The following is a 72,089-nucleotide window of genomic DNA, read 5'->3' as shown; positions in this document are numbered from 1 at the left end:
GTGAGAACAGTTGATTCATCCTGAAATGGGGGAGTATACTCCATGGAAGGACTTGCAATTGTGTCGTTTCATAAACAAATGCCAGATGCTGGTGATAGCAAATGCATTGCTTCTCCCAGGTAACATCTTACATATTAAAAGAATTCACTTCGGGAAAATACCTTTACACAAAGTCGAGAGTAAAAATGTGAAAATGCCAGGCACTCCAGCAAAACTTTTACGCAGAAACCTTACTTGATGTTACTCAAATTATGCCTTGACAGTAAAACCAATCCTTAGCTATCAGTGCTGATGCAGAGATGCCAATATGTCTTCATTTGGGGCCAATAGATGTTGACCTAGTCACTCTAGAAAAAGGGCAGCTTCATTTATTTTTCCAGCTATCTCAGAAATTAGTGACCATAGTTAACAGGAGGTCATAAAAAGAGCCTACCACAATATTGGTACATAAAAGAAAATTTAAATAAATTGAACTAAAGAATTACCATTGTAATCATTTTATTATTCTCCCTTTATAGACCTTGAGTAAATGAAACTGCTTTCTTTGCTCTGTAAAGATAAGCAATTTCACTCCCTGGTCTGAGTAGCATGGCACTGATGAACAGCTGTGAATGAATCAAGTACAGGGTAAATATACACGACAGCAAATGATTTTTAAGCTCAACAGCCCATGAACAATAACTGTAATTAAACTCACGAAAGAACAAGAAAAAAGATACAGAGTGGAAAAAAACAACGACAAAACACCACCACAATAGCAAAACAGCCTGTAAAGACCGAAGGAAACCAGCAGAACACCAGAGAATTGCTGAAGCCACTTTGCTTTGCATTCACCATAATTGATCATTTCATATATCAAATATTCCTTTTCCTCCCAAGGGATCTGAATAAAGGCTAACTTCATGGTCAATATGTCCTTGAATATATTTACTGGATTTTGGAGTATATAACAAATGAGCTAGAAATAAAGCATACCTTATGTTTCTCTCGTATTTTTTTTTCTTTACGTAGTCACTTTAGCAGGCAATTTTCTGCGTTTAATAGAAATACAGCATCTGAAAGTGTCTATAGTTTGTCATTTCCCTTGTTTGCTCCTAGCTTCTGACATTATTTATCTAGTGTTTTTCTCCCTTGTCTCATTTTCTTGTCTTCCTGTCACTCTTTGTGGGATGGGCCTGACAGTTCATTGATGTTCTTATAGAACCTGAGGATGGTATTTTCCAGATGGAACATTTAGAGAATGTTGAAAAGTCACAAAATATATATGCACACGGCAGTGCGATTGGTTCCATAAGAGTGCATTTAAATCGAGGGTTAACGTGTCAATTTAAGTAGCCATTTCTCTTTTTGTTTGGAAAAGCAAAGTTTTTGTTTTGTTTTTTTAATTTTTAATTTACATGTAAGTTGGCATATAGTGCAACAATGATTTCAGGAGTAGATTGCTTAATGCCCTTACCCATTTAGCCCATCCTCCCTCCCACAACCCCTCCAGCAACCCTCAGCTTGTTCTCCATATTTATGAGTCTCTTATGTTGTCTCCCTCCCTGTTTTTATATTATTTTTGCTTCCCTGCCCTTATGTTAATTTGTTTTGTATCTTAAAGTCCCCATATGAGTGAAGTCATATGATTTTTGTCTTCTTCTAATTTCACTCGGCTTAATACTATTTCCATCCACGTAGTTGGAAATGCCACTTCTGTCTTATTAATGTGAAGGAAAAAGATTTTTATTTTTCTGGTTTTTCCTACAAAAATCATCTTTCCCAGTGTAAACTTGATCAGTTTCAGGAAGCCATAATAATCCAGCTGCAACTAATGGAGTATGTGAGAAAGATGTGAACAAAAATCAAATCAATGCAATGCAAAGGGTGAGGATACTGTCTTGTTCATAAGCAGTGGGAAATGTGAATCTACTTCTCTCTTTTGTAAAATAAATCAAATAAATTGAATAAAGTCATTTTAAATTAGCCAATGATAATCTCTTTCTGATGTGGCCATGACATTAACAGAAATAATAGGAAAAGGGATTCAATCTAAATTGAAAACAGTCTGAACCAACCAGTGCTTTATTGTCATTAAATTTTCTATTTTGCAAGAGGCTGGCCCTCAACTCTGTGGTATATTGAGCAACCTCTGCAGATTTTTGTCAGTATTTTATTGTCATTTTGGAGACATGGTACAACCAGAAGATGCTTGAGTTCTCAAGACCTGTGATCTTAGATTTAAATTCTCATGGGACCTGGATGACTTTAGTCAAATTACAAAGATTCCCTGAGATTTCTGTTGCAAAAAATGAGGACAGTGGTAACTGTTGAGGAAAATTGTGCTGAGGATTTCATATACATACAACATAGTAAATTTCTCGGCACTTGTCTGGAGCTCACTCTGTTTTAACTGCAGTGCTTTCTCTGCTTGCATCCTAACAATAATAGCTAATGTCAGTCAAACATTTACGTGTCAAATAATTCTCATTATTTCCTTTATTTCTTAGCACATTTATTATATCCATTTTAGATATTAGGCTACTTTGCTTTTCATTCTCTGCTTTAGATTCATTTTTACCGTAGAGTGATTTGCCTAAGAATGTACTGCTGGGGAGTGTTAGAGGAATCAGAACTCAGGTTTATCCTGTGGATAACATACTGAGGAAGGACATTAGGTTTGCTTCAGTCAAAACTACTCTCTTTCTTCCTGAACAATGTGTTTGCCTGATTCCTGGCCTCTCTAGATGACCTACTGGCTCTCACAACACCTACTGCCCTGTATTTGCTACCTATTGGTGTCTAACAAATTCCTAAAAAACTGAGTGATTTAAAACAATGTATATTTATCATCTTGCAGTTTATGTTGGTCAAGAACCGTGGCATGGCTTAGCTGTGTCCTCTGTTTCATAGTATCTCACAAGCCTGCAATCAAAGTTGGCAGTCTCAACTGGGGAAGGATCTGCTTCTAAATTCACTCATTAATTGTTGCCAGCTTTCAGTTTTTCATTAGCTGTTGGACTGAGGGCCACAGCTCCTCACTGGCTTGTGCTCACAAGCCACTGTTACAGGCTGAATTGTCCTCCCTCACTCTCCAATTGATGTGAAGCCCTAACCCGCATGTGAATTTGGAGGTGAGGTCTTTAAGGGGATAATTAAGGTTAAATAGGTCACCCCTAATCCAATAAGACTGAGGTCCTTATAAGAAGAGGAAGACACACCAGAGTTCTCTTTCCCCATGTGTGCACAAAGGAAAAGCCATGTGAGGACAGTGAGATAGTAGCCATTTGCAACTCAAGGAGAGAGGTCTAACCAGAGACCAACCCTGATGGTACCTTGATCTTAGACTTCTAGTCTCCAGAACTGTAAGAAAATAATGATCTGTTATTTAAGGCATTCAACCTGTAGTATTGTTATGGCAGCCTGGGCAGACTCATACAGCCACCCTTCAGTTCTTGCCATGTGAGCCTCATCAACATGGCAGTTTGTTTCTTTAAAACGTATAAGCTGAGAAGGCAATAGAGTCTTTCAGCAAGACAGAAGTCACAATATTGGAAAGCTGATCACAGAATTGATACCCCTCAGGTTACTCCATTCAATTAATTCAAAGCAAGTTACTCAAAAGGAGATTCCAAAGGCTATGAATACCAGGAGGCATCGTGTTCATTGGGCCCATTTTAGGAGCTATCTACCACACTCACTGAACCTTAGGAGGCATGCATAAATTTCCGGTTTGGAACTTTGGAACTAATGGCCAATAGCCACTCTTGAGTGCTACCCAATTCCCTCTGAATCTGAGCATGCCGTGACTCCCTATTTGTTTACTCTTTTGGAATTATCTTATGAAGTTCTAGGGTTACCCTTCCCAGACGACTCTTCCTGGCATTCAAATGAGCAGTGAAATAGAGTCCTGTCCACTCTGAGAATTCCTTTTGACTCCTCTCATGTATTTTGCTTTTTTCTTTATGACCCTAGCCTGAACAGGCCAGGCTTGAGCTTGTTTCTTATTTCCTCTTTTCAAGTTGGCAGAACTGGATATACCTTCCCTTCTTTTTTTTTTTTTTTATTCCTGTTTGGGAAATTTTGTAAAATTCTACAACCAAATTGACAAGAATTACTGCTTAATATTTTAAATGGGAGAAAGATGTCAAGAAAATTAGTACAAACCTTTTTTTTTTTTTTAAAGATAAATCCTAGTTTTCACTATTGTATTTCTGTAGACTTTAAAATTCAGTTGAGATGGCAGCAGTCAAACCTTAGCTGTAATTACTCCTGCTGTAACTGCTGTCACTCCCTCTTGGTGCTTTCCTAACCCTTGGCCTTGAAGTACATACATACTTTGGGATGACGAGGGAAAAACACGTTGCAAGGTAATATGATTAAAAAAGGCACGTTAGTATTTTGAAAAAATGATATGTTGTAAGGGTTGCCTTACACAGAGAAGGTAGAGAAGATCTTTAACCTAAGGAGTTTGCCTAATTGCTTCCTTGTATGCCAAGCTTTTCTCTACAGAATTAGTATGTGTGCATAGCACAGCTTGGACCAAAGCCAGACCACTCTGATTCTGGCAATATGTAGCAGTACATCTGTTCTCAGGCTAATAGAGGGACTCGTGAAATCATACTATCATATTTGAATCAACTGCAGTTTCTTAGTGACGAGGAAAAGGAGCATCAGGATTTTAGCAACACTATTTTTTAAAGATGTTGAAGCACATGGCCCTCCAGGCCATTTGGACATGAGCCAGAATCACCAAACTCCCATTACCTGGAACATTCACGATCACCTTGGAAGCACAGATGCTGGGGCACCTGACCAGTTCAAATGACATTGCCTTTGTGTCTGCTTTCTTACAGACGCAGTGGCAGGCTGTGCACGCACTGGCCTGTAGTCTCAAGGGAGCTGGGCTGACTTCTTTCCAGAGACAGGATTAAAATGGAAATTATATCTTAGGATTTATAATAGAAATCTGTTTTTTTTTAACCTACTGAGCTTGTAACCTCCTTACACAAAGCATCCAAAGTTTTAACTTCTGGAGCACAATGGGGAAATGGTTCCTAGGATTTGGATTTTGGGTTTGGCATACAGCTCTATGCAATGAAGATCAGAAATTATGAATCTAGTTGCACTATGCTATGGAAATATCACTCAAATTATTCTATTTTTATATCCACACAGGGAGAATATATTTATCTTTTCCCGAGATTTGGGCACTGTATGTGCTATTTCAGACACTGTTAACAATACCATGAACACATGCATTCTCTCAGCCATTCAAGATTCAGTCAACATTTACTGAGTAGTAACTATTTCAGGCACTGGTAAAGGCAGCAGAAACTCAGACAGTTACCAGATAGGAATTCTGATCGAACAATAGAATTCCCTGCTTCTTTCAAAACGTGATTCCTATAAGGCAGGTTCAAGTAAAAGATGAGCTACTTACTTGCCAAGAAAGGAGATGGCCTCTCTGATCATCAAGTTTTTTCTTTTGGGAAAATTTATGTAGTTATGTAGTAATTGCCTATGTGGAGGCAGATATTCCTACAGAAAGTCATCTTACAGAATGTTGGAATTGGAAAATACTTCAAAGGCCATTTGCTTGAGCTTTTTAGAGGGCAGAGTTCTGCAGGTTCTATGAAATTTAGTGAGAAGGATTGGGCTCATTTTATTTAATCTCATTATTGATTAGACACATAATTGACATTACTGGAAGAAAATCACTCTTGATGTATTATTCCTACCCCAAAACACATCCCTTATTAAGATCTCAAGAAAATGTAAAAGAAAGAAACTCAAGACAATAAAACAGCCAGGTAAAATTTTACCGAATCTAACTACATACAAAGAAAAGACATTTTGATAGATCTTTTCCAAAGATGGCCACCATCCATCCCTTTCCTCCTTGTGTACACATATTGCCCTTTACATTGAAAGGTGGAGTCTCATTTTCCATTTCTTGGATGTAGGGTGGATTCAGAGACTTGTTTGAATGACTGACTGGTGGGAGTGAAATGATGTTCTGGGACTTACCAGTTCAAGTCATATGATGCCTTGAACCTTTTGCCCTCTATCTCTTGGAGGGCTTACTCATGGGTGCTCCCTCTGGAACTCACGAACCATACTCTCAGAAGCCTATGTCACATATACAAGCCAGGTGCACCTTCTCCAATGGAGAACTCAGCTGAACTCCTTCCAGCCAATGGCCAGCATCAGCTGTGGGTCAGTTGAGCTTTCAGATGACTCCAGGATAAACTGACATTTGACAGAAAGCACGTTTAAAATCCCAAATAACAACTGCCAAATGGGCCTCATCAGTCCAGAGAACCACGGAAGTTAGTGGTACATTGTTGTTTTAAGCCGCTGTGCTCTGAGGTTGTTATGCAGTTCCAGCTGTGTCCATTCTGGGTCTAATCAATAGCTTCAGATTAAACCTAATCCTTCTTACTAAATCTTACAGAATCTATTATTGAACACTGCTCTCCACAGAGCTAAATTAGATGATCTTTTGAGTTACTTCCATTTCTAAGATTCTCTAAGAAAAGCTGATATTCTGTAGAAATATCAGAATAGATGGCCATTGGCCTTGAGGTCTAGATTTGCCACCAGAGTATCAATTAGTTAAAAATGTAATGAATTGTAACTGATATTGTTCTCTCAGGTTTTAGAAAAATTTTCTCACCACAATCCTGATTCTGTATGGACCCAGAATATCACAACCCATAGATCATTCATCTATAAGCAAAAAATATGAAATCACAGTTTTTATTATATTTGAAGGCAAATTTGTGAATTGAGGAAAATTGTTGTTATGTGGCCAACATTTCTTTCTCCTATACTGTCAAACTCCATACTCTGAAGGCTAGGATAGTCTTTCACATCTTTGTAGCTTTTGAGTTACCTTCTTTATTCCAGGCATGTTTGCTTCTTACTCTTCTTCCATTTTTTATTCAGGTTAATTAACATACAATTTATATTAGTTTCAGATGTACAACATAATTCAAAAATTCTATGTTATATTGAGTTCTCACCTCAATAAATGTAGACACCGTCTGTCACCATACACTATTATTTCAGTGTTATTGACTGCATTCTCTTTGCTGCACTTTTCGTCTCCATGACTTACGTATTTTATAATTTCAACTCTGCACCTCTTAATCCCCTTTATCTAATTTTACCTATTCATCCACTTCCTCTCTGGCAACCACAGTTCTCTATATTTGAGTATCTTTTTATTTTTTGTTTCTTTGTTCATTTGCTTTTTAGATTCCATATATACAAGTGAAATCATATGGAGTTTGTTATTCTCTTACTTCACTTAGCATAATACCCTCTAGATCCATCCATATTGTTGCAAATAACAAGATCTCATTCTTTTTTATGGCTGTATAATGTTCTTGTGGGGGAGTGTGTGTGCGCATATGTGCACTTATCTGTCAGTTCACCTGTTGGTAGACATTTGGGTTGTGTCCATAGCTTTGCTACTGTAAATGCTGCAATAAACATAGGGATGCATATTTCTTTTTGAATTGGTGTTTTTATTTCCTTTGGGTATTTGTAAATACCCACTAGTGGAATTACTGGATCATATGGTGTTTCTATTTTGATTTTTTGAGGAAGCTCCATGCTGTTTCCACAGTGGCTGCACCAGTTTACATTCCCACCAACAGTGTATGAAGGATCTTTTTCATCCACATCCTTACCAACACCTGTTATTTCTCATCTTTTTGATTCCAGCCATTCTGACAGGTATAATGAGGTGATTCTAATTGTAGTCCTCATTTGCATTTCCCTAATGATTTGTGATGTTGAACATCTTTTCCTGTATCTCTTGATCATCTACATGCCGCCTTTGGTAAAGTGTTTATTCAGGTCCTCAGCTCATTTTTTACTTGAATTGTTTGGATTTTTTTTTTTTTTTTTTTGGTGTTGAGGAAGTTTTTATATTTTGAATATTAACCCCTTATTGGATATGTCACTTGCAAATATCTTCTCCCTTTTTGTAGGTTGCTTTTTCATTTTGTTGGTAGTTTCCTTTGTAGTGCAGAAGCTTTTTATTTTGATAAAGTCCCAATAGTTTATTTTTACTTTTGTCCCTTGCCTGAGGAGACATATCTAGAAAAATGTTGCTGTGGCCAATGTTAAAGATATCACTGTCTGTGTTTTCATCTAGGATTTTTATGGTTTAAAAAGGTCTCACATTTAAGTCTTTAATCCATTTTGAGTTTATTTTTGTGTTTGGTGTAGGAAAGTAGTCCAATTTCATTCTTTTGCATGTAGCTGTCCAGTTTTTCCTATTATATACTCTAACCTCCTTTGTTGTAGATTACTTGACCATATAGGCATGGGTTTATATCTGGGCTCTCTATTCTGTTTCATTGATCTGTGTGTCTGTGTTTTGTTTTTTTATTTGTTTGTTTGTTTTATTACAGCATCGTAGTATATCTTGAAATCTGGGATTGTGATACTCTAGTATTCTTCCCAAGATTGCTTTAACTATTTGGGGTCTTTTGTGGTTCCATACGAATTTTAGGATTATTCGTTCTAGTTCTGTGAAAAATGCTGTTGGTATATTGATAGGAATTTCATTGAATATGTAGATTGCTTTGGGTACCATGAACATTTTAACAATATTCTTGCAATCCATGAGCATGACATAGCTTTCCATTTGTGTTGACTTCAGTTTCTTTCATCAGTGTTTTATAGTTTTCAGAATACAGTTCTTTCACATTCTTAGTTAAGTTTATTCCTAGTATTTTATTCTCTTTTTATGTAATTATAAATGGGTTTGTTTACTTAATTTCTCCTCCAGTTGCTTTGATTTCAGTGTTATTAGTGTGTAAAAATGTAACAGACTTCTGTGTATTAATTTTTCATCCTGTGACTTTACTAAATTCTGGTCTTTTTTTTTTTTTCTTTTGTTTTGGCTAAAGTCTTTAGGGTTTTATTATAGTGTCATGTCATCTGCAAATAGTGATAAATTAACTTTTTCCTTACTAATCTGGATGCCTTTATTTCTTTTTCTTGTCTGATTGCTGCAGCTAAGACTTCTACCATGTTGAATAAAAGTGGCAAGAGTGGGCATCCTTATCTTGTTCCTGATCTTAGAGGAAAAGCTCTCAGTTTTTCACCATTGGGTATGATGTTAGTTGTGGGTTTTTCATATTTGGCCTTTATCATGTTGAATTATATTCCCTCTAAATCTGTTTTGTTGAGAGTTTTTATCATGAGTGGATATTGTACTTTGTCAAAATACAAGATGCTTTTTCTGCATCTGTTGAGATGTTCATATGATTTTTCCTTTCTCTTGTTAATGGGATATATCGTATTCATTGATTTTGAATATTGAGCTACCCATGCATCCCTGGAATAAATCCTACTTTATCAGATGTTCATCATTTTTGTATCATATGTTCGTATGTTCATTTTGTATCATATGTTCATCTCTGTGTTCATCAGAGATATTAGCCTGTAGTTTCCATTTTTGTAATGTCTGTCTGGTTTTGGTTCCAGGCCTTTTAGAATAACTTTGGAAGCTTTCCTTCCTCTTCCAGGTTTTAGAATAGTTTGAATAGAGTAAGTATTGACTCTTTAAATGTTTGGTGGAATTCAACTGTGAATCTACCTGGTCCTGGACTTACATTTGTTGGGAAGTTTTTGATTACTGATTCAATTTTACTGTTGGTAATCTATTAAAATTTTTTTTTCCTGATTCCATTTTGGCTGATTGTATGTTTCTAGGAATCAATCCATTTTTTTCTGGGTTGTCCAATTTGTTGCCATATAATTTTTGATAATATTCTTTACATCTCTGTGCTGTTATTTCTCCTCTTTTGTTTCTGATTTTATTCATTTGAGTCCTCTCTTTTTCTAGATGAATCTTGCTTAAAGTTTATCAATTGTATCTTTTCAACAAACTAGCTTCTAATTTCATTGATCTTTTCTATTGTTTTTTTGAGTTTCTATTTCACTTATTTCTGTTCTAATCTTATTATTTCATTCCTTCTGTAGCTTTGAGCTATTTTTTTTCTTTTTTTCTTTTTTTAGCTCCTTAGATGTAAGTTTAGGTTGTTAATTTGAGATTTGTTTCTTGAGGCAAGCCTATATTGCTGTAAACTTCCCTCTTGGAATTGCTTTTGCTGCAGCCCAAAGCTTTTGGAAATTTTTTTCCATTTTCATTTGTCCCCATGTATTTTTTTTTCCCCTTTGATTTCAGGGTAAACCCATTCATTATTTAGTATCCTGTTGTTTAGCTTCCATGTATTTGTGTTGTTTCTAGAGTTTTCTTATAATTTATTTCTAGTTTCATACTGCTGTGGTCAGAAAAGATGTTTGATATGATTTCAATCTTCTTGACTTTATTTAAGACTTGTTTTGTTAGCCTAACATGTGATTTATCCTAGATAATATTCCATGTGCCCTTAAAAAGAATGTGATGCTTCTTACTATCTTTAAAGAGGCAAGGTATATAGGGTACTTTGTACTCAGAGATGGGTTAAAATTCCAGTTTTGTAATATCCCTGGTTGTATGGTCTTTGCAAATCTCTTTTCTTCCTTTAACACCTTTAACATTTTTCATCTGAAGTAGGAATGGCAAATTCTGTCTCCAGTGAATTTTGTTAATTCCGATTTAGTTTGCTGTTAATAGAGATATTTATCAGGTCATCTTATAGAAAGGGGGCATTACTATAAGACTATTATGTGGATGGGACTGACATTCAACTGGAAATAACATTATCTCTTGTATCCTTCAAAGACTTAATTTCATGATATCATTGTTTATCATAGTTTCTTCTGAATAGTGTTCTGGCCGAATTATAGAGGAAGCTAAGACAATTGACCATATTGCCTTCTGGAATCTCTGATCATCACATTTTTTTCCCAGTTCTGTTTTTAGGATGTCACATGGTCCCTAGCCCAGAGTAGGTATTCAATAAACATTTGTTGAATGAATAAATGAATAAAGCAGTGAGATGGTGGGAGTGGCAGAACCCATGACCAAATTGTCTGATATTTGTTACTCTTAATGATTAACTGAGATAATTTAGAAGGAGTTACAATTCAAATTCTAGCACACAGTAAGAGCTCAAAAAATGTTTGCTTTCCTATTTACTCTTTATTTTTAAATGAATGCTCGTTTTTCTTTTCCAACTTATTAAATCATATTAATAAAGAAAATGATGTTGGGGAAAAGGAGACTTTCTGATGCTTCTGAAATCTACCATTTGGGAAGTTACCTGCTTTCTTATAGAATAAAAAAAACGTGGAAAACTGGTTATAAGACAATGCTATTAGCTTTGTGGGTAAAGAGGCTTCTGGGAATACAGAATTCTATGATTCCATATCCCTTTTGGCAGTTTCTTGGCATTTACTGATACTCTTCAGAGTAGTGAGTATTGTTCACATTCTATAATATTTTTCCGGGGGGGGGAATAGTGTGGCATTACCAAATGTTTAGAATAAAAAAATTGAAAAGTAATTTAAAATTACATATTCTTAGGGTTTTGAATTCTCTTGAGAACTTCATAGTAAAGCCACACTGGTGTAGTGGGTGGTAGTAAAAGCTTTGGCTCTTAGGGACAATGCTAGAAGATTTTACATCTCTATGTCTGTCTTTCTTTCTCTCTCTCTTTTTGCAGCCATAACTCTGACAGAATCTTGGCCTTAAAAGAAATTGTGTTCTCCCATACCAGAGTTGTCTCTCAGGAAAACTGTATTCTATTTTGCTTCTGGAATCTTTGCTGAAATAAAGATTTCTTGTTACGCTAATGCTGTTTTCATTTGTATTTTCTCCTGCTGTTTACTATTGTCCTTGCAGAGCTTTGGAACTGACCTTATGTAGCTTGCAAGAAGTATCAATTATAATTGGATGATTCTATGTAAGTTTGCAGTTTTGTCTCCATTAACATCATTAGAAACGCAGATAGAGAAAATTCGGTGGGACTTGGAGAGAAAAATATGCTTGTGTCTCTTTTTCAGTGTTTGGTTTCTTTCTTTTTTTTTAATTTTTTTTTCAACGTTTATTTATTTATTTTGGGGACAGAGAGAGACAGAGCATGAACGGGGGAGGGGCAGAGAGAGAGGGAGACACAGAATCGGAAACAGGCTCCAGGCTCCGAGCCATCAGCCCAGAGCCTGACGCGGGGCTCGAACTCCCGGACGGCGAGATCGTGACCTGGCTGAAGTCGGACGCTTAACCGACTGCGCCACCCAGGCGCCCCCAGTGTTTGGTTTCTAATACTGGAAATTTTTATTAATATTAGCCTAGCTGATAGCAGCTTATATGCAGAATTCAGATGGCTACATATGTTCTTGCTGTTTCATGAAAACTAACCTGAAAGCCTGCTCATGATACAGCAAGGAGAACACTCTCTTAGGATAATTTCCTCTTCCTATTAGGATATTTTTGCTGAATTGGGGGCAAGGAGTGAATTTCAGGGACTCATTTCACCAACTTACATTAGGTCATCTAGGAAGAGATCCTGTGGAGAAATAGACCCTTAAGTATTTATTTTGCATCACAGAAAAAGTCTAAATATTAGTATTATATTCCATATTTCGTTAAAACCCATAGTCTCTTGAGCCAGCTTATTCTCATAAACAGCTAAGGAGAAGTATAGAAGAGACCAGGGACAAAATGAATTTTAGATAAAGAATTATAGAGTCCCACAAATAAAGCAAATATTATTCATGTAGAATAGCACTGCTGTTCAATAAAGATGATTGAAGTAGAAAATAAGCAAGAACTGAAGGTTTTTTCAAACCAGTTGATATGTATACTATATACCCTCATAACCACAAAGAAAGAGAGAAAGTTTATTTCCACTTTTACAGAGTGCTGGCCTCTTGACATCTGGCACAGACCAGATCTGGAAAGTAGAAAGAACCATTTATAAAGATAAATATGACTGTTTTTTTTTTTTTTTTCTTATTGGGCCAAGCCAGCAAGATGAGATGAGGAACATAATAAAGTAAGAACATTCTCTCCTATGAAGGTTGGGTTGGGGGGATAGAAATTTGTGGTGGTAGTTCTTGGATCAGTTTATTATATATATACACAGAAGATAACTCCAGTAAATGCTGTAAAAATCATCCTGTCATAACTTGGACTCCTGAGAAATGGACTCTGCGATGGAGTTGTGTATGCCTGACGTTTAACAGGGCTACTCTCAGAAACAGTACCTGTGAGAGAGTCCGGGATGCGGAGAGAGAAATTGAACTGTAGCACATTAACAACAGGGGCCACAGCCTACCGCATGGAATGCTCTGGAGCTGAAATGGCCTTTTAGAAAGGTCCAAGACTGAGGCAAGAGTGAAAGCCCTTGTGCCCCACCTTTGCCAGTCTTGGCTGCCCTCATCCATGGGGAGGGGTATGGCCTTGGTGAGGCAACTCTCTCCTGCAGAGAGGAACATATATGTGAGTGGCCATAGTTGAAATTCCTGACAAGTAATGAGAGTCTTGATCCTAAAGAGAACAATCTGGGTGACACATCCCAGCATCAACCACACACCATCATTAAATCTTAGCTCCATGGCCGACTAAGGGACAGGCTGCATGTTTTATCATTTAGAATACGTTTATGATTAGGTGTGAATGTGTGTTAGTGTCATTGTTTTGAATCTGTGTGCTTTCACATAGGATAGGAGATGGCTGGTTATAAGGGTCTGTCCTTAATATAATCTTCATCTTAAACATTTCAATTCTTTACAGTCAGTTGATGAGTGAGTGAAATCAGTCCTGTTGTCTTTAAATTACTCAGAAAAAGGAACTTATGATAGAGATGCAGTCTATTTCTACATATGTGGACAATGATTGAACTTTTTTTTTTACCCCCTCAACGATTTTTACCCTGCCCTTAATAATACATGGCTGTTTATCCCTCACCAATTTGACAAATCTGCCTTCTACTAGGTTCTAAATATGGACATAATTGCATTATTATGGAATTAGTTACACACATATATACATTGTCAACACTTAAATTATTCAGTTGAGTTTTCTACCTGATTCAAAATACATGTATGTCAGAAATGTATATGTGAACCTGATACATAATTATGTCTATAAAATCCATATTCGGTAATACGTATAAAGTATCAAGAATGTTGTCAGGAAACATAACCATTTTCTCTTACTAACCTACTCCATTTCTGCCTCTAGAGCTCCACTAAAATGACAACATGCTCCAAAAAGTCAATACATAATATACATGGGAAAGTACTACATTCTTTGCAGATCAAATAAGAAAAAAACAAACAATAAAACCAATGAAAAGATGCTTGGAAGATAACTGGATTTTGAGCTCCCTGCATTTTCTCCTCCACAAAAGAGTATTTGAAGATGCTTTGAATTGAGGCATAGTTTGTTTTTTTTTTTTTTTTTTTGTCTGTGTTTTTGTTCTTTTCTGGTTAGATGCCGATTGGTATTTTTCCCTAAACGAAATTTTTCTCAGGCTCATTGAAAATTTGTTCTGGCAAGAATTGTCTCTTCCTTCAGTAATAGGAGCCAACATTTTTATAGTGCCTTCTACTGACTCTGCATCACTAAAACTCTTCATAAAAGTATTGTTCTATATGTATAGAAAACATACACAGGTAAGAAATAGACCTTTTGACAAGATAGAAGAGTAAAAAAGAACCACAGACTATTTCTGTACACTGTGTGAAGTAGGTCCTGCTTATGTACAAACAGCTAAATAATGAGATAGTTGTTCCTGCCATACTCCCATTAATCAGTGGGTTACTTACAGAAGGAAGGCCACAAGTAGTTAATATACTACATTATTCAGGAAACACTGAAATACCTATGTATGTGTGAGTGGATATATTAATCTATACAACTCTATCTCCTAAGGCTACAGAGTAACACTGGCTTTTAAGCCGCACCAGAAAAGAAAAATTAGGAAACACGTGAATTATAGTTCTACCTGTATGCCTTAGCCATACTAATAAGCAAATACCTGTTGAACATTCATGTGCCACACGGTGCGCTAAGTGTTGGCAATTTCAATAGTGAGCAGAAGAAATTTGGTCAGGAAGCTTATAAGCAATGGGTAATGTCTCACCCATTGGTTGTAATTCAACCATAAGGATTACAACTTTATTAGAGCTCTAACAGACCAAAAGAAAACGGAAACGTCGTAATTTCAACATCCATTGTAGGGGAGGAAAAGTAATGTGCCTTCTATCCTTCCAGGTTCTTGACTGCAAACCCTGGTCGTAAGACAGATAAACAAGAGAAAACAAAACAGTTTAATGACATACATACTTATGTATATATGAGAGATACCCATGAAAAATAAGTAAACTCAGTGAGATGGTCCAATCTACCACCTTAAATACGACTTCAGCTAAAGACCAAAAAAGAAAAGTTGGAGTAGAAGGAGGGCCGGTTATGGGAGATGACCAGGAAAAGCACAGTAAAGTTTATGCAGATTTAAGTCAGTGCCTTCTCCATTGATAAGTTTCCTGTGAGAGGTATCCTCCTTTTCAGGATACAGAAAGGATACACAAAAGTGGAGATTTCCTTTATAAATGTCAATTTCCTTTATGAAAGAGGAGAACTTCAGCTTGGTTTCCAGATTTTCTTCTTGTTGTGTCTGCTCTTTCTCTAAATAATCAACTCAAACTAACCTTTATGCCAAAGAGGCATTTTTTGGGGTGATATATTCTGCTATCTATATTCCTATCATCTTATAACTTCACGTGTGACATAGGCAACCTCTCCCATTACTCAGCTGAATAGACTTGGCACCTCTCCAAACCTCCATTTTCTCATATATATAGGATGGCTAACAATGTCTACTGGGAGTGTTATTCTGAGGAAAACATATGATAATGTATTTAGAAACCTAGGATTATTCCTTGTACACACATATATACATTGTGTGTAGTTTCTTCCCTTTCTGCTCTGCCAGTGGTAGCTTGTGAGCCATTTTTCTTTTTAAGCTTATCCAAAGGTAGGGACAGACACTCAATGAAACCTTTGCCCCAAGGGCTAAAAAAGAAAGATTTGAAATGCATGTAAGGTTGCAGAGTAAGTTTTTCCACTCTCAAAGCTAGGTAACAGTAAGGCTGTGAAAAGAGTGGGGAAGGCAGATGGGTTTTAAGAATGAAGCTCAGGCATCTAAGTCCTTGATGAGGGAGAGGTGAGAATGATCTCTTCTCAGGATGAGGGAAACAGTAGAAGAAAATCAGAGCCCCAAGCTATCTTCAATGTGGGATCCCCTCCCCACCATTTCCTGTGAACCACTCTCATCCACCAGTCCTGGATACCTGAAAACCCCTCTAAACCTCCTTGAGAGTGGCAGACTAGAAATTTTCTTGAAAAATTGGAACATGAAAGGAAAATCCTTGTCTTATCCAGGTGGAACTTAGAATTTCTCTTTAAACTGAGGCAGTGAGGGACACATTACAAATGTTTGAACTAAACTACTAAATACGTATTAAAACATAATGAGTATGTTAATATTGTTGCAGAATAGCATGCTTCCCTGCCCCTTCCCGTCTCAGGAACCTTTCTGTGTACTTGTTTACTCCAACCCCTCACAAGGCAAGTATGACCAGAAGCATAGTTTGCAAATATGCTGCTTGTTCTTCCCTGTTGAGGACATCTGCCATGTTTGCTCTTCACCATGGCATCAGTGTTCTCACATGGCTGAGCCACAGCATGGGTGAGCCATTTGACGCTTCCCCTTTCAATGATCATGGAGGCTGTGTGGAACATTCAATTTAGCAGTAGCCATTCCTGCCTCTCATGCAGACTGCCAATGTGAACAGATGGGCCATTCGACAACCCAGGTGGCCTGCCCTACACAGATATAACTTAAAAGGTTTCCTTCTGGAAATGCTTGTGCACTGCTTTGCACAGAAGTCAGATTCAGATGGAGAACTGCTACAGCCTAGAAGGCAGAACTTCTGATAGTGCCCTCAGCTGATCACATTGATTTCTCTTCTCTCAGAGGAATGACCCATTACCTGTTCTATGTAACAAATAGAGGACGGTAAACAGTACACAAAAAGAAGAAAATTGTAAGTATGTATGTGTGTATACACACACACACACACAATCATGCATATCTTTAGGTACCCAGAGGCTTCAATCTCCCCCAAAGTGCTATTCTCCAATCTCTTTAACTTTTGTTTTATGGTGCGCCTTTTGAAATTGGTACTCGTTTAAAATATTTTGTTCTTATGAGGTCTAAGTTTAAATATCTTGTGTCTTTTCCTTAAAAAAAAGGGGGGGGGGAGGGAGAGAGTGTACAAGTGCAAAGCTATAGAGCTCAGTGGGGAAATGTTTTTTAGATGAAAATATTTCAGCACTGAGAATCAGACTTTGGACTTCTCGGCATGGGCTGGTCTGGATAAAACACAAAGCTTTTGTTGACATCTATTTTCCAGCTCACATAAGGACTTTGCAATGACATTCTTTCAAACCCATCTGGTGATTTAGCCAAGACTGCTGAAAAGCTTCAGTCAAAATTCTGAAGAAGAGTTATAAAGCTGAGCTGTGTCAGAGGATTCTTGGAGCTAGTTCATATTTTGCTGGACTCTTTTGGGCAGAATCATGTGATAGGACTTGCTAGATATTGGACTGATTTAAGAAGTGACTTTATAATTGCTTAAACTAGATAAGTGTACTTTTTGCTTTTGTTTCTAGCTCTTATCATAGCCCTAAGACTGACTTTTAGATTTTTGATTAGCTCTTTCAAGAATGAAATTGAAAGAAAGGTGGGCTGGATTTATACGTATATTAATATTATGGGGTTCATATATGCAGTATGTGAAGTTCATGGTATGAAGAAAGAATCTAACTCATAGAATAATTAGAAGAAAAAGTTTAGCCTGAAATCAAGATTTAAAGAAGAGTCTTGGAGCCTTGAAAATCATGGGTCCACTGTGTGGGTCCACTTATACATGGATTTTTTACAGTACTGTAAATGTACTTTAGTTAAAATTTTCTCAGTAATGTTTTCTTTCCTCTGGCTTACTTTATTGTAAGAATATGGTATGTAACACATAAAATGCACAAGATAGGTATTAATCAAGTTCGATTAAGTTTCTGGTCAACAGGTAGGCTATTGGTAGTTAAGTTTATGGGGAGTCAAAAGTTATACGTGGGTTTTTGACTGGATGTTGTGGGGGTTGGGATCCTTAACCCCTGTGTTATTCAAGGGTCAGCTGTGTTTGACACTAATACGGAGAAGGATGTTTCATTTTAACAAATTAAAATGGGCATTAAGATTTCTATTTTCACTTAAAAATTTACCTTTCTCCCCAATCAGAACTTGCAGTCTTTCTTCAACACTTCTCCTTGTTTACAGATGATTTTTGCTTCTATTTCTAAACTAAATATTGGATGTCTATAATATATTTCTCTTTAAGCTGATAACTCTTTGAGGTCAGAAACTAAGGCACATTTATTTTTACATCCTCATCAACTAGCACAGTGTCTTGTAGGAAGTAAGGACATCAATATTTATTGAATTCAATCCACAAATACTACTGGAACACAATTAGCTTACAAGGTACTGTGGGGATAAAGACAGTACAAGACAGGGACCATTACCTAAAATAACCTACAGAATAAAACACCAAGATTTTATTAACATACTATGGAACAATTATTTGAACCCCTTTCTGGTTTTAGTATTTTTGTTATTCTCCTGACTCTGATGATTTATATCATCTCTTCATGTTTGGTAATAGTTTAAGTGCTGTTCCTGAAGTAGCATCTTGTTTTTGTTTTTGTTTTTGTTTTCCTGTCATTTACTTTATTTCTTCTACTCTTAAGTCATTTTCTCTAGCACTTTTCTTTCCATCTTGAATTTTCCCTGACTTGTCCTTACCTTATTAGCTCTCTTTTTAATTCTTTTTTGTTTATTTTATTTACTTTTATTTACTTTTCTTAATCTCCTTGTTTCCATGCCTCTCCTCACACCAAATACTATAATTTACAATTTATAATTTATTTAAAAATTATTCCTGGGGCGCCTGGGTGGCGCAGTCGGTTAAGCGTCCGACTTCAGCCAGGTCACGATCTCGCGGTCCGGGAGTTCGAGCCCCGCGTCAGGCTCTGGGCTGATGGCTCAGAGCCTGGAGCCTGTTTCCGATTCTGTGTCTCCCTCTGTCTCTGCCCTTCCCCCATTCATGCTCTGTCTCTCTCTGTCCCAAAAATAAATAAACGTTGAAAAAAAAAATTAAAAAAAAAAATAAAAATTATTCCTAAAATTCTCAGGGTACCTGGATGTCTTGGTTAAGTGTCTGACTTCGGCTCAGGTCATGATCTCACAGTTCGTGAGTTCAAGCTCTGCATTGGACTCTGCTGTCAGTGCAGAACCCTCTCAGATTCTCTGGTCCTCTCTCTCTCTTTCTCTCTCTCTCTCTCTCTCTCTCTCTCTCTGCCTCTCCCCCACTCACACTCTTCCTTTCAAAAATAAATAAACATTAAAAAAATTAAAGGTATTTCTAAAATTCTCTCCATGAAAATCTGCAAAGTAACCAACCACTATATATTAAGGAAAATGTGTTAATCATAGTCACTCCTCTGTTAGAGTGAAGGCTTTAGGAATAGCTGTTGTAAGTGATTTAATAAGGGAATTAGAAGTCTCTGAGTTAAAAATTTTAATTTTGCCACTGCATTTTACATTTCATGTTACTCTCTGCTCATCTTTGTTAGTCTGTTGTTTCTTGCAACCCACTGCATAAATCCTTCGTTTTTTTTCTATTCCCTTGAGGATCATATATATATCTGGCTTCTAAAATACCTTTTTCTTATTTTTCTAATCAAAATGTTTTTGGAGCTATGTCCTTGCTGTGGACTGAATTTTGAATCCCTCAAAATTTACTGAAGTTAACTCTCAATATGACTTAGTATTTGGGTATAGGGCTTTTAGGAGGTAAAGTTAAATGAGGTCATAATAGTGAGACACTAATTGCATAGGATTGGGGCCTTATAAATAGAGGAAGGTGGGGTGCCTGGGTGGCTCAGTAGGTTTAAGTGTCTGACTTTTGCTTTCTGCTTAGGTCATGATCTGATTGTTCCTGATTTCAAGCCCTGCATCAGGCTATGGGTTGACAGTACAGAGACTGCTTGGGATTCTCTCTCCCTCTCTCTCTCTGCCCCTTCCACACTGGCGCTATTTCTGTCTCTCTCAAAATAAATAAACTTTAAAAAAAAATAGAAGAAGAGATACCCGAGTTTTGGCCAGGAAAAGAGAACTCCAAGGATCAGCCATCACCTTGATATTGGATTTCCCAACCTTTTAGAACTAACTAGTATGGTATTTTTTTCTGAATTTTCTGAAAAATGCTCCTTTTTAACCTTATAAATTTTGGTTTTATACTGTAGAAATAATGTTACAGCATTTCCCCTCTCATTTTTTTAAATATATAGGAAACTAAGCCTTATATCAAGATTAATTGACCTTGAGTAAGTTCATTGCTCCTTTCTGATGCAGAAGTTGGAGGCTGTATTAATATGCAGAATTCTTAGCCCACTTACAGTGTGTGTCATCACTTGTGCTACTCCGTTTAATTTCACCCGAAATGAAATTGGTGAATATCCTTCCATACTCTTGGGATCCAATTTCAGTGGGAATGAATTACATTGAGAAACACACACATACCAGACTATTCAGGTAGGACATAGGAAGGACAAGAGTCTGGTCTTCCCACAGAGACACTAATTGATTTCCAAAGTAGGTTCATGTATCTCTCTTTTCCTAAGCTCTTCTGAGTGTTTTAATGGATAACTGGGTAAAAAATAGTAAGTTATTGTTCATTGATGAATATCATTTGACAAGCACTGTATTAAATATTTTATAAGCCATATATTATAAGATTAAATAATACTATGTGTGAATCACATTGATAGTATTATTTCTAGTCCCACTTCAAAGATGAGGAAGCTGAGACATAAAAAGTTAATTTGTTCTAATTCACAATTAGCATATGAGAGAACTGGGACTTGAGCCTAACTGCAGAGCATGACATTTTAATCACTATATAAGACACCAACAGATGGCACTTTTCTAATGCCAGTATGATAGGGAAAGGTATGACACAATAGGCAGAGAGGGGAAGGTTAGGACCTGAGGTCCCTGGATGGGGAAAAACACATGTTTTAAAACAAGGCTGGGCCCATCTGACCCAACTCCCTCAGGCTTAAGGTTCCTCTTAACGTAACAGACACCACCTACCCCCCATCAAGTTCCCCTCAGGAATTTGACAATCAAAATACCTGACTAAAATAAGTAAACCATAAAACTTACATTCTACAAGGAGCAGTGTAGCCATAGTGTGAATCCTCACACAGTGGAATTGAGCCAATCAGAAATGAACAACCCAGAACCTAGAGTGATGAAGCCAGTAAGGGCAAAACCTGAGAAGGAACAAGGGGGAAGGGAAGGAGGCTGACCAAAACCCAATAAAACAAAGTTCCTTGCCTATAGTCAGGGGTATTCACTTTCTAAAGCCCCCTCTCTGTAAAGAGAGCTTTCATACTATTCCTCTTTTCTAATCTTATTCTCTAATAAACTTTTGCCTGCTGCTCATTTTATTCTTTGTCTGCCTCTTCATTTTTCGAAGCACTGAGACAACAAATCCTTAGTATTGAGGTAAAGAATCCTGCGACACCAGCTCCAACAAAATACTTAGGCTATGTACAGTACTATAGACCTTTATCCCTGGAATTCAAATACTATTCAGAACAAAAACAAGAACAAAAACATTTAACGGGGAAACATAACACAACCAGAGGCTATTTTAGACAGAAACAAAGAAATACATCTTTCAATAACATCATTAAGGTTAGAAATACGTGTAAGAAGCCAAAGCTGTGAAGTTACAATTGGCTGAGCTGCCACAGGTTTCATTGAAAGGAACAGGCCAATTTGTCCATAGTGCTAGTTTTGTGGGCATAAAGATTGACTGCTAAGATACTAGCATTTGAAAGAGACAGGGGCGAACGTCTTAGGTTTTTATTGATGCTGTCATTCTCCAATCAGTGGAGGAAACCTCTTTTCTTTTGATAGATCATGGAAAGCTTCCACTCACTTTCATGTCTTACTTCTGTAGGGGAGGAAATATAATTTTCCTCCTACCCTTCCAGGTTCTTGGCTGAGGTGGACCCCCTGTAATAGAAGTTAGCAGGAGAAGCACCAACAGAAGTTTAATAACGTATATACCTTCAGTATACATAGGAAAAACCTCAGAAAACTGAGTAACTCTCCCAAATGGCTTAAACCATCACCTTAATATCTTCAGCTAATGACAAAAGAAGATGTTGTAGGTGTGGCCTTTAGAGGAGCTTACCAGGAAAAGCACATTACACAAGGGTATGATTGTTATGCAGGTTTAAGTCATTGCTTTCTCCATTGGTAAGTTTCTGGAGATTTAGAGTCATCCTTCTCTTCCTGAAACAGAAAGGAAGAAAACCCTCATAATGGAGACTTCCCTTGTAAATGTTTTACATTTATAATGTAAATACGCTTATAAGAGGGTAGCTTCTAGGTTTTCAGAGCTTCTCCTGTGTGTGCTGTTTCTTAAAACAACCTGCTCAAAATAATCTTAATACCAAAGATACGTGTTTTAGAGTGCCAAATTCTGCCCCCCTTCACTTCCAACTTTTGTGTCTCTGTTGATTGAAGAAATAAACACGTAATTTTTGAGGTTGAATCACTTTAATACGTGTTTTTCATTGCCAAGTGTGTTCTAATAAAAGCACGAAGAATATAATTTTTGCACATTTCAAGAGATTAACCTTTTTTACAACTTTTCTACAAAGATACATACTTTCTAGTCAGACAAGAGTGATATATTTTCAAAACAAATGAGTTTTCTATGGAAATGTAATTGGTGAATATTCATTCTCTTCCACTGACAAAAAGTATCAATTCACATTTACGTAGAATGTAAAAATATACACGTTAGCACACAAATAGCGAAACTTCCTTTAAAAAGCTAAGCTAGAGCAATTTATTTATTTACTGACTTACTTACCATATGGAGATACCATTCAGTCAGAAGAGTTACATAAAGTAAGAACCAATTTTTGGTTGTATCTCCATAGCAATTTCTTTTCTTTTTCTCCTCTGCCTTAAAAAAAAAAAAAATCTAGTTTGTCCTGCTGCTGTGGTCTCACTGCAATGTTTTTATAGTCCATTTAGCTTTTACAGGATTTCATCATACTCTGGTTGACACCAACTGTTCTGAGGAGTCCCAGGGGTTCACTTTGAGTCCCAATACATAACCTGAGTTTGACGCGTTCAGTTTAACATCATCCAGATCAATCTTAAGAATTAAAAGGAGACTGAGAGTGTTAAATCAACAATAGTTTTCACCCAGGCAGGGAGAAGGAGATGGAGTGAAAGCTAAAGGGCCGTGTGCTTTTTAAGGAGGTACAGTCAGTCCCACAACAGAGCATTTGTGTCACATAGAATCCTAATTGACCAAGTTATTTACCCTCAGGGGAGACAAGTTTCCATCAGAAGGATGCATTTGCCATTTGTTAAGTTGCTGGAATTCTAACCTCCTTAGTGTAATTCTAAACTCAAGTTTCAGTTGTTTAAATACGTGGCACAACGGAAAAAGATGGAAAAAAAAAAGATTTCACAATGTCTAGTTCCTTTTTACCATTTCATTCACTCATAACCTTATTTTGACTTCTTTTCCTTATTTGTAAATTGGTCAAACTAAAACTGGTCCTTCCAACCATAGTTCTATGAGGATCAGAAACAATAATGAATGATACAATTAATGTGAATGTGTTGTAAGAATTTTAAGGGGTTCTATAAATATGGGTGACACTTCTCTTCTTAAAGTAAAGTTTTACATTCAGGTAAGTGTGGAGAGTAGAAGAGAAATTCCCATGTCTGAGAAACAAATGTGCAACAAAAATAATAACATAAGGCATATGTTCAAAGTGTGATGAATAGAAGAGTATGTGTCAGTGTATACATGGAAGAGATGAAGTTAACCAGTAATGTCAAGATTGGACTGTGAGATATCTGAATGCTAGGTAAAGAGACTGAATTCTGTGGGATGATGGGGTTGTCATGTGATGGTTTCAAGTTTGGGGAGGAAAAACATTTTCTTTTCGGCTCTTGATTCTTCAGCTGTGCTAATGACCAAATTAACATAGGACAGATTAACAGGAGGAAAACAAATTTAATCACCTACGTACAGGAGTCCCATAGAAATATGAGACCCAAGGACAAGTTGGTCAGTTGAGGCTCATATGCCATCTTGCGCTAAGGAATAGGTTTGGGGTTCTGGGACTTAAAGGGGAGAAAGATATTTTTTAGGACAATAAGAAGAGTAAATGTTTGGTAATTAAATGTTTGCCCTATACAGATAGGTCTTTTAGATAGAGTTATCTCAAGTAATAGCTCTTTCAGGCCTTTATCTAAATTTTTTATAGGTAGTTAAGGAAGAGGTAAAAAGTTTTCTTGAGTCTACTGGGTTTTGATTTCCTTTAGCTCAAAATAATCTACATATCAAAGCGAAATATTTTAGGGCCATGTATTTTGCTCCCCCTACAAGCAAAGGATAAGAAAATAAAAACTTAAAGAGTATGGAAGTTTAGAAGGTAAATGGAAGGTCAGATAGTAGATAATAGTAATTGCCCACACATAAATAAATGATTGTCAGAATTATGATTGTGATAGTAACGATGGAAAGGGATAGATGTAAAAGATTCCGGAAGAAATCATCCCATATTTTTGGTTAACTTTGACCTAGGTGTCTTTTTCACCACTGCATCCCCAGTGGGTAGATCAATACCCAACACATCTATACTCAATAATTATGTGTTTAATAATAAATGGAAAGGAGTTCATGAGGAGAGCAAAAGGAAGTCCTGTGTTATTTATCTTGAGAGATGTATAAAATGCTCATATAAATGATCTTTTGTACAAAGTCAATAATTCTGAGAGACTAGCTTTCAGGAAAGGGAAGTTTAAGCATGTTGCATTTTCGTATCAATAGGATGTTGCGATAGAGCTGTCAAGGAAGTAGCTGAAAGTTCAAAATAGAAGTTTGGGAGAGAAATCTGTGGTTTGAGATATAAAGGACATTTGGTAAGATGATAGATGTAGGCTAGTGTTTTTCTAATGCGTGGTAGGCATACACATGAACACATGCATGCCCACATACACTTAAAAGGTTGACAGAAGCCTTTAACAAATAAAACTAGATTTTCTGCCTCCTGCCTTAGGCCTATCTCAACCCTGTGAAAATACCTTCAAAAGAAAAGCACTGTTGATTTGAAATTTTCTTAAGGGGATGGTCAAGTAGGATTACATTTGTCTATACTTAATAGAACTTGCTCAAAAGCTTCTTTTCATCCACCTCCTCCAAAGTCTCAGACAGCCCAACAATAGTTCTGGTTTCTTTCCTCTATTTTTTTAAAATGCTTTTCTTAGGCCAACCCTTCCAGTTCCGGAAGATTTTCTTTTTTTTCTTTTTTTTTTTTTTCCTCTCTCCTCACCACCTACTCCACAACTCTGGGGCCCTTGCAAGCCGTTCTTCAGAATTGTAAAGAGTAGCACAAAAATCTCAGTGCCCCAAACAAAGAATCCTTTCCCTTTGTGGAAATGGAAAAGTGAGAGGGTTGTAATGATTTACAATTCAATGTATTTTTTCCTGCCATGTCTAAAAATCCTACCATGGATATTTTACCTTGCTCAATGCAGTGGCAAGACACAAAGAAGAAACAAGATCATTCAGAGTTCAAAGTTTTGTCAAATAAATGTGTTTGTTTTGACGCTAAAGAGTCATGTATAATACACTTTAGCAAAAGATAAGTGGTATGACTGCCGTATCTCCTAGAACTTCTTGACAATTGTAGGGGTCAAGGGCATGCTGCACCAAGATGGGCCCCTTTGACAGGAACTTTGAGTTAAAAGCAATTAAAACCAGCAGATGCAGGAAGCTTCTAAACAGCTTCTAAACAGCTCCTCCTTTGCCACCAACGGCTTGTTTATCCCAGGAGTAGAGCTATTAACAGAGATTTCCCTTTACTTAAGAAACATCCACAAAATGGAGCAAGTTTGTTTCCCCAGCCTCTCCTTTCACCTTCCTGCTGATGGTTCCTTTCCCCATTGTATCTTCAGACCTACCCTCTCCTTAGCCCATATAAGTATCATGTTGCTTCACTGTCTTTGGAATTTCCATGTCTGTGTGGATTCCCCATAAGTATGCCATTAAATTGGTTTTTCTCCTGTCAATTTTTCTCATGTCAATTTCACTCTTAGGTCATCTTAGATCTAAGGAAATCCTTCCTCCCCAACACAGTCTCAACTCTGGTATCTGAAATTCAGAAATGGCTCTTATGTTGGAAATGCTGAAGGGAATATTAGACTTTATTTGTGGCCTTAACTCAAGCCCATGGCTGGCAGCTCCACCTTTCATGATTGTTAGTGATTACAAGAACAGTTCTACTGCACACTTGGTAAATGAATAAATATTAAGTCAATAAAATATAATCGGTCAAATTATTAGTGACTTTTTTTGGAAGGCTAACTTTTCACTGGAGTTACCAGGGTCAGGTGGTAAAGGTTGTTGTCACCTCATAGTGCTCTGGTCTTTGATTTAGTTATTCTTGGTGTGTGTGTGTGGGGGGGGGGTTCTAATTTTCCAGTGGTCTCATTATCTTTGGTAGCCCTTTTTTTTTTTAATATTTATTTTTGAGAGGGAGACAAAGTGTGAGCAGGGAAGGAGCAGAGAGAGAGGAAGACACAGAATCTGAAGTAGGCTCTAGGCTCTGAGTTGTCAGCACAGAGCCCGGCGTGGGGCTCGAATTCACGAACCACAAGACCATGACCTGAGCCGAAATCTGACGCTTAACTGACGGAGTCACCCAGGTGCCCCACTTTGGCAGTCTTTTTAAGAATAATAAAGTTTCTTTTAGAAAATAATACTTTTAACTATTTTTTAAGAATAATGCTTTCAAGTGCATACAATAAAATGCACAGCATTTAAAAAGAAGCCAATCATTGGGGCGCCTGGGTGGCGCAGTCGGTTGAACGTCCGACTTCAGCCAGGTCACGATCTCGCGGTCCGTGAGTTCGAGTCCCGCGTCAGGCTCTGGGCTGATGGCTCAGAGCCTGGAGCCTGTTTCTGATTCTGTGTCTCCCTCTCTCTCTGCCCCTCCCCCGTTCATGCTCTCTCTCTCTCTGTCCCAAAAATAAATAAATGTTGAAAAAAAAATTAAAAAAAAACCAATCACATTCAAATATAATTGTATAAATGTTTTTAAGTTTGTCATGTTCTAATTAATATATACACTTCTTTATTAGCACATTAAATAACAAGATTTAGCAGTGGATCTAATAACTAATAGAATTTTGAAGTAGTCATAGTAGTATGTTGAGGTATTGACAATGCTTGTAAAGTGATATTTGTGACTTTAACCAGTGATAAAGACACAGATCTACATAATTATAATTGAAGGGCATTCTCTATATTAAATACAGGTTAACAAAAATTAAGTTGTATTTTTCCCCCCTTTCAAGTCTGTGAATTCTATGCAAGATCTCAGTAGACTTCAGGGTAAGAGCCCTACTAAGTTTTATTTCTTGGCTACTTTCTAGAGGCTGCAGGCTAGAGCATTGATGATTATAGCATTGGCAAGAACGGTGGGGTTCTTGTTGAGACCTTGACAAGAGATAGCACAAATTGGGACCTGTGTTTGCTCGCCATATAAATTCTTGCTAAGGCAACAAATGACAGGTGGTAAGATCAATGCTTTTACTTTGATTGGATTCATAAAAAGGAAAAATTGACCTGTGTAACCCGGAAGAGAGGTAACAGGGTGTTTGAGTCAAGTCTGGACCTTTTTTTTTTTTTTTTCTTTTTTGGTCAGCTTTAGATTGGCATATGTTTACTCCAGCTTACCCAGAACCAGAATCCTTCAGTTTTGAAAGAAATTGAGACATAGGAATTATCTCATGACTTTGGGAGAAACAAGGTAAAATGAGACCAGCATATATTTGTGCATTGCACATATATGGGATTGAACCATGGCTTTGTGTATCCTTCAGAAAATTCCTTTACATCACTCTGTGGCCACAGTCTGTCTGTCTTTACTGAAGATAACATCTACTTCATAGAACTGAAGAACACCTAAGATGAGATAGCCATGTAGAGTATCTAGCATAGCGCTTGACACTTAAAAGGCAACAATGTGTTGTCCAAGTTTAGACAACTAATTAGCCCACTAACACTCACTGAGTCCTAACAGCGTGTCAGTTGCTGTGCCAAGGATCAAACAACTTCATTGCTTTAATAATCTCATGAAGTAAAATACACAATTATCACTAAATCACACGTGAGGAACTTGAGACTTTTAGATACAAAGTAATTTGCTTAAATTTAACTTGCACCACTTGAAGTAATAGAGTTAGGATTTGAATCCTTGTTTTTTGATCCCACACTCCCAACGCTCCAACTATATCCTGCCACAAAATTTGTGTCAGGTCTAGTGACAGAACTGGAGAGTCTTCTAACTCTTATACCGCTATTGTTTGCTAATGTCTTGTGGACAGTTTCACTCTTGAAAAGTTGTAGCAAACTCCTCTAATAGCACTTACTTCAACCTAAGAATACTTTAGATCTGAACTTATTTCATACTTACGCTAATGACAGGCTTTTTTTTTTTTTTTAATTTAGTTTTGAAGATCATCCCACATGAATTCCATTTCCTCAACTGTAAGAACAGGCTGTTCTTTTGGCTATTGACATTCCATTTTGGATTCCACAAAGGGCTTTAAACACAATCACTTTCACAAGCCTTTGATGCAAAGCAAGTGACTGCCTAATGTTATTAAGCAGCTGAAGGGCAGGTAAATTGGCTGTGTTTTCTAAAAACGACTTTCATTTCCATCTACAACATGATTGCACATTGTAATATAGCACAACAAAGAGTTGAACACCGAAAAGATAAGCTTTAAAACAGAATATAAATTCCTAAAGCACAAAAGCCATAGTTAAAAAAAAAAATGGAAATAAAAAATACATGTCAGAAAGACCTTTCTACCACAGCACTGAAAAGAACTTTGCATATCTTTCAAGGAGCTTTCAACATTTTAAAGCTAGTTTAATCGCAACACTATTTTTATTTAACAATTTCCATTGAGTAGATTTTTGAGCTTAAAAAATGTGACTGCTCTGGGAAATGAAAAACTATAACAAAGAAAGCTTGGCTAGAGCTAGAGGTCACAAATGTTGTTCAGTATGTTTCATATGTTGCACAACCTATAATTGATGAGTGATAAAATCAAGAAAGGTTCTTACAAGGGTAGAAAGTTCCCTATTTAAAAAAAAAAATAACTGAAACCTATTGCTGTTAAAAAAAAAAAAAAGAAAAATCCTGGTTATTTATATTCTGTGAGAAAACTATAATTCCAGTTTCAAACAGAAATCCTATCTACTAATCACAAAGCCAAATATTTTAAAGGAATGTAGGGAAAATTCAGTTTTTAACAAAGACATTCTTTTTATTATGATTATTCTGTTATCTATTGAACCAAATTGGCAGTGCAATTTTATGGGTTCCCAAACTTAGTTTAAAACTAAAATGGAAATATCAGTGAATCAAATGGTACTTGTGGCTCACCAAAAATAAAAATTTTTTACTGATCATTTTATCAGTAAAATTAATATAATCAGTACATTTATTAATTACTATTCTGAGCAGGGGTCTGGAAAAAGCTAATGTTATCTTCTTGTTTTTATTTTTTAATTTTTTTAAGTTTATTTATTTTGAGAGAGCAAGCAAGCAGGGGAAGGGCAGAGGAGGAGACAGAAAATCCCAAGCAGGCTCTGCACTGTCAGCACAGAGGCCAATGCAGGACTTGAACTCATGAACTGTGATATCATGACTTGAGCCAAAATCCAGAGTGAAGGCTTAACCAAACTGAGCCACCCAGGCACCCTGTTTCTTTTTAAATAGAAGTATGTGCTTTGCTTCTTGATAGGGTATGAGAGAAACTTAGATTACCTCCAGTCTGCAAACTTAGATTACCTCCAAATCTGTGAGATGCCCTTTGCTCACCCAACCTTGGTCTGCCATTGCTTTTAATGCTAGTCAAAGATAGTTTGGGGCAGCTGTGTCTCCGTTTTGGCAGAGCTAGGATGTTTTCTTTCCCTTAGCAGGTAAAATAATTAATACATTTATTTACTCATTTGTTCACAAGAAGTAATTATGGAACAAATTCTGTGTGAGAAGCAGCGAGTATTGGCCTCCATGGGACTTATAATCTAATGGGGTGGGGGAGGCAAACAGATTTCAAGAAAAATCACAAAAATTTCAACAAGTGCTCTAAAGGAAAGATGCATGATCCTATGAGTTTATGGAGGATTGACTTGGAGGATGATATTGATTCTCTACCTCTGTCCTATATCCATACACTTTGCAGTGTGTCCTGATAGTTCTCATTCAGAAGTGAAATCTATTTCCCTACTCTTTGGACCTGTGCTGGCCTTGTGACTTCATTTGGCCAAGAGAAAGTGACAGAATTGACATTGTCATTGCTGCTCACCTAGGTCTCAAGAGGCTTTGTGAGACGACGACTCTTGTTCCTCTGCCTTCATCATGAGAACGTGCTTGACCCAGTCTGCTGGATGAACTACATAGACCAAAGTAGAGTCAACCCCGTAGTCCTATCCAAGGCCCTGGACACATTTGAAAGCCCAGAGAAATCAGCAAAACTGCCTAGTTAACTCACAGCTGACCACAGACACATGAATCCACGGAGCCGAGCTTATGTCTGATCAGCAGAATTGCCCTGCTGACCCAGAGGCTCACAAAGAAAGAAAGAACCATTCTTGCTTGTATGCCCCTGTAGTTTCATGATGGCTTGTTAGGCCACATTGCCGTTCAGATAGATAATTGAGGCTCTGCCAGGTGAGTTCAGGCCAGGCTTGCCTAAGGAAGTTATTCTTCCTTCTTCTGTGAAGAACATAAAAAAGGAATAAGGATTAACAATGCAAATGGAAGGAGAAAAGAACATAGAAAGTAGATAAAATGGGCTAAAGCCTATAAGCAACGGTTGTAAGGGGTCTAAGGTGACCAGAACACAAATGTCAATGGGAGTGTGATGGAAGAATTGGAGGTAAAGGAGACACCTGTAGGGCCTTGTAGACCATTTCAAGTTGTTTTGTGTTTAATACGAGAATAATGAAAAGAACTTGAAGGGGTTTTAAGCAGAGAGAGAATATGAGAAAGATGTATTTGGCTACAGTGTATAGAACATTGAGAAAAGCATGACTTCCCAGGAAGATTTGAGAGGAGAGTGGTGATTTTTTGTTGTTTAGGGCAAGGCATTAAGTCATGAGCCCCAACCCTGGATCATCATTGCAACTTTCTGATGGGTGTTCACATCCTTCTAAATTACCTTTACCCCGCTTTGAAAGGCAGCATGGCAGAGTTTATAAAGCATGTGTTCTACCTCTGCCTCTCCCACCTATAAGCTTCATTTCTTTAAACTCTGTCAAAAACCCCAGTATTCATTCAATTCCTCTCATCCAGAATATGTCTACATAGATACTCCAATGTGCTCACTTATTTATTTGAAATGACGCGTCTTTCTCTCGTTTGTGCTCATTTTGCCTTGGGGATAATGTAATGCTTTGTTCTTTTGTAAATTACAAGGGACTGCAGGGGCATTGGTTCTGATTACCCTGGTGAAAGCAACACCAACTCTGTAAAGCCATTCTTGATCATTCCCAATGGCTTTTCTCTCGTATTCTATAGTTTGTCCCTCCTAAATAGTTACTTAATGGAATACATATGAGAAAATGCTTGTAGCTGCAAATAACAGAAAACCTTTTTAAAGTGAAACAATATGGTGTTTAGTCATATCATTTAAGTGGAATATGGAAGTAGCTGGATTCATGTTGGATCAATGTCATCAAGGCTCTGGGTCATATCTGTCATGCTCTTGGCCTTCTCTGGGTTGCAAAATGCCTGAAACCCTCTCTCATGATCTGTTGGCTAAAAGTGGGTCATATGCGAAACCACAGATCAATATCTGGCAACAAGGAATGGAATTTCCCAGACTGGATTAGTCCCTCTAGTACTTATTCCCTCAGTCAGACACATTGGGAATCTGTCAGAGGTAAATGTTTGGTGGGTAGATAGCCAACAGTGACTGCCACTCAAAGCTTAATGATTATTTCTGTTCTGATCTTCATCTAGCTGTGTATTTCTCTAGATTTTTAAACTTCAGCCATGGCAATTTCCTATAACTCTCTGATGAAACACTGTTTTATTTCTCTGTACCCTAGCACACACTGTTTTCTCTATTTGGGATGTCAACCCTTTGCCCATTTCTAACTACCTAGAGAAAGATTCAACTTTTGAAGTTCCATAGGATCATCACATTTTCTATAAAACTTGCATTGCTTCCCACACCCAGGTACACATTTAGTCACTCTCTTATTGGTATTACTTCAGTTTCTTATACATGTCTGCATTATTATAATCATATCATGCTGCATTATGATTTACTTACATGTTGATCCATGCCTCCCCTCACCCCCTGCCCACCACCATGACTCATTGTTCTTGCTTAGAACATAGTATGGTTTAGGGGTGCCTGGGTGACTCGGTTAGTTGGGTGACTGACTTTGGCTCAGGTTATGATCTCACAGTTCGTGGGTTTGAGCCCCGCGTTGGGCCCTGTGCTGACAGCTCGGAGCCTGGAGCCTGCTTCGGATTCTGTGTCTCCCTCTCTCTCTGCCCCTCCCCCACTTGTGCGTGTGCGCGCGCGCTCTCTCTCTCTCTCTCAAAAATAAATGTAAAAAAGAAAACATAGTATGGTTTAAAGTCTGCTAAATGGTATTGAATCTAAGGTACCACATAGTACTTCATATAGGTCTCCTTTCTACTTGATGTCAAAGACCAACTGCTATACTTGTCCATAATTCAAAGCACTTGCTATAGTGCTAGACAATGCATATCTTACCAGGCCATATTTTTCCATTGATGGGTGTTTAAATACCAAACAGTGAAAGAAAGACAATTATGGAGAAAACCAAAGGGCTGGTGCTGTTCTCATCATGAGGGGAGAGGTAGTTAGGGTCTTGGTAAGTCTTGATGACCTATAATAGACATTTCGGTTTGGAAGATGTGAGGCCCTCTCGGCATAACTGGATGATTGAGAAAGAGCTTAACAAAGCTAATCAACAAAATAGGAATTTGGCGATTTGAAGTAGCATCAGGAATGTTGAGGAAAATGACCTGCAGGGAATACAAAAGTCCTTAAGAATAGCAGTAAGATGGAGTCAAAGTAAAGGAACAACCATGAGCATTCCCTTTGGGAGGAATGACCAATGATACTTTAGGTCATGATGTTTAATGTCGGTTGTTTCTGTATCATGTAACAATAAAATCATTCAGCCTTAGCCTAAACTTCGGTAAAAAACTGCCTCACACAACAGCTAATATCAGTGGTCCCAGGGGGGAATAAAGAAGATGATAATGTGAGGTATCCAATGTGTAATGAAGTGGAAAGGAAAGAATCCAGAAACAATAGGAACCATGATATAGTTCATAGATGGCAGTACGCACAGGGCAGTAGTATTTTTCGCATAACTCCTGAATTCATCTAATAGCCTAATTAATGAAGTATATAGAAATTGATACGCTTCTGCTTTTTTTCTGAATTGTAACAGAGGGAGATTATTGGACAGGGGGAAGAGTGGAGAAACGTGCCAAGAGTAAGGCAACAATAATGGCACTTAGTACTTCTGTAATGCAACAAATAGTGACTGTGTGACAGCTATGTACCAGGCACTGTGCTGGTTGCTGCCTTTATACATACGAATAACACACAGTTGGAGGTTTTATTTCCCTCATTCTTTTTCACTGAATCATTACTATTCTTTCGTCTTTCAGCTTGTTTTTCTTTATAGTCATCCTTCCTCTTAGAGTAGTTCCTACCATTTGTCTTCCATTCGTTCAGTTGAACTAGCCAAAGGGGCCCTATGGGACTTAAGTTGTGCTTTATGTTTCATGGGGTTTTTTTTAGTGAGTTTAGAATAGAAGAAATAGATAGATTGGGACTGAGGAGCGAACTGGCTTTATTTTGCCCAAGGAAAATGGCGATGCATGTCTTCTAAAGCAGTGCTTCTCAACCTGTCTGTGATGAAGAGCTACTCCCTGCCTCCCTCCCTCCCTCTTTCCCTCCTTCCCTCCTTCCCTCTCCTTTTTGCAATTGATACCATTTGTGCAACCTCATCCTTTTATAAAATAATAAAAGTGATTTTCTAAAGAAAATAAGGCATAAAACTATAAACCTTATTATTTCATTCCACAGACTTTAGCGAATTGCTCTAAAGTTTCTAAATGCTTACTGTCAAACTGTGCAGGTATCATATTGCAGTCCACATACTGCCCCTGCTCCCCAGATCAGTTTGAGTGGCACTGCCCTATAATGTTCCCGCACATTGTGCCTTGGGGACAGCGAAAGACTTGACCAGGGCCCTTTCACGAGGTAGCGTAATACACATTTTAAAAATCATTAATTGCCCCATTCACAACCAGACTCAGAGTCCACTCATATCTTTTGCTTTGCTTTCCAAATCTGGAAACTGGACTCCAAAGACTGTAAAATGCCCACTACCCTGATACTCCTTGTTTTCTTATATTGCAACATTCTCAGCCACAGAAAGATTCCAAAGGCTTAAAAATTGCTAATGTAGCCATCCTGTGGATTTTACATACCACATCCCTCTGGCTTCCACGTGAAATTCTCTCTGAATAAATCATCACTCACGGTGCTCTAAATCACTGGTAACAGAAGAGGAGTTCTTTAACAATGGATACTTCAATACTGTATAATCGTATTTCATAATTTGTGCATGTATATTTGTGTCAACCTGTAAAGTGTTGAGAATTTTTCAGGAAAAGACCAGCATCTTCAGCATAAGAAGAGAAATGAAGTTTTGTTGTTGGTGGTGGTGGTCGTGGTTTAGAGTAATCCTGAGGATAAATAACAGGAATTGAGTCTGAAAATCTAAATTCCACTTTTGCCTTTCCAGCTGTATAACACAAGCCACGTATGAAATTTATTTTTTTCTATCAGCCATATTACAGAATAAAAAGAAACAAATGAAATTAATTTTAATGCATTTTATTTAAACCAAGATGTCAAACATATAATTTCTCTATAAAATGATTGATAAGATATTTTACACTATTTTATTTGTGCTGAAATATTTAAAATGTGCTGTGCGTTGGCTCCCAGCTTAATTTCAAGTGTGTGATAGCAGCAGGTGGCTGGGAGCTGCTCAGATCCTAGCACAAGAGCCAGGGAAGATTCGATGCCTTGAATGGGGCCAAGGAAAAAAGCAGAGATGGAGGCTTACAGTCAGGAGGTAGATATCAGGATGAGTAACGGAGAATTTCAGAGGAGAATCATGTTTTCTGTGTGGGTGTATACCTGCCCTGCAGCTCACACATTTGAGTGAATTTTTAGTAAAATGTCCATGTGTCAATAAATCCCTGGTGAATTAAGACTTCTGATTGGCAAGGTACAGAAATGCCAAGTCCTCTTCCAAGGCTGCTTGGCCAAAACATGTTTGCAAGATGTAAACCCATCGTATATATGGCTCCTAAACTGATGTTGTTTTGGTTTTTCTTCTTTACAGATTCTTGTGGTTATTTTTTATAAAACTGTTTATGTGAGCTATCACTTAGGGAAATTCTTCATGGTGAGCATGAGGCATGTTTGTAAATTTTTATTACAATAACATTAAACAAACATGCTTATGTATAAGTATAACCCACCTTTGGTTACTTTTTTTTTTATTACGTTTCTTTATTTTTAAGAGGCAGAGAGAGCATGGCGTTTCTTTATTTTTGAGCGGCAGAGAGAGAGGGAGACACAGAATCTGAAGCAGGCTCCAGGCTCTGAGCTGTCAGTCCAGAGCCCGACGCGGGGCTCGAACCCACGCACCATGAGATCATGACCTGAGCCGAAGTAGGACACTCAACTGACTGAGCCACCCAGGCGCCCCACCTTTGGTTACTTTTTTAGGCTAGATTCTGGGAAGTAGCCCTATGGAACCGCAGATTACATGAACATCTAAGTCTCTTGTCCTCTTTGAATTTATTCTTACAGTATATGTAGTAAAAGTTGGGGATCAGTTTATAGGCTTTATTCTTTAAATAATTACATTTTCTATGGGGAAAATGGCATATCATCATTATTTTAAGTTCTGAATATTTATAAGAGAGAATATTTCTCTTCGGTTTGTTGGTCATATTCAGTCCAATTTTTTTTTCTCTGAATTGCTTGTTTATATATTGTGCCTGCAACCCTGCCATTACTTTTTCATCAGACTCCTGCAAGTCCCTGTTCAGCCTGGCTGAGTGGGTGTGCAGAGAGGTAAAGTGATGAGGAGGCCCTGCTGCCGGGCTGCAGAGACCTCACTATTGGACTGTGGTCACAATAAAATATACTGCAGTTCCAATCAGTTAAATCTTGGTAAGCAACTAAGCTAACCTTTAGAATAAATCCATATACCCCTGAGGTCTGTCTGCTATAATAGCGCTACTAAAAGGCAGACAAATACTTTGAGTTTTATAATTTAAGCTTTGCCATCCCCTCAGAAGAGGATTGCTTTTCTAAAAATATATCTGCCTGCAAAGAGCCTTGGGGCGTGTGTGCTTCTTTTGCATTTAACCAGCTATTAAAAAACCCCTTGGAAGCTGTGACCTGCACAGGCCCAATCTGCTTTGGCCAGTAAATCAGTTAAGACTGGAAGTTCCTATGACTTTTTACACTTGATCTTAGCCAAAAGGCCGAGAAGCGATCCTATGACTTTTTAAAGATATGTTAGAGATCCTAAAAATAATTCTTCCCTCTTGGTAGAGGAGGGGAAAACAATTCAAGAGTGGTTCAAACGTAGCCAGAGTCTGTCCATCATGACTCTGATCGTTCTTCCCTGGCAGAATATACTTACTTCTATAGTAAACATTTGTGCTCCTGCTCCAGTCCGTGTACTGTACTAAGAAAGGGAGCCAACTGCCAATAAGACCTTTTTTGCTCTTGAAGGTTTCAACTTTTAGTGAAATAAAAATACGTATAAGTAAATGCAGTGTGAGGTGTTAAGTACTACGTTCCAGGCACGTTGAGGGAGCTATAAGAGCCTCAAGGAAAAGAATGACCACACAGACTGGGAATGGGAAGGGACTTTGCCAGGAAGTTGGTACTTGAGCTGAGCTTTAGAGGAGTAGAAGTTCCTTGAGCAGAGAAGAAAGGGGAAAGAAAAAGAGGTGACAGAAAGGAAATTAGGACTGCCCCATAGTTAAGAACACATTGGAGAATTTTAAATAGGAGAATGATGGTGATCAGAACGCACCAGATACGTATGTCTCTTCCGGGTTGCTATCACTCGCTGGCATGTTAGGCTTCAAACAGACTCATGAAACACTTGTATGTCAGCTTAAACAGAAAGCACATTGTCCAATTTAAATACTAATGCAAATTAAGAAGAAGAGATAAAAGAAATCCCTGAGCTCCCAAAGACATCAAGGACTGCTGTTCTATCATAGCACATATGCCTCCCATGAGGAATGTAAATGAGAAGGGCGAATTTGTGTAATTGGCATGCTGGACATTTCTCCAGCCTCAATTGCTTTCTATTATATTTGAAATTTTCAAGCCAAACCACCACAGTAACCACACCAGAAAAAAAAAAAAAAAAAAAGGCAATTGAGAAAGAACACCCTGCAATGTTTATAATCCCACCCTTTCTCTGTATGTGCATTTTCAAATTGGGGTATTTTGATCAGGAATCTAATAGGATTTGGATGATAATCCTCATGAAAATGACGCCGGGATGTTCTTTAGCTTTTGATAAAGTCCCAAGTACGCAAGCAGTATAATCTTGAATAAGAAAAGAGAACAGTTTTCTAAACCAGGAGAAATAAAGCATAATGTAGCACTTTGACAACCTTGAAGGTGACTTTTCCAAGCCATTGATTAGCAGGTCCATGCCCTGAAATTCAAGTCAGGGAGATTCATTACAGTTCTTTCAGTCACTAGAGTATTAAAAACCAAAATGCATCATTAACTCAGAAGTGGGCTATGCCATTTGGCAGTAAGGGATCGACTTGACTTCTGTGACAAAGCCATCTATGCAGATTCTTTGGACTTCAACCCAAAAGGGAATAATTGCTTTTTGCATTATACATAAAAGCAATTATTTTCCTACTGTTTTTCACTTTCGTCTATTTAGTCAAAAAGTGTGGATTGCTGGGAAGAAGCTTGACGTAGATGGACTCTAATGAAGAGCAGCACTGGACTTTGTTCGTGAAGGAGTTTTTGTAGATTTCCATGGTGGTAGTCTACCAGGAAGAAGTTGAAAGGAATTTAGGGAGTTGAGGAAGCAAGAGAGCGTAATGACCAGTAGGAGGTGCAGAGAATAACTGCTATTTTCTTCTTTCCCTGTTGTTTGCAAAAACAAAAACAAAAGCCTTAGTTAAATGCCCTTTTCTCTCTGGTTTTGGTCGTTGTGATCCTGTACTTCTTCCTGCCACACCACGTGAAAAAAATCATTTAGATCAGTTGGGCACTCATGCAACGTTTTGAGTTGGATTCCTGTATCATCTGCCTAGTACTTAAGCCATGTTATCTCAGGGAAGCCTAGCTCCTGCTCCAACTTTTCTCAGCCTCAGTTTCTTCAGTTGCAAAAATGAGACTTAATAGCATCTCTTTTTTTATGTATCCGATAGGTGTTTTCAAGGACCAATTAGATACAGAAGCATGTGTGTGCTATAACTTCCTATGCAGATTCAGGATATTTAAACCACCTTGTGTATCCGTCATAGGTATTTTAAGTACAGTACCTTATTTAATCTTAATAATATTGTGAGGTCACTAGTAAAGCTCGGAGAAGTTGTAACTTGATAAAGAGGCGTCGTATACTCCACCTTGTTATTTATAGTAGAGGGATGATTTCCACACAACCTGTGATGTCAAGAAATAGTCTAGTGTGAGGATATAGGTGTAAGTAATGCACTGCAGTGGTATAAAGAATATAATGGGATAAAAAGAATAGATATAAACCCGACTTTGCACAATAGAGGAATGCTAACTCTTGTGCCAGGGGTAGAGAGTGATGGAAGAGAAAGGAGTGTGTGAACACGTGTGTGTGTGTGTGTGTGTGTGTGTGTGTGTGTGTGTGTGTAGAATAGTTAGTATATCAGAGAATGCTTCCTATTGGGAGAGTTTAAAATACATCTTAATATCTTTCGAGATACTAAGTTCACATGGCAGACTGGAAGTGGAGAGCAGTTCAGATTGAAAAAAAAATTAGGATGCCTAGTAGGAAGATAAATGAGTGTTATACAAATGCTAATTCATTTCACCTTTTATTAACATAAGTGCTTAAGAATAAAAGAATGAAATGAATTATGTAGACAAGCAGAACAACTTAGAATCTATCCTCCATTTTCTACCAATGATTAGATAGTGCTTGAAGACAAAATAGCGACGATGTTCAAACATAGGCAGTCTTTTCTTTCCTTCCTCCTGCTTGAGGGGCATTTATTTCAGCATTATTTGGAGACCAAGACAACCTATATATTTTCTTTTTTTTTATGACCTATCCAGCCTCTGATCAGAATTCAGTCACCCTTTTACTTCCTCTAATTCTATGTAAGAAGTCAGGCAACTTAGACTCTTCAACACCAAGATAGCCAAGTTGGGGCCATAAAGTCTGAGATGACAAAACAGCAGAGTGGGGCAGGACTGTGTCCACTGGGCATGAAAATATGGAAGCAGTGACAAGTGGACATTATAACAGTGGTAGATTGGATCATCATTCCCAGTTATTCACCCCTTTGGCATGTGTCTTTGCATTGCCTCCCACTCTATGTTGGGTATATTCCTCACCCTGTCAATGCTGGCCTTGTCCAGGTGACTTGGTTTGGTGAAGACATGATCTGAACAGAGTATTTAAAAGTGCTTTCATGGTTTAGTTTGCCCTGTGTGCTCCTTGATCTATGAGAAGAAAATGCCCCAGATAGTGGTTACCTGCTCAGCCTGAGCCACAAGAATGAGACATCGTGGAACAGAGACAAATGTGATCGGAATCCTAGAGACATGTATCCTGCCAAACATATGGAAATCAGCCAAACCCCTGCCAACATTTATGTATTTCAACAAAATCTATATTTATTTACATGCAAGTCACTGAGGTTTGATGTTGGTTTTTATGCAGCAAAAATTAACCATTTTGGAAAACAGTTAACAGTTGCTTATAAAGTTGAACAGGTAGGGGTAAATAGGACTTTTGAGGAAGATGGTAGGATAAGAAGGTCCTAAATTCACCTTGTCCCATAGCTACAACTAGATAACACCCACATCATTGTAAACAACACAGAAAACAACTTGAAGACTGGCAGAACAGACTATGCAGAGATAAATGTATAGAAGATGACACATTGATGAGGATAGAAAGGGCAGAGACACCGTTGGGAGCTAAAGGAACCCACAGGTGTGTCCATAGGAAGGAGAGAGACTACAAGTACAGAAAGAAAAAAATAATAGACCCTTATACCGGGCACACATGGGTAAGATGAATCCCCATTACATTTGTTTTTGAAAACTGGAGGGGACTAATTTCACAAGTTCTTACAATCAGCGGAGCTTAACACTTGGAACATGAAAAATTAGCCAGCTTGGCTCTGGGAGACCCAGGAGGGTGATAGGAAACTGGGTTCCTGCCCTTAAAGAGATACCACAACAAACAACCCTGCTGAGATACAGCATAGAAGCAGCAGTTTGAAAAATGCCTGAGATCTATGGGAAGGGGATTTGTTTACCAATCTCACAACATGTGCTCGAGGGGCAGGGAACTTTAGGAGACTTAACTAGGAACAAAGGAGCTGGCTGATGACATTTCCTTCTCCTGCCGCTCAGTCTAGACACATGTGTTGCACTGTACTCAGTGCTAAAATTCTCCACCTGACTTGCTAACGGTGCCCCCTGCCCCCCATTCCCACATTCTCTTGTTAACACACCCTCCAGTCAGACCTCAGCTCCAGGTCTCCTCCCAGAGTAGACCCACGCAAACCTTGCTTATGCTGTGTGCCCTGCTCCTGCACTCTTCTGCAGATCTGGCCCCTTCAACCAAGTGGGTGTTGGCAGGAGTTTTGGGTGGCTGCAGGTCTACTCCAGCAAGTGGGCCTTGCTGGCACTGTGTGTCCTTCCCTGGCACTGTCCTGCAGATTTTCCCCCTCCAATACACCTTTGGCCAGAGCCCATCCAAAGCAGTGCCCACAAATCTGGCAGTCTTCAAACAGCCCTGACAAGGGCCAGCACCACTTCAAAGTGACTCCTGCCCTGGGGAGAAGGGAGGATAACCACACATAACAGCTGCTACAGCCCCAGCAGTGGGCCATAGGCAGACATCTGGTCTGAGTGCAGACCCTGCTCACCAACAAAACCTTTTCAGGGGACAGTACAGGGAAAGTACCATGCAGTTTGGTGTTACTGCATCACTGAATGCCTAGTCTGACTCAACTCAAACCTAAGGCAGCCCCAGACTGGACCACTAGGAACATAGAGACCAAACAGGCAAAGAGAGCCCTTGCAGATGACTAGACTGAAAGCAAAAGCAACCCAGCTACAATAGTAGGAAGCACACAACATGTATAAGATACACCCCTGAAGCACCAGGTTATGTTGAAGACAGGATATTCTACTGCAGGGCACTATAGGACCTCTTCTTCATAAGGCCACTATTTTCAAGAGCAGGAGGCATGGCTGACTTTCCTAACACATAGAAACAGACAAAGTAAGAGAAATGGAAGGGACAGAGGTGTATGTTCCAAATGAAAGAACAGGTCAAAATTAGAACAAGAGAGCTAAATGAAATGGAGATAAGCAATATCCTAGATAGAGAATTTAAAGTAATGGTCAGAAAGATACTCAGTGGATTTGAGAAAAGAGTGGAGGACCTCAGTGAGCCCCTCAACAAAGAGAGAGAAAACATAAAAGAATCAATCAGAGATGAGAACTCAATAACTGAAATTAAAAATATACTGGATGAAATAGTAGACTAGAGAAAGCAGAAGAACAGATGAACCTGGAGGACAGAGTAATGGGAAGCAATCAAGCTGAACAGGAGAGAGAAAAAATAAAGAATACTTAGGTAATTCAGCAATACAGGCAAGTGTAATAATATTCACATTATAGGGATGCCAGAAGAAGAAAGAAAAAAGGGGGCAGAAAATTTATTGAAAGACATAATAGCTGAAAACTTCTGTAATGTGAGGAAGGAAAAAATATAGATCTAGGAGACACAGACATCCTCCCCTCCCCCAGCAAAATCAACCCAAGGAAGTCCACATCAAGACACACAGCAATTAAAATGGTAAGAAGTTGAAATAAAAAGATAATGTTAAAGCAAGAGAAAACAAAACACTTCAGAGAGGAGTGACATGATGTGTTCATAGCACTGAAAGGAAAAACCAGGGGCGCCTGGGTGGCTCAGTCGGTTAAGCAGCCGACTTCGGCCTAGGTCATGATCTCGCGGTCCGTGAGTTCGAGCCCCGCGTCGGGCTCTGTGCTGACAGCTCAGAGCCTGGAGCCTGTTTCGGATTCTGTGTCTCCCTCTCTCTGACCCTCCCCCGTTCATGCTTTGTCTCTCTCTGTCTCAAAAATAAATAAACGTTAAAAAAAAGAAAGGAAAAACCAAAAACCTGCCTCCAAGAATATTCTATAAAGGAAGGCTACCATTTAGAATAGCAGGAGAAATAAAGAGTTTCCCAGATGAGCAAAAGTTAAAGGAATTCATGACAACTAAATGAGCCATAAAAGGAACATTGGAGGGGACTTTTTGAGTAGAAAAGAAAGACTGTAAGTAGGAGTAAGAAAAGTAGGAAAAACAAGTAAAATTAAGTACATGTATAAAATTTAATCAGGGGATTTTCAAAAGCGTGTAACATATGGTACCCTGTACCTAAAACATGGTGGGCAGGGGTAAGTAGTAAAGAATGGGTTCAAACTTAAGTGACCATCAATTTAATATAGAGACTGCTAGATGTATAAAATGTTATGTACAAACCTAATGGTAACCACAAATCAAAAAACCAGTGATAGACATACAACAAGTAAAGAGAAAGGAATCCAAGTATATCACTAAAGAAAGCCAATAATCGTTGAGAAAAGAACTAAACAACCATAAAATAAGTAAAAAATGGCAATAAGTACATACTTACCAATAATTACTTTGAATGGCAGTGGACAAAACGCTCCAATAAAAGATATAGGGTGACAAAATGAATGAGAAAGTGAGACCCATCTATATGCTGCCTAAAAAAGTCTCATTTCAGACTTAAAGACACATGCAGATTGAAAGTGATGGGATGCAAATGGAAATGAAATGTGGGAGAGCCATAATCGCATAACACAGACTTTAAAACTAAGACGGTAACAAGAAACAAAGGCACTATAGAATTATAAAGTGAACACTTGAACAGGAAGATATAATTGTAAATATTCATGCACCCAACATGAGAATACCCAAATACAGAAAGCAGCTAATAACCATAAAGGAAGTAACCAGTAGTAATACAATAATAGTAAGGGACTTTAACACCCCACTTACATGAGTAGGTAGATCATCCAAACAGAAAATCACCAGGGAAATAGTGACTTTGAATGGCACATTGGACCAAATGGACTTAATGGATACATTTAGAACATTCCATCCTAAAACAGAATATACATTCTTTCCAAGTGCACGTGGAACATTCTCTAAATAGATTACTTATTCGGCTACAAAACAAGTCTCAAAGTATTTAGGAAGACTGAAGTCATACCATGCATCTTTTCTTTTTAAATTTTTTTTACATTTATTCATTTTCGAGAGAGAGTATGAGCAAGCATGAGTGGGGGAGGGGCAGAGAGATAGGGAGACAAAGAATCTGAAGAAGGTTCCAGGCTCTGAGCTGTCAGCACAGAGCCTGACGTGGGGCTCAAACTCATGAACTGTGAGATCATGATGTAAGCTGAAGTTGGATGCTTAACCAACTGAGCCACCCAGGCGCCCCATACCATGCATCTTTTCTGACCAACATAGTATGAAACTATAAATCAACTGCAATAAAAAATCTGGAAAGAACACAAATACATAGAAGTTAAGGAAGTTAACATGCTACTATGGGTCAACAAATCAAAGAGGAAATCAAAAAATACAGAGACAATTGAAAGTAAAAACAAAAATGGTGAAAATTTTTGGGGTACAGCAAAAGCTGTTCTAAGGGGGAAGTTTGTAGCACTTCAGGCCTACTCAAGAAGCAAGAAAAATCTCAAACAACCTAGCCTTACTGCTAAAAGCTAGAAAAAGAGGAACAAACAAAAACCAAAACCACTAGAAGGAACAAAATAATAGAGATTAGAGCAGAAATAAAGAAAATGGAAATTAAAAAGGTAATAGACTAGATAAATGAAACCAGGAGCTAGTTCTTTGAAAATATCAACAAAATTGGTAAACCTTTACCCAGCTAATAAAAAAAAAGAAGACTCTACTAAACAAAATTGGAAATGAAAGAGATAATAACACCACAGAAATAAAAAGGTTTATAAGAGATTATTATGAAAACTTACATGCTAATAAACTAGACAACCTAGAAGAAATAAATTCCCAGAAATGAATAACCTCCCAAAACTGAATCAAGAAAAAAGAGAAAATTTGAACCAACTGATTGAATGAAATTGAATCACACACACACACACAAAATTCCAACAAAGAGAAATCCAGGACCACATGGCTTCACATATGAAATATATTGCATATTTAAAAAAGAATGCATATCTATTCTTCTCAAAGTATTCCAAAAAAATAGAAGAGGAAAGGAAGCTTCCAATTTCATTCTACAAAGCCATCATTACCATGATAGAAAGAACAAAGACACTAGAAGAAAAAGAGAACTATGCACCATTATCTCTGATAAACATAGTGCGAAAATCCTCAACAAAGTATTAGCACACCAAATCCAGCAATGTATTAAAAAAAATCATTCAACACACCACAGTCAGTTGGGATTTATTCCTGGGATGCAAGGATGTTTTAATACTCAGGAATCAATCAACATGATACATCACATTAATAAGAGAAAGGATAAAAACCATATGATCATTTCAATGTAGAAGAAGCATTTGACCTGTACAATATCCATTCATGATAAAAACCTTCAACAATGTAACTTGAGAGAAACATACTTTTATGTAATAAAAGCCATCTATGGAAAATCCTGCAGCTAACATCATTCTCAATGGTGAAAAACGGAGAGCTTTTCCCTTAAGATCAGGAGCAAAACAAGGTTGTCTGCTCTCACCACTTTTATTCAACATACTACAGAAGTCCTAGCCACAGTAATCAGACAAGAAAAACAAATCAAAGGCATTCAAATTGGTAAGAAAGAAGTACAACTTGTTACTATTTGCATATGATGTGATACTGTATATAGAAGCCCTAAAGACTACACCAAAAACTACTAGAACTGATAAATGAATTCAGTAAGGTCACAGGGTACAAAGTCAATATGTAGAAAAATTGCATTTCTATACACTAATAATGAAATAACAGAGAAATTAAGGAAACAATCACATTTACAACTACACCAAAACCAAAATATCTAGGAGTAAACTTTAAGAGGTAGAAAGAACTGTATTCTGAAAACTATAAAATATGGATGAAATAAATTGCAGATGACACAAAAAAATGGAAAGATATTTCATGCTCAAGGATTGAAAGAATACCGTTAAAATGTCTATACTACCCAAAGCAATACACAGATTTTAAGCAATCCCTATCAAAATACCAACAGCCTTTTCCACAGAACTATAAGAAATAATCCTAAAATACATATGGGGCTACCAAAGACCTTGATTAGCTAAAGCAATCTTGAAAGAGAAGCACGAAGCTGGAGGTATCACAATCCCAGTTTCCAAGATATACTCTAAATCTGTAGTAATCAAAACACTATGGTACTGGCACAAACATTGATGCTTAGATCAATAGAACAGAATAGAGATCCCAGAAATAAACTCATGATTATATGGCCAATCTTCAACAAAGGAAACAAGAATATGCAATAGGAGAAAGTCTTTTCAACAAATGATGTTTGGAAAACTGGACAGCTACATGCAAAATCATGAAACTGGACTGCTTTCTTAGGCCATACACAAAAATAAGCTCAAAATGAATTAAGCACCTAAGTGTGAGATATGAAACCATAAACATCCTAAAGGAGAACTCGGGCAGTAATGTTTCTGGCATCGGCCATAGTAACATTTTTTTCTATATGTATCTCCTGAGGTAGGGGACACAAAAGCAAAAATAAACTATTGTGACTCAAAGAGCTCCTGCACAGCAAAGGAAACAGTCAACAAAACTAAAAGAAAATAAAACAAAAAACTAAACGAAAATCTGAATGGGAGAAGGTATTTGTAATGACACATCCAACAAAGGGTTCCTATACAATATATGTAAAGAACTTAGTCACAGCATATATAAAGAACTTAAAATTCAACACAACTACAAATAATCCAATTAAAAAATAAGATAGGAACAGACATTTCTACAAAGAAGACCTCAAGATGGCCAAGACATACATGAAAAGATGTTCAACATCAGTAATCATCAGGGAAATGCAATTCAAAATCACAATGAGATATCACCTTATACCTCTCAGAATAGCTAAAATGAAAAACACAAGAAAGAACAAAATTTGGTGAGGATGTGCAGAAAAAGGTATGCTTGTGTACCGTTGGTGGGAATGCAAACTGGTCTAGCCTCTTAGAAGACAGTATGCAGGTTCCTCAAAAAATTAAAAATAGAATTACCATATGACCCAGTAATTCCACCGATATCTACCCAAAGAATACAAAAACAGTAATTCAAAAAGATATGTGTGCACTCATGTTTATTGTAGCATTATTTGCAATAGTGAAGACATGGAAACAACCCAAGTGTCCATCAGTTAATGAGTGGATAAAGAAAATGATGTAGCATATGTTTAAACACACACACACAGTGGACTATTAATCATAAAAAGAATGAAATCTTGCCCTTTGGAACAACATGGATGAATCTAGAGTATAATGTTAAGTGAAATATGTCAGAGAAGACAAATACCATATGATTTCACTTATATGTAGAATTTAAGAATTTAAACAAATGAAAAAAGTAAAAAGATAAATCAAGAAATACTCATAACTAAAAATAACAAATTGAGGGTTATCAGAGGGGAGATGGGTGAGGAATGAATGAAATAGTTGAAAAGAATTAAGAATAAACTTACCATAATGAGCACTGAGTAATGTATAAAATTGTTGAATGACTGCACTGTAATTCAGAAACTAATGTAACAGTGTATGTTACCTCTATTGGAATTTAATCAATCAATGGAGATAAAAAAAAATAAGTTAAACTGATAACATTTTACTCAATCTAACTTCTAGAGATTTAAGAGAAATAAGGAATATATTCACACAAATATGTTCATCATAGCCAGAAACTGGAAATAGTCCAGTTGTCCACCAAGATGTGATTGAATAAATGGTGGTATATCTATATAATGGCATACAGCAATAAAGAGGGAGAAAAAACCCTGCTGATACATAGAACAACCTAAATCAATTGCAAAAGCACTATGCTAAATGTTAGAAATTAGAAATGAAAGACTGTATAGTATATTATTTATTGAAGTTTTAGAAATATCAAAAGTATACTGGTAGAAAGCCAAGCAGTGGTTGTTTGCCAGAGTCCAGGGAAGGGGTTAACTGCAAAGAGACACAAAATAACCTATGAGATGATGAAAATGTTACATATCTTTATTGTGATGGTGGTTCCACAATTATATACATTTGCCAAAGCTCATAGAATTTTACATTTGTAATTGGTGTATTTTTTGTAAAGCTAATTTTTAAAAAAATAGGGACAACAGATAGGCAAATTTCATAAATTGTGAAAATTATTGTAAGACGACAGATGTGACCAATTATTAAATGCAGTTAATACAAAAGTCACTTTTTGGCACATGGTATGCTATTGACTCAGTAACTTTTCTTTTTCTCATGACACTGATAGGTCTAAAGAAATACCGTTACTTCATTCCATTTACTCAGTAGGTTAAAACAACTTTAATAAATATAATCTGATCATTTAGTAGCATGTAAAAGTCCTTAAAAATATTTTTATTCTTAACCACAATTACTAATGCACCTGTTAAGTGCCATGTGATTTCTTGAACTTTGGGATCAGATTGGTTCCTGTCACCCTCATTTTCTCTTGCACACTGAGTTTCATGCAGCATTGGCTTTTCATCACAGCAGCTGTGGAAAATTCAGCTTCACAAAGTTATGGCATCATCAGAAGTAATGTAGCATGATCTAATGTTGAAACTGTGAACTACTTGAAGCTAGTAATTCAGTGTCTAACACATGTCATTGTGTTTCCTGAAAAGTTTAAAATATTCTTCAGTGCCACTATAACTTTGGTGTACTACCATGCAGAGCTTAGTTTAAAAACCATGAAACTAATACAGGAAACCATTTTATGACACATTTTGGAAAAGGGGATCTTTGAGATCTCTATTAATGTGTATTTAAAAATACGTTTTTGATGGCCATCTCTGTATCTTCTTCACAAAGAATGTCTCTTCAGGTCCTCTGTCCATTTTTTATCAGATTTTTTGGTGTTGAGTAGTATAAGTTCTTTGTATATTGGATATTTCATTTGCAAATATCTCGTCCCATTTTCTGGGTTGTCTTTTTGGTTTTTGTTGTTGTTATTGGTGGTGTTTCCTTTGTTATGATAAAGCTTTTTATTTTGGTGTAGCAGCAGTCATTTATTTTGCTTTTGTTTCCCTTGCCTGAGAAGACCTATCTATAGATATGTTGCTAAGGCTGATGTCCAGGAAATTATTGTCTGTGTTTTCTTCTAGGAGTTTTGTGGTTCAGTTCTTACAATTAGATCTTTAACTAGTTTATGTCAGTGTATCAGAAAGTGGTACAGTTTCATTCTTTTGCTGGTAGCTGTCCAGTTTTCCTAGCACCATGTATTGAAAAGACTGTCTTTTCCCCATTTTATACTCTAGCTGCCTCTGTTATAGATTAATTGACCATATAGTTGTGGGTTTATTTCTGGGCCCTCTCTTCCATTCTCGTGATGTATGTGTCTGTTTTTGGCCGGTAACATACTATTTTGATTATTATAGCTTTGTAGTATATCTCAAAATTTGGTATTGTGATACTTCCAGCTTTATTCTTCTTTCTCCAGGGTGCTTTGGCTATTTGAGGTGTTTTGTGGGGTTTTTTTTGTTATGTTTATTTATTTTTTTTGAGCAGGGGGAGAGGGAGAGTGTGTGTGCGTGCATGCATGTGCGGTACATGAGTAGGGGAGGGGCAGAGAGAGAGAGAGAGAGAACCCTAAGCAGGCTTTGCACCATCAACACAAAGCCTGACATGGGGTTCATACTCACGAACCATAAGATCATAACCTGAGCCAAAACCAAGAGTCAGACGCTCAACCGACTGAGCCACCCAAGCACCTCTGAGGTAATTTGTGATTTATACAAATTTTAAAATTATTTGTTCTAGCTCTGTTAAAAATGCCATTAGTATTTTGATAGGGGTTTGACTGAATCTGTAGATTGCTTTGGGTTATATGGGCATTTTAATAATATTAATTTCCAAAGAAGACATACATATGGAGAGCAGACACATGGAAAGATGCTCAACATCACTAATAATCAGGGAAATGCAAATTGAAACTGCAGTGAGGTGTCACTTCATACCAATGAGAATGGCTCGTTTCAAAAGATAAATTAGTGTTTGAGGATATGGAGAAAATGGAACTTTTGTGCCCTTTTGGTAGAAATGTAAATTGGTGAAACCACTGTGGAAAAGACTATGGAAGTTCCTTCAAAAAATTAAAAAGGGAAATTTCATAGGACCCAGTAATTGCACTACTGACTATTTAATCATAGAAATTGAAAATGCTTATTTGAAAAGATGTCTATTGCACTATTATTTATAATAGCCAAATTACAGAAGCAAGTTTAGTGTCCATCAATAAATGAATGAAGTTGTTATACACACACACAATGAAATATGACTCATTCATAAAAAATGAGATCTTGACTTCTGCAACAATATGGATGAACCTAGAGAGTACTATGCAAAGTGAAATAAGTCAGAGGAAGATGAATACCATATTATTTCACTTATATGTGGATCTAAAAAAACAGAAGAAATTAACAAACTCTTAAATACAGAGAACAAATTGGTGGTTGCCAGAGGGGAGGTTGCTGGGGGATGGGTAAAATGAATAAAGGGATTAATTGGTGCAAACTTTCAGTTACAAAATAAATAAGTCACAGATATGAAAAGTATAGTGTAGGGAATATAGTCAAAATATTGTAGTAATGTCGCTTATTAACTATACTTACTGTGGTGAGCTTTGAGTATAGAGGTGTCAAATCAATATGTTATACACCTGAGACTAACATAGAGTATGTTAATTATATTTCAACAAAAAATAATCTTCTGAAATAAACTTGAGGCATCACATTGATTTTTTTCCTTGGTGTCCTGTAATTTTAAAAGGGTAGTGCAGTCTCTCAAATGACTCCTATTCTAGGACCTTAATAAAGGTTCAAGGATTTTTCTTAGGGTACCAACATGGACATACAGAAAAGAGTAATCTTCACAGCCCAACGACATTGCATGAACTTGATTTATTTTGTGCATGTGCAGTTCCAAATGACTGGGATAAGAGAAACAGGTGATAATATGGTGTGAAAATGATGTCAAATCCAGATGCAGAGTTAGCAAGATCCAGCATCCAGCTTTCAAATAGAGCATGAATTCAATCCTTTTCTTATGGATATGTCAGAATTTGAAAGAAAGAATAAAAGGCATTCAAGTAAGAATAGACCTGCTTGTACTCTGGCCAATATTTATATCTTAAAAAACAAAATGCCAGAGAAAAACACAAAGCAAGAGAGAATGCTTATATTCAGATATCACATAAAGAATGTGCTTCAGGGGCAGTGTAATCAAAACCAGATGAGTGATCGGAAATAGATTCACTCAGTTCATTTGTGGATATAAAATTCCAGCGATCTCACACCAGCTCCTTTTTTTGGTATCTTCTAATGGGTTATTGAACCTCTTTGGACATCAGTTCTACATCTGTACTACAATGATGGCTCTAATTATGAGTATCTTCATGGCTCCTTCCAGCTTTAACTTTCCATAATTTTCTAAAGTGCTATGTATGAGACCCATTATAATTTCCACAAATACTCATGAGGACAATTCCATAATCCCAATTTAGGTGAGAAAAAGGAGTTATTTTCTAAGAATGTATGATATATTTTTATATTGGACAGTTCAGCATTTACAAAAGGACAAAATGTAGGCTTACGAAATTTTCTTGGAAGAAATGTTTGTCTACCTAGTGATGATGTTTTGGTTTGGGAAGTAGAGGATTTAATTGTTCAATTAGCCAATCTGCAAGGATGGAAGAAGCATCTTTGTGAAAAAGTTGATGTGTTGAAGCTACTTTTATTATTACTATTATTCTCTGAAAGAAAGAAATCATTTTTTCATGAAACATATCAAAGGCAGAAAGATAACAAATTCCCAGATTCAGTTATTTGTGTAAGCCATGGATGTCTTTCTGTAATAAAAATGAATAATATACTCTGCCAGCATCAACTAAATGGAGGCAAAAGATAGTTTGCTGGTTTTGAGACTAAGGCACTCATTTCTCCCTCACTCGTTTACCACAGTTGTCTATCATGCTTGTCTCTTCTGTTCTGTAATAAAGCTTCTTCATCAAGTTTAAGAAATAAAATATAGTCAAAACAGATGATTTTATAATGTAGGGGGAGGACTTTTCTGAGAACTGTTGACTTCTATTTAACTTTCTGCAAGTTTTGAATGTGTCTATCCCCAAAGCAGTATCTGTACCTGTATTTGAATGTGTGTCTTTGTAATTGTCCTAGAATCTTTTAAGCATTCTTTTTTTATTAGTAAGATGTTGGCAGAATCCTGCACGAATTTTTCTCTTCATTATTTCATTTTATTTTGGGATTTGCCTAAATATTTATTGAGATCCTATTATGCTATGGGTATGAAGATCCCACGGTATAAAATACACAGCCCAGTTGGTGACACTGGCATGTGAAATGTTCCAACAAAACTGAGATGACTCTTCTAGGACTAGAGGGATGCATGTAAAGGATAAGAGTAGATGAATGTCTATGGCATGTGAGAGGTTGTAGGAGAGGGAATCAACAACCCCTCTACTCAGAGTGTAGTCAATGAAACAGTGTATATCATCTGGGAGCTTAGAAATGCAGAATCTCTGACTCTATCCTTGAACTACTGAATCTGAATTGTCATTTTAACAAGATCCCAGTTCATTATTATTATTATGCATTAACTTTTATAAAGCACTGTTCTACATAAAGGTTGTGATTTTATCTGTTAAGAGAAAATCTGTAGAGAAAATTAGAAATTCGAGTAGACCTTTAGGACAAGTGTGGAGAGGAAGATCCCATGTCTAGCAGGAACCTGAAGAGAATGTAAGACTCGTAGTAGACACCTTGGGAATGGGAGTGTGCTAAATGATGATTTCAAACCTGGGTGTTAACCAGGAACCATGCAACTAGATACCCTAATGCATGTCATCTCTACACCGCATTTCTAGCTAGTTACAGAGTAGGGAAATCTGGTCTAGAGATGATCCTGAACTAGGAACTCACAAATATTAAAGTTGCTGTTTCAACTGATTGGTTGATTAATCAATTAGTTGAAAGTCAACAAGCTCCCATGTCAGTACATCTAGAGAAGATGAATTGGGGCACATGCCATGGATGGAAAGTTACTCTTTGGAATAACCATCTTTTTTTTTTTTTTTTTTTTTTTACCCCATGTGCTAGAATTTGTTGAAATTGTTTAGTTTTCACTACATTGGAACCATATTCTGAGCATAGGTTCAGAATCAGTGTATATAATATGAAAATTTTGCATGGCCACTATAACCCTTGGAGGTCCCTTGAATGTGTATTCCAAAAGCAACGGTACAGATTTAATTTAGTCCAATAAATCTAATTCCTCCTCCAGCATTAAAACAGCTTATTTTCTTTTTGATGAGTACCATATGCGCCAGTTCCCCTGCGTTTAGGGACACTTTTGTTTAAAAAAATAAAATAAAAATAGAAGTCTTTTAACTTTTGAATCACACTCAATCTTGAACACTTAACCAAATCTCAAACTCTTTCTGGTACAATTTTTATAAGCAGATGGCTATATAATTTGACTCTGTCAGCCTCATTCATCCACCTGAATTGTCTCCCCTCTTTCCTCAGTGGTTCCCATGGAAGAACCAGAAGATACAATGTCTCTTTATTTAAGAATCTTGAAAGAAAGTAATGTATGTTTTAATCAAAATTAAATTACCAGTATGCAATTACCATACTACCAGAGGCACAGAACAAAATGCACAGACATGCAATTGTTTGAGATTGCACAATTCAACATATTCATGTTACCACCACCTACTCAAAATATAAATAAAACGTTGCTGTCTCACTAAATTAAATGGGCCTCTTACCAGTCATCCTCTTCAACCTCTTTTTGCTCTCTGTCCCCACAGATTAGTTTTGTCTACTCGTGATTTCATACAGTGGAACCAATAGCATGTAATTTGTGTGTCATTTCTTTTGCTTAGTGTGATATTCCTGAGTTTTATGCAAGCCATTTTTTATTCATGCAGAGTAGTACTCCCTTGTATGAATACACTACAATTTCTTTATTCTATTGATGGATATTAGGGTTGTTTTTCATTGGAGCTATTACCCAAAAAATCCTTCTATGAATATAGTCGTGTACTTCTGTGTAAAGAAAGAGATTTGTGTTCCTTGGATAAATATTTTACATGACACTTCCAAACAGATCATAAAAGGTGCAACCCCAGAAAGGTGTGAGAATTTAATTTGCTCACCAACATTAGGTATTGTTTTTTTATTTTAATTTTAGCCCCATCAGTATATATGTAATGTCTATTCAATTGTGGTTTTAATTTTTATTTCTATAATGATTACAGATTTTGATGATCTCTTTGTATATTTATTATATATCTTTTTTCATGAAGTGTCCAAGTCCTTTACCAATTATCTGCTGGGTTGTTTTATTACTGATGAGGGAATTTGTTATATATCCTGATTCCATTCTTTTTTCTTCTTTTTTAAAATTCTCATGTGCTTTTTTACTTTATTAAAAATTTTTTTTCTGATGTTTGTTTATTTTTGAGAGAGAGAGAGAGAGAGCAAGCAGGAGAGGGGCAGGGAGAGAGGGAGACACAAAGTCTGAAGCAAGCTCCAGGTTCTGAGTGAGGCAGGGCTCAAATTCACAAACCACAAGATCATGACCTGAGCTGAAGTCGGACACTTACCCAACTGAGCCACCCAGGCTCCCCTCTCATATGCTTTTTTTTTTTTTAATTATTTAAATTCCAGATAGTTAACATACAATGTAGTATTAGTTTCAGGCATATGATACAGTGATTCAACACTTCCGTATGCTACCCGGTTCTCCTCACATTAAGTGCCCTCCTGGACCCTCATCACCTATGTAACCCATCCTCTACTTCTCTCCCATCTGGTAACCATTAGTTTCTTTCTGTAATTAAGGGTTTGTTTCTTGGCTTTTGTTGATAAGTTTTGCTAATTTTTTTATTTCAATTTGCGGCTTATTTAATAATAGTATTTTTTGACAGTGTAAATATTTCATTTTGACCAAGGCCAGCTAATCCATTTTTGTTTTCTATAGTTAGTTCATTTTATGCCCTGTGAGAAATTCTGCCCCCATTTTGCAAAGATAGTTTCCTATGTTTTGTTCGTCATAATTTTGGTTTTTATACCTAGATCTATGATCCATCTCAAATTAACTTGTGTATGAAATGAGCTAGAGATCCGTGCTCTCTCTCTTTTTTATATATATATATATATTTTAAATATTCGGTTGATATACCAATATTTGAAAAAAGACTTAGGTTTCTTCATGGAATTAACTTCACACCTTGGTTGAAAACCATCTGTGTATGTATAGGTCTGTTTCTGGAGTCCTTTTTTTGTTCCTTGATGTGTTAGTCTATGCCAATAATGCGTTGTTTTCATTACTGTAGTCTTAAAATCGGGCAGTGTAAGTCCTCTCAATTATTCTTTTGTAAAATGGTTAATGCTGGGGCACCTGGGTAGCTCAGTAGGTTAAGTGTCTGACTTTGTTCAGGTCATGATCTCATGGTTTGAGTGCTGCATTGGGCTCTGAGCTGACAACTGGGAGCCTGGAGCCTGCTTCAGATTCTGTGTCTCCCTGTTCCTCTGTGCCTCCCCTGCTCATGCTCTCTCTCTCTGTCTCTCAAAAAGAAATAAACATAAAAAAAAAGACTTTAAAAAGATTGTTGAAGCTATTCTAGGGCCTTTGCAATTCCATAAAAAAATTAGAATTGGCTTTTTAAGAAAGCGGATGGAATCTATTAAGCAATTTAGACAGAATATTGAGTGGATATTTAGCTCTCCTATGTATAAATATAGGTCTAATTATATAATTAAAGTAAGGAAATAGAAAAAAATGAAATAGCTAAAGATAAATTTTAGTATTTTTATATAAGAAAAAAATAATATTCTTTTTTTTCCCTTCCAGTGAGAAATTTTTTTCTTCTTTTTTTTAATAGTGTCCTAGCCATTGGAATACTGTTTATTTTTACAAATACATAATTTACAAAAACAGTTTTCATTAGTTCATTTGGAATCTTTAGTAATAATATTGGTATTGGGAATTACTAATTTTCACATTTTTCTACATTTTACATCGTATGAGCAAGGAAGATACAAAACACTTTTGGAGCTTTGTTATTCTTTATTCTTTGTCAGTGTAAGTTTAGATCAATAGAATTACATCCCTTCCCCCCACCGCCCCTCCTTAAGAAATAACTGGTTTTTAGTTTTTCCCAGCCTGAACTCTCACACTAACTCTCTACAAGGCCATGTTCTGTCCTCTTCCGGGGCTATTGCACATCCCTTTATCCTTTAATGTTCTTCTCCTTTATCCTTCCATGGTAAACCCCTCATTGTTCAGAGTGCAGCTCAAATCTGACCTCTTCAGGGATTCTCCCTAATAAGTGTGTCTAAAATACTTATTTCCGTAGTTCTCTATACCAACATCCTTTGATTTTCATTACTTAGTCTTTCACTATCTGAAATCACTTGCTTATTCATTGCATATTGACTCTCTCTTTGATTCCACTAAAGTGTGAGCTCTCAGAGGCAGGAACCATGTTATCCTCAGCATGCCTACCACATCAGCAAAGCAATAAATACCTGCTAAGTGAATTAATGGATTTTGAAGTTGGTCATACCATTTTAACTTACCAGTAAACGTTATTTGAATCCATTCATTCTACCTTTTCAGAGTTGAACATTGAAAAAAAAGTTAATGTTTGTACGTTCTATTTTTATTTCTGGTATTATTGACAATGCAGAACATTTTTACACACTGTAATAATAGTTATATTTACTCTTGTGTGATAAGGTGGAAGTGGATCTGACTTTAGAGTCAAAACAGTGATTTCAAATTTTGGCTTTATCATTTACTAATTGTTCAAACTTGCACAGCCACTTAATATTCCTGAGCCTCAGTTTCCTCACATGCAGATTTCAGATAATAACACTTGCTCTGCTCATTCCATAAAATTTTTGTGAAGGTGAAATTAGATAATGTATTTATGAATGCACTTTGCAAATGGAATATGTAAGTTCTTATTATTAAATTTAATGTGCTAATGCATTGCCTAATGGACCGAAAGAGTTAATTGTTCTGCAAAAATTATCTAATTTATTTTCAGGGTTGGGGAGAATTTTATGCAAGGTGCTACTAATAGATAATAATAACTCATTTGTTCCTCTATCGCACCTTTCTTTAGAGGACTCAGAGAGCTTTATTCTATCTCATTAATCCTTAACAATGCCTCTGAATCATTAGACAGCCTGACGATAAGCATGGTTCTTTTGATTTTTACAGCTGGAGCAAATGGGGCACTGAGAGGTTATGTGACTTTTTCAAAGTCACACAGAAATCAGTGAGGTTGCTGCAGAAAGGGGCTTGGGACTCCTGGAAGCATCCTGCCTATAACTAACTTCAGTAGACAATGCCCAGTGCAGATCACTGCTAAGGTCTAGCGGGAGAAACAAAGAGCATGACAGGTGTACTATTCTCAATAAGCTTCATTCTTAGAGTGAGAATAGGAACATAAATTGGCTGAGATGGGACAGAATTGGAATGTCATGATTTAGTTTTTTTAAACTGCCGTGAAATTTCAATGTGGGTAGATCTCATTAGTTAAAACAGAATAGGTTTCAGAGAAAAGGTGACGTTTGAAATAGATCATAAAATGTTGATAACTTTTGTAAGTAATAAAAGTAGAAAAAATATACTAAGCAAATAAAACAAAATATAAGAGAAATATGGGACTTATCTGAAGAAAAGTAACTGTCCTTTGGATGATGTGATATATACAAATAACACAATGTATTTAGATACATGCTAAAATTACCTTAAAATGATAATATTTATTTTAATTTTTATAAGGAATTACCATAATTATTGATTCACAGTCATCATCATAGTTAAAATCATGTTCATTACCAGCAGTCATCAAACATGAAAGGGAGTAGTAAATATATAAGGCTGTTGTGATACATTGAAGTTAAGTTTACCTTCTCTTCTATCTTGTGCCAGAGCATATTTCTCTGACCAGATCTTGTTTGGGCTTGGGATTCAGCTATGGAATTTTCTTTGCCAAATGGAACATGATCAGGTGTGATTCAAGTTTAGATGTGCTTACATACTTTGGCTTGCCTTATGCCATAAAACTAACATAAGAGATAAAGCCCCAAGGATGGTTTGTTTTTTAAAAGAGTATGAGTGATACATAGAGCAGATCTAGACCCAATGTTCAGTGTTGATCCAAAGCCAACAAAACTTCAACCTGAAGCAAAGCTATCCCACCTGACTCACAGATATGTAAGTGAGAAAAAGAATTGCTTAATTCTAAGTCATTGCACTTTAGAGTAATTTATTAGGCAATCATAGTTGACCAACCTAGCTGGTAGTGTCTAGTGGGGGTGTGCTGTCATGGGTCTTTATAACAAGTCCTTACCAGTAGTTCACTGACAGTTAAACCAATAAATGGGCTCCAGATCTCAGAAATGGAATAAAATGTTAATTTAAATGATATACACATTTTTTTGAGCTACTTCTTAAATGATAAGGACCATTACCCTGAAGCATTATGAACAAGAGAGTAGATAGCCACAGTTTTACTTTAGTAAGAAAGATTTGGCTGAGTATATAGGATACAGATGTAGTGTTGGGAGTCCAGGCAGGAGACTATTGCCAATGTCTAAATGATAGGCAGTGGTTAACTTGGGTGGAAGTAAAGGGAAGAAAATGACAGAAAGAAAATGAATGTAAGACCTTTGCTGGAGTTGATTTCATTGGATGTGACAGTTGATGAGTTGATGAGGAGAAGCAAAATCAAAAGTGACTTGAGTCTTTGAAGCAGTTGTTGGTTATAAGATTAGTGATGTCATTCTCAGAAATGAAAAAGTCAGAGGAGCATGAGTAGGTGATTTGAATTATGGAGAGATGATGAGTTTCATATTTACCATGTCGAGTTTGAAGTACAGACAGATTTGAGCAAGTGGCCAGACCCCACTTACCTGATTGTCAAATGCCTTTAAATGAAGAGTGCTCTTATGCCTAGATGGAAAAGATTGCTCACATACTAAATTCCAAACTCCAAAGAAGTTTTAAGAAAAATCAATGGATTCCTGCTTAGAGCCAAGAATATTAGGTAGAGTGTTTGGTATTCATTGAAATTCTATTGCCAGAAATATAAGCAATCTCTTAAGAAGATAAAGTCTGGTTTGGCCGTGTGTTGCCACTTTTGGGGGACATTCTAACTACGGGACTGATAGAAGAGGCACAGGGCTTGTATACGCATTGCAGAAAACTTTACAATTGGCTTTATATTGAAATAGGGAAATGCTATATTCTATACCAGTTAGTAGTCAGTTGATGATACAGAATTTTATAGAGGTTTACTGGCCAGTAACTTGAGACATTTTAACAAGTGATAATTCATGAAATAGCATTTGAGAACATTGGCTTTGGAAACAGCTCCCTCTGGTTTGAATCTATGTTCTACCGGTGTCAGCCTATTGATTCATTCTTTTAACAAATATTTGTTGAATTCCTGCCATTTTCTATGTCTGAGAAAAAAAAAACTTATGAAAACCACTACTTTTGAGAATTTACATCTTAGTGGGGGGAGGTATTCAACAAATAATAAACATAATAAATATGGCAAAGACTATAAAAAAGTTATGAATGATATGGAGAAAGAAGGAGAAGCATGTAAGGATTGGGAGTTTGGTGGGAGTAGGGGACAAATTGCATTATTAGATAGGGTATTCAAGATCTCACTGAGATGTTAATATGTGAGCAAAATCTCAAAGGAGTTGAAAGAGATAGGAAGATATAAACAGATAAAAATATCTAGAGCACAAGTCCTAAGGTGGAATCGTGCCTGATAATTGATGAACAGCAGAGAGGCTGGAGTATAAAGAGCAATTCAAGGAACAGGAGGAAATGAAGTCAGTGAGAAAAATGGGTGGGGGGTGGGCAATCAGGAAGGGATTTTAGCTTTTACCATGAGTGAAAAGGAGATTCATTAGAGAATTATTTTTCTTTCCTCTTTATTATAGAAAATTTCAAGCATATGTAAAAGTAGAGAGAGAGTACGATTGAGCCTCATCATCCAGTTAAAATAATTGTTGATATAAGACCAATCTTATTTCTTCTGTATCCCTGCTCAGTCCCTCAATTCCTGATTATTTTAAAGCAGAATCAAGACATCATATCATTTGGCTTATAACTATTTGATAATATCTTTGAAATAAAAGACCTTCATTGTCTTAAACATAATCATAAAGCCATTATTATACCTAAAAATAAAACTCTTGGTGTTACCAAATATCCAGTAAGCATTCACATTTCCCCCAATTATTTTAGAAACGTGTTTTTTATGGTTATTATTTGTGTAAATTAGGATTATAAAGTGTTTGGAACAAAGGGGTAACAGAAACACTCTGGCTGATGTGGTAAGAATAGTATATGGAGTGTCAAAGAAAGAAGCAGGCAGAACAGTTGGAAGCCATTGTAGTTATTTGGAATAGGAGTAATGGTGGCTCAACCTTAGAATGGTAGCTGAGGAGGTGGTGATAAATTGAGTGCTGAATCTATTAGAGCCAATAGATTTTCTAAAGGTATTGGGTATGGAGTGAGAGAGAAATCATAAGGTGAGTATGAGGTTGTTGGGTTAAGCTGGCCAACAGTGTTGATAGGTTTGTGGGATTAACAGAGTTAAGTTTGGGCAGTTCAAGACTGTACCTAGAAATGAGAGTCCCCAGCATATTGTTGATATATAGAGAGAGCTATGAGACTGGATGGAATCACCAATGTCTTTAGTGTAAATTGAAGAGCGAGGATAACCGAGGACACAGCCCTGGGGTGTTGGAAGGTTTTAAGGGAGAAAAACCAGCAAAGGATACTGACGAGCTGCCAGGGAAGCAAGTGTTCTGGGAGTTAAGTGGAGGCAGTGCTTTATGGCGTGGGTAGCCCTCAACAGTGTCAAAAGCTATTGTTATGTCAACCAACATGAGAACTGTAATAAAGGATAATAGGACTTATTCTCTCATGTGATTTTGTTTATTTAAAAAATATTTATTGCCTACCTACTATATTTCAGCCCCTGATTAGACACTGAAGATAAAAATGAGAAGAGGATATAAGTTCTACCTTTAGGAATCATATACTAGTGGGATGTATTAGAAGACATTTTAAAACACTATTATAACTTATCCATTTTATTCTCCATTTGGTTCCCCTGTAAAATAGAGCTAATTGTACCTTCATTATATGTTGTGAGAATTAAACAATATTATACTTATATAAGGATGTGAAAAAAGCGTTACCCTCTAGAATTATTTGGTTAATTACTCTTCTTATTTAGAAGAAAGATCAATACATTTGTGGTACAGGATAAAACCCAGAGGTCAGGTTTAATTGACAAAAGATTATCTTTAAGTCCTAGGCTTAAGAAGAGGAAATAAACGTGAGTATCTCTAAAAATAACTTTGGAAGGAGAGTGTGGAGACCTAAAATAAAAATAAGTGGGTAGAGGATGAGATCATGAGAAAGGCCAGAAGGAGAAAGGCTGGGTGGTCTCTGGTTGAAGCAAGGCAGGACAAACAAAAATATCTAAGAGGGAATTAGAATGGATCAATTTAAAACTGTGGAATTGGATTGACATAAGATGAAAACCGGGACAATTTGCAAAGGCACAGGACCAATTTCTCTAAAATTCATAAAAATGAATAAGGTGTAGAATTGTCCTAGGCTCTAGAGCAGGAGTTCAGCTCAATCCAACAAAGACGTTAAGAGCCAAAATGGGCTGAGCTGACATCTGGGCTAAATATGCAGCTAGCTTGGCATGGAGTAGGTGTTTAGTAAATGGCAGCATTTACTGCAGCAGGATATACACATTCCCCAGAAAAGTCTTGTCTACCAAGGTGTTGGTAGCAGCTGTCTCAGTCATTAGGAATACACTTCCTTGCTTTTTACATTCTTTGTGATGGTGTTTTTAATTTTTTTCTCCAAAAAAGTCCATATTCATTTGTAATAAGAAAAATAATATTAGAAACTTTTTTCTAGGAGAAACCAAAGTTAGCCATACAGTTTTTATCTAGTCCTGACGGAGCCAATCTTAAAGTGGGAATAAATCCCCTCCTGAAATATGGCTGATGAAATCATTTTGAATGAAATTTTCTAACATGAATGAGGTCCCAAGGCCTTGCAGGTATGATGATACCACCACCATCAATCGTGTCACTGAATCAGGTATTCTGATATTTAATGCTAAGAAAGTGTGTACATTTGTGAACATAATCACAACGTCCTCCCTCAATGTATTCCAACAACTTTAATTTTGATTTTGTTCTTTTAAATCACTGTCTACATGGAAAGCATGGTGATTAGGGTAAGAGTATATGGAAGAATAAAATTTTAAAATTCCTTTCAAGAAACTGCTAAAGTGTTGTATGTATAAAGGCAATACTGAAGAGATTATTCAATTCAATTAAAAAATTTCATTGAGCTTTGCTGCGTGCTGGGATTCTCAGAGTGAATCACACACAGGGGCTATCTCCTACCAGGGGAAAAAGACATGTAAACAAATAAGTGACAATGTGACAAATGAGGCAATAGAAACACAGAGAAGCTACCTGAAAGTGCAAGGCTAAGAGTGATTAATTTTATCTGTAAGCTTAGGAAAACATTTCTGAAGTGAGGAATCTAGTTGCTGAGGACTAAAAAGAAAATACTCTAGCATCCAAAATGGAAACACTCATTCTAAATAAGGAATTGCACTTGGTGTTTGTTGAGAAGTGTGAGTGAGCAGGGTATCAAGCTTATGAGACAAGTAAGTTTAACAGAGGGCAAACTCCAGACCCTTGTGTTTATATGAAGGGCCCTGATGTACGGTGGGCAGTATGGAGGGCAATGGTTAGGGAAATCATTTGGGACCAGTATGCTGTATGAACTGAAAAACATAAGTTTTGTATAACAAGATGATTGTCACCCATCAAAAATGTCTAAACCAAGCAATATGATACGTGCATATACTATGCAGTGGGGATGAAGAATGGGTGCAGAATTTGAGCAACTTCCAAGAGATGACAGTGTTGCACATAAGGAAAAAAAAAGTGAAGATATAGGGAAATAATGAGTTTTGGGGTTGTAACTGGAAGCACTGGGGGATTCTGGATAGATGTTCCTGACAGCCAATAATGCAAGATTGAGAAAATCTTCAAAGTTTGAACATAGGAACTATGTAAGGAAGTAACAAAAAACTTGCAGCAACAGATTTAGTGGGATTTAAAAGTTTGAAAAGACTCTTTAAACATCAATTCTTAACGTTTCTAGGTTCTTTATAAATCAGAGGGGCCAAAAAGAGTATCAGAGGGAAAAAAAAACAAAAAAAAAAACAAAACAACAAACAAACAAAAAAAACAATGTCAGTTCCACAGACATTTTTTGAGTACCTATTCTATGTCACACACTGTATACTGTAGTGCTGGGGACATCAATTTGTGTAAGGTATTATACTTATGAAACTTAACATTCTGTTTTGGTTATCAGACCTATAAACGGTTACACTGATAAAGTATTCTCAGGGATAAGATATATGTAGAGGAAGAACAAAATATATCCAGAAGACTGTACAATCGAATAATCCAATTAGTGCAGTATACTAATCAGGTTGCAACCATAGCTTTCACCATTTTTGTGTAAATTAGCTTAACTATGACATATGATATGATTATACTCCTATAATCCAAACTAATATTGCCTGCCTTTCTTGATTTCTTTTTTTTTCTTTTTCTTTTCTTTTTTCTGTTCTTTTGTCTGTCTGTCTGTCTTTCTTTCTTTCTTTCTTTCTTTCCATTTAAGACAGGGAATACTTCATTCAAACTCATCAGAGAAATGGACAGCTTGGGTCTATAATAAAGCATTGTGTTTTAAAATATAGGCCAGTAATTGTATGTGAGAGTGTACACTGCTACATGCAAATTAACTGATCAGAGCACACTTTTCAATGTTTAAAACAGACTAAGCTTCCCTGTAAAAGCAGCACCTATGTGACTTTTTAAACCTCTTCTTCAACCTCTCCTTCAACACAATCCATACCAACCACCTCATAATCCTTCTCAAGGGCAGCAATGTCCTCAAAGGCCTTAGGAAACTCTCCTTCCTTCATACCCTCATCCACATACCAGTGAACAAAGGCACACTTGTCATACATCAGGTCATATGTGTGGTTCAGGCAGACCCAGGCCTCAGCAATGCTGCTCAGCATGCACACATCCTGCTGTACTTTGGCCAGGTCTCTACCAGGTACCACAGTGGGAAACTGGTAATTAATGCCAACATTGGGGCCAATGGGGCATCAGTCCACAAACTGGGTGGTACACTTGGTCTTGATGGTGGCAATGGCAGCATTAGCATCTTTGGGGAACTATGTTGCCATGGTACAACAGGCAATAAGCCATGTGTTTACCATGGCGAAGGTCACATTTCACCATCTGTTTGGCTGGCTCAAAGGATTCATTGGTGATCTCTGCTATAGAAAGCTGTTTGTGGTGGGCTTTCTCAGCAGAGATGACAGGAGCGTATGTGGTCAGAGAGAAGTAGATGTGGGGATAGGGCACCAGATGCGTCTGGAATTCTGTCAGACCGACATTCAGGGTTCCATCAAATCTGAGGGAAGCAGTGATGGAGGACACAATTGAATCTATCAACCTATATAGGCTACTGTAGGTTGGGTGTTCAATATCAAGGCTCCTACAACAGATGTCATAGATGGCCTCACTGTCTACCCTGAAGGTACAATCAGAGTGCTCCAGGTTGTTGTGGATAGTGAGGATGGAATTGTAGGGCTCAGCTATAGCTGTGGAAACCTGTGGGGCTGGAAAATTGGAGAACTCTAGCTTGGACTTCTTGCCATAATCCACAGAGATGATTCATCAGCAGAGGAACTAGTTTCCCCTCCAAAGCTGGGGAAAACCAAGAAGCCCTTGTAGATCTGTGTACTGGTTGGCCAGTTTCTGAAATTGGTCCAAGACAAGGTCAGTAATCTCCTCGTCAATGTTGTGGTACCCTTGGGCATAGTTATTGGTGGCATCTCCTTGCCTGTGATGAGCTGCTCAGGGTGGAAGAGCTGGCTATTGGTGCCAGTGCGAACTTCATCAATGACTGTGGATTCCAGGTCTACCAACACTGCCCTGGGCACATGCTTGCCAGCACCTGTCTCACTGAAGAGCTCTTGATGTTGAAGGAGTCATCTCCTCCTCCAGTGGTCTTGTTACTTGGCATCTGATCACTGGGCTGGATGCTGTGTTCCAGGCAATAGACCTCCCAGCAGTCCCTATCAATCTGGACACCAGCCTGGCCAACATGGATGGAGATGCATTCATGCATGGTTGCTGCTTTGCAGCTGCCAAGCAGATGGCAGAGAGGAGGAGAAGTTGTTGCTTGTTAGAGCATGACACTTAGGCAGTTGATGTTAGAGAAACTCCAAACTAACATTCTTTTACCTGCAGAGAAGATAAAATACGCAATAGGAGTGTGGCTAAAATCACATATACCTGTCTCAATTACTAGAAAAGCAATTTAAAGCATTTTCCACATGGCTGGTATCTATTGGATATTAGTGCCTTAATAGCCATCATTTATAGAGCATAGAGCATAGTTGTATGCTTGTACGTCTACTTTCTCATTTAATTCTTACATAAAGTGAACAGTTTCACAATTGATAGGTGATGGAGGCTGGGTTTGAACCCAGGCAGTTTGGCTCTGGAGTGTATATTCTTAACCAATCTATACTATTGCCTCTCAAAAGTCTTGCTTGTTCATTTTGTTTGTTTTTCAAAAGTCTTAAAAGACAACAGGTTTTGCAGGAGTATTTAGGATGAAGAAACATAGGTGAAGAATAAAAAAATAGCCCATAAATTTTTTATGTGGCTTTTTGAATGGGATAATTATTGTCTTATGTGGCAGTTTCAAATAATTATTTGATATTATTATTTTATGTGTTTTCTTCAAATTGCTAATGTGGTTCTTCTAGCTTGGGTAGAGAAGAGTATTTGTGGATGAAATATTTATGAAACATTTTCATAAATAGTACTTGGCAGATTCTTTTTCCCATTTAAGACCGTTCTGGGGACATCTCTGTAAGGAGCAGAAGAGGGCCCTAGGAGGCCATGTTCATTTTAATTATAGCCATTGTCTATGCCACAGTTCTCAAACTTTCTGTCACCCGAAGCAACTGTTTAAAACACCTTTTTCTGGGCTTCACCCCAAAGTTTCTGACCTACTCAGGTCTGAATCAGAGTTTTCATTTGCATTTCCTACCAGTGTGTCCTTGATGCTGTTGCTGCTGGTTCAGGGACCACATTTTAAAAACTAAAGGTCTCTGCCTTTCTCGTGTCTTTTTTATGCTTACAAAGGTTGTGAGTTGCCCTATCAGTCTCCCCTCACACCCTGGTCCTAGCAGTAGTTTGATCCACTGAACTTAGCAACACAATGGGCCAACTCAGCCCTCACTTCACAGCTACGGCACCAGCAGGCAGACCGACTGCCCATCGGGGCAGCATCCCAGAGACCTGTATTTACCTGCCCTCCACCCAGTGGAATAAGGAAATTCAGCCCCAACAAATTGGGCTCTCCCACCCCCAACAAAAGGTATCCACAAAACCGGGCAGCCAAGGGAGGTACTCTGTCTCCACAGATGACACCAGCAAGGATTGATCCGGAGCTCCAACAGCAACAGAAGAATGAAGGAGACCAGAACAGCATTGCAAGGGCTCTGAAAACCTGTCAGTGAAACTAAGCCCCACCAAAGTGAACCAGAGTTCACCTACTAAATCTAAAAGGGCAAATATCAGCTAAAAAAGATTTAAGTACAATTAAGAGTCTCCTAATAATCAAAATACCCAGCATAAAATAGAAAATGATGTATTCTACCAAAGACCAGGAAGACCATGAGAAAAACAATAATAAGAAAAACATGAATGAGAAATGTAATAAATAGACGCTAATATTAATTTGAATCAAATGGTGACCCTATCTAACAAGACCTAAGGCAGTTGTCATAAAACACAGGACACAAGAGCAACACATAAAGTCACTATATGTATGCATATATATACTACTGATAAACAAGTGAAAACCAAAGTTTAAAAATACCACCCAAGAATTTCTCCACAGAGAATGAAGTATATAGGTATAAATGTAACAAATCATATACAGAATTTATATAATGAAATTTATAAGGTGATGAAATCAATCAAAAAGAACCTTAAGTATTTGAGAGATACATCATATTTTGGATTGGAAGACTGAATATAGTAAAAATATCATTTCTTCCAAAATTTATCTATAGGCTTGATACGATTTCTATCAAAGTTTCAGAAAGTATTTTTTGTTTTTAATTTTTTTTGGTAGATAAATTTTCTAAAACTTATATGGAAAGGTAGAGTCCATTAAATAGCCAAAATAACTTTGAAAAAGTAGAAGGAATAATCACTTCTCCTAATGTTAAAGCTTCAATATAGCTTTAGTAATCATGCCAGTGATATACTGGAGGAGGGGTAGGAAGAGGGGTAGACCTATAGATCAGTGAAACAGAAGAGAGAATACAGAAATATACCCAAACAAAGATGGCCACTTAATTTTGACAAAGGAGGTTAAGTCAATACATAGTGTTGGAGCCACTGGACATCCATTGTCAAAAAAAAAAAAAAAAAAAAAAAAAAGGATCTCCACCTAGATCTTCTCTCTTACCTAAAAATTAACTCAAAATGGATCATGGAATTTTAGTGAAACTTAGGTACGTTGAGAAAATGTGGGGGACCTAGGGCTAGGCAGGAAAAATGTTCTTAGATTTAATACCCAAAACACTATTCATAAGAGGAAAAAGTGCTAAATTGGACCTCATCTAAATTTTAAAAATTTGCTCTTTGAAAAACTCTGTTGAGGGTATTTTTAAAAACCCACAGACTGAGAGAAAATATTTGCAAATCATGTGTTTGACACAGATCTTGTATCTAAAATGTGTAAAGAACTCTCAAAACTCAACATTAGAAAAAACAACAATTGATCCAATTAAAAAATGGGCAAAAAATCAAGCACAGACATTTCACTGATAGCAGAAGGCAAATGAACACATGAAAAGATGTCCAACATCATTAGCTAGTAGGGAAATGAAAATTAAAACCACAGGGAGGTTTCACTGCACATCTATCAGAATAGCTAAAATAAAAAATAGTGGCAACAAGTACAGGCAAGAAGGTGCAGAAACTGGGGGCACCTGTGTGGCTCAGTCAGTTAAGCATCTGACTCTTGATTTGGCTCAGGTCATGATCTCAGTTCGTGGGTTCCAGCCCTGCACTGGGCTCTGTGCTGACAGAGTGGAGGCTGTTTGGGATCTGTGTCTCCCTTTCTCTCTGCCCCTCCCCTGCTTGTGCACATGCTCTCTCTCTGTCTCTCTGTCTCTCAAAACTAAACATTTAAAAAAAAAAAGAATGCGGAGTACTGGATCACTCATACATTGCTGGTTTGAATGTAAAATGGTAGAGCCACTCTGGAAAATGGGCAGTTGTTTTTGAAACTAAAAATAAACTTACCATATGACTCAGCAGTGGCACTGTTGTGCATTATCCCTGGAGAAATGAAGATATTTACACATAAGAATTTGTATGAATGTTCCTAGCAGCTTTATTCATAATAACGCCAAACTGCACGCTATCCAGATGTCGTTTATAGTGTGAATGGTTAAACACACTGTGGTATATTCATACCACGGAATACTATGCAGCAATAATTTTAAAAAAGAATCATTTATACACTCAAAAACTTGGATGGATCTCAAGGAAATGATGCTGAGTGGAAATATCAAAATGATACATAACTGCACAATTACATGAATATAACATTTGTGAAATAACAGTTATAAATATGGAGAACAAATTAGTGGATGATTAGTGGATGGGGAAAGGGCATGTGTGCCTATAAAGAATAAACTTGTGTTGGTGACAGAGTGGGGTATCTTGATTGTGGTGGTGATTATACAAAACTACACATGTGATAAAATTGTGGAGGATTTTATACGCAAAAACACAAATGGGTGCATGTATAATTGGTGACATCTGAACCTGCTTTTTGGACTGTGTCAATGTTGGTTTCTTGGTTTTGATGTTGTACCATGGTTCGGTGGGATTTTGGCATTGGGGGAGAAGCTAAAGGAAAAGTGTCCTTGTGTATTGCTTTGCAAATTCCTGTGCAGCTGTAATTACTTCAAAATACATAGATAGTTTTTAATACTTGTTTATTTGAGAGAGAACATGCACAGGAGTGGGGGAAGGGCACAGAGAGTGGGAGAGAGAGAATCCAAGCAGGCTTCATGCTGTCAGCCTGGAGCTCGATGCAGGGCTCAATCTCAGGAACCCTGAAATCATGACCTGAGCCAAAATCAAGAATTGGTTGCTTAACTAACTGAGCCACACAGACACCCCCACAATACATACTTTTTAATGGTTATGAATAGAACTAATACATTATTATGAGTTTTATTCTGTCATATTTTCAAAACAATTTTCTGATGTTGATTTACTTTTGAGAAGCAGAGCTCAAGCAGGGGAGGGGCGGAAAGAGAGGTAGACAGAGAATCCGAAACAGGTTACACGCTGGCAGTACAGAGCCACATGTGGGCTTGAACCCTTGAACCATGAGATCATGACCTGAGCTGAAGTCAGGCACCCAGCTGACTGAGCCACCCAGGTATCCCTATTCTGTCATCTTTGAACACAGTCATTGTATTCACAGCTCTGGGTCCTTAAATCTTTTTGTACCAAAAATTTAAGACTTATCTCAGGCTGAGGATATGGTCGGACACTTAAATTCTTTGCAGAATACCCACATAATTGGTAACGCTCATTCCCTTCCATTTATCGTCAAGAGTAATTAACTAGCAAGGGGAAGGGAATGGAGATTGGTGTAGAAAGAAGGGAAAAGAAAATTCAGAAGCCAAGTAAAAATTAGTGCTAGAATGATTTTTTTTAAATAATGGACAAAAAAAACCCTTTGAATTGTGGCACTATTTCCTTTTCATCTTTGTGAAGCCAAAATTCACACGACCATGTGGCAGTTTTATTTTTAAATATATTTTAATTGTTTGTTATGCCCAAATCCTTGGATTCTGTATAAATATATTTTTAAAAAAGCCAAGGCCCTTGGTGCAGTAAGTGAAAAATCTAAACCAAAATCTTAAGAATCCAGGTGAAATTGATTTTAAAGACACAGGAGGTAGTAGTGTTCCTCTATTAAACTTGTAAACTTTTCTCTATTTCTTCTTCTAACATCTGCCTCTTGATTCTTAATATCCATTATTTCCTCCCTTTCCAACTGGGAAGGACTTAGACCAGAGGTCAAATGTTGGAGCATATAGCTCCAGCTGTCATACGTTAGCTGTGTGATCACTCATTCATTAGCCAGTTTCTTCATCAGTTTCATTTTGAGACAAAGATGGCACAAGAAGCATTTTGCAATGCTATAAAAATTCAGGGCACTGTTAGTAATAGCTTTTTAGCTTCTAGGAAATTGGCCAGTTTGAAAGGACAAAGAGAGAAAAACTAAAATGTTCAGATTAAGCCAAAGAACACTGTTAAGGACTTCAAGAAGAGATCTCTGGAAGCCCAAGATAAATCTGTCCTTGGAGTAAAATTCTATTTTTTTCCCATGTAAGGAATATGTGACAAAAAAAAATCTCATAGCCTGTAATATTGCCTTTTTGTTAAAGTTTTGTGAGTATTGATAAAATAAAAAATATGTAGAGAACTTACAACTGAAAAGATTTAAGCACAATAAAATTTAAAATATAGTCTTAAAACCACGGTTAAGGAACAAGAAGATGGTCAAGAATAGGAGAATATGACATAAACGCATTATGTGATATGTTTTGAAACTATATATAAATTGATCCTTAGGTATAGATTTTCTGTAAGTTGGATATAAGTAACTTTTATTATCTTAGCTCATTTCTTTTCTTGATGTTGAACTCTTTGTGCTCTAATTCTCTTTTGAATAGTTTCTAACTGCTCTGGGTGAGAAGCTGCCATGCTTATAAGCACTTTCATCTTCCTGTATTACCAGAAGATAACAATCACCTGAATTTTTCTTTCAAACCCAAAAGTGGCAAATACTAAACCATGCCTTAGTGAAAGGTAAATGATGAACTTGAAAATATTCTGCAGCAGGGAGCATTTTCAGAGCAAGGAAGGAGAAGGTTTTGGGAGTCACAGATTTCCAAAGTAGCTACTGTGTGTTGCCACTCCAGAGATAAACAAAAGAATCCCCAGTTTCACAGATCGGCCAGCACTAGGCTATAGGTGGCATATGGCCTGAAAGAGCCAAGACCCAGAACTGGGCCAATGGTGCAAGACTGCTGACACAGTCATCATCTCAGAGAACCCAGACGGCAGTTTACTGAAATAGGCCATTTAGAGAAATGCAGCCAATATAGGCCATTTCCCAGAAATGGATATCACAGCCTTTCTCTGTGTGGCTTTGCACATGAATAGCCTAAAAAGTTAGAGGATGATGAAGGGAGAGCCTGAAAAAGCCAAAAGGTCATGGAAATGGAAAGACATGATGGGGAAAAGATTTGAGAATCTTAGGTTGGATAGCGGCAGCGGAGGGCATCGGCACAATTCTAAAGCTTGCAGCATGTAACCTTTGACAACCTTATTGACAAAAGATTCTGAAAAAATATTTAATAAAATGAAATTTGTTATCTGACATCATTATGGTCATAAGAATTTTTTTTTAAGTTTATCTGAGAGACAGAGAGAAAATCCCAATCTCTCAAACCGTGAGATCACAACCTGAGCTGAAATCAAGAGTCAGATGCGTACTTGATTGAGCCACGCAGGTGCCCCAAGAAGTTATTTATCTTTGAGATGGTCAAATTATTCTAGAAGTACCAGGATCCTGGATATAATGTATAACCCCACCCTTGTGTCCTGAGCTCTGGTGTGTGTTTGCTGACTTCTTCCTTTATGCCAGGCCTTCCCCATAACCTTATGATTAGCCTGAGGAAAAGAAAATGAAAGATGTTTCATCTACATAAAATTTTCTTTCTTTCCTGGCTAGTATGAGAGATTGTCATTGGAAAGCCCTATCCAGAGATCCAAAGTTGGAGATTTCTCTGGAGAATGAGAAAACCTACTGCTGCCTTATCATATATTCACATGGCTGTTTCTAATCTTGTTCAATCTGTTCTCTCTGCCTGGAGTGACATTGCCTTCCTCCCCTTGTTCAGATTCTCCTTATCTT

General features: G+C 37.2%; 1 pseudogene; it reads right to left on the bottom strand.

The window, feature by feature from the left end:
• Window positions 1–56,107: 56,107 nt before the first annotated feature.
• Window positions 56,108–65,225, bottom strand: LOC121033608 (tubulin alpha-1C chain-like; annotated as a pseudogene).
• Window positions 65,226–72,089: the final 6,864 nt, after the last annotated feature.

Source organism: Herpailurus yagouaroundi, unplaced genomic scaffold (genome assembly GCF_014898765.1).
Source record: "Herpailurus yagouaroundi ecotype Mexico unplaced genomic scaffold, PumYag 159, whole genome shotgun sequence".
Classification (NCBI taxonomy): domain Eukaryota; kingdom Metazoa; phylum Chordata; class Mammalia; order Carnivora; family Felidae; genus Herpailurus; species Herpailurus yagouaroundi.
Note: the sequence above shows the minus strand (reverse complement) of the source record. Positions and strands in the feature narration are given on the sequence as shown.